At 50.0% G+C, this 72,089-nt stretch overlaps 1 long non-coding RNA gene across 1 annotated transcript; it reads left to right on the forward strand.

The window, feature by feature from the left end:
- Positions 1–9,047: 9,047 nt before the first annotated feature.
- On the forward strand, positions 9,048–50,853 carry LOC140411666 (uncharacterized). Its single transcript, XR_011940942.1, has 3 exons — positions 9,048–9,524; positions 9,762–9,908; positions 50,614–50,853. It is a non-coding gene; the product is annotated as an uncharacterized lncRNA (long non-coding RNA).
- Positions 50,854–72,089: the final 21,236 nt, after the last annotated feature.

Genomic DNA, 72,089 nt, shown 5'->3' on the forward strand with positions numbered 1-72,089 from the left:
CTCGCACCTGTGCAGTGTGGTCTTCGGCCGCTTTGTTCTCCCGTCCGTGGTGCGCATGCATCGGACCCTGGAAAAGTGCGCAAAGTGGCCGCCTTCATCGATGCTAAGACGCCGCATTCAGGCGATGGCATGTACACTCTCTGCCTCGTTGGAGGCAAGTTGGTCCTGTTCTGCCGATTTAAGGCGGGAGTAGCGACTTTTCGCCTGTTCATGCACTTTACACGTCTCGATGGCTACTGGCAGGGTGATGTTTGTTATTTTTAGGAGCTCCTCCCGCAGGGCATCAGAGCGGACCCCAAACACGATCTGATCCCTGATGAGGGAATCAGCGGTGTCACCGTAGTTGCAGGATTGCGCTAATATGCGGAGATGAGTTAAAAAGGATTGGAAAGCCTCATCCTTACCCTGAAGGCATTGCTGGAAGACATAGCGCTCAAAGCTCTCGTTCGTTTCGACTTCACAGTGACTGTCGAATTTGGCTAACACGGTCTGGAACTTGGTCTCGTCCTCGCCGTCGGCAAAAGTGAGCGAATTGAAGATTTGGATGGCTTGGCCCCCCGCAGTCGATAGGAGCAGCGCGATTTTTCTGGCATCGGACGCATCCTCGAGGCCCGAGGCCTCAATGTATAGACTGAATTTCTGCTTGAAGACCCGTCAGTTGGCGCCGGGATTTCGGAGATCCGGAGCTGTGGAGGGGCCTGGATCATCCCCAATGCTGCTGGAAGGCACTTGCTGGTCGTCACTGAATTATTCAAGGTAAAGTACTTCGATGAAGTAGACTCCTGGTATCATGTCGTGTTATTCACCCTGGGGTAACACGGACTGCAACAGGATGCAGATGAACGGTAAAGCAGACACCAAACGTAGGCGTTGGTTCAATACGATTTATTGAACCTCTGTAACAATGCACACAGCTGGCTGTGGGTTGACACTCTACTACTCTAAGTGTACTAACTCTAACTTACTAGGCCAGGCTAGCTCTGATCCACGTGTAGAAGGTGCTGACTGAGATATACACCTTGACTGTCGCTACAGTTATCACCAGTGGAAAGAGGTGTGTGGTAATACCAGGTATTGCAGTACCTGAGAGGTGGATGACCATTGGCTAGACCTAGGAGTCTACCATTGGCTAATGTACATAGCTCCGCCCTGAGAGGCGGTGTATAAGAACCAATGCCGTCCCAGCAGCCTTCGCTTTCTGTATCAAAGCTGCTGGGTACAGTTCTAGCTGATTAAAGCCTATTAGTTATGACTCACCTTGCCTCGAGAGTAATTGATTGTGCATCAATTTAATCAGCTATTACTTCTGAAAGGATGGATATCCGCATCTAGCTGGAGTGCCTTCAGCTCAGCCCCCACGCAGTCAACTCCGCTGCTATTTTCAAGCACTGGCTGGCGTGTTTTAAGGGCTACCTCGACACAGCCGCCGACACCCCCACGGAATGGCAGAAAATGCACCTTCTACGCTCACAGGTCAGCCCTGGAATCTACCCTCTGATCGAAGAGGCGGCGAACTATGCTGCAGCTATTGAGCTGCTAGAAGGACATTACATCCGTCCTGTGAACCAGGTCTACGCCCATCACCTGCTGGCAACTAGAAGGCAAAGCCCTGAAGAAACACTGGAAGACTTCTATCGGGCTCTGCTAGTGCTGGGCAGAAACAGTGGCTGCCCACCAGTTACGGGGAACGAGCACACGGAACTTTTAATTTGGGATGCTTTCGTGGCAGGTATGACTTCCCCCGACATCCGCTGAAGGCTCCTTCAAATGAACACACTGGGCCTCACTGAGGCACGGGCCCTGGCGGTGTCCATGGACTTTACGTATAAAAACGCACTGGCTTTTGCTCCCGGATGCACGGCGCCCCCCCTGGGCTGCGTGGCACCCCGTCGCGGCAGCCCCCCAGACTTTCCCGCTAACCCCGCAGGCCTGCGCGGCGAGATGGCCCGCTATCACTGCCGGCCAACGCTGCTTCTTCTGCGGGCAGGCGAATCATCCGTGCGCGCGCTGCCCGGCCCGCGCCGCCACCTGTAAAGGGTGCGGCAAGAAAGGCCACTATACCGCGGTCTGCCTGGCCTGCGCCGTGGCCGCGGTTTCCAGCGACTATCAGCAGCCTTTCTTCCAGGCCCCGGCCGTCCAAGGACCACCGCCGCCCTCCTGTCCCCAGGCAGCGTGCAACCCACGGCCGTGGCCATTTTGCCCCATGCCCACCACGCTGGATGGGTGGGCACCGCCATTTTGTCCCTCGCCGCCGCCATCTTCGACATCCCCGGACTCCATGTGCGACCCGTGGCTGACGCCATCTTGGATGGGGTCTCAGGCCCCCAGCACAGTCGACTACTCACTGCCCGACCAGAACTCCTCCGTACTGCAGCTGGCCTCCATTACCCTGGACCAGAGTTGGCCCCGGACGCTAGCGAAAGCCACTACAACGATCGCCATCAACGGCCACGTGACATTGTGTCTGATTGACACCGGAGCACGGAAAGCTTTGTCCGCCCCGACACGGTAAGGCGCTGTTCTTTTGTCACCCATCCCGTAAATCAACGGATCTCCCTGGCCTCCGGGTCACACGCAGTGGAGATAAAGGGGTTCTGCCTCGCGAACCTCACTGTCCAAGGCAGGGAATTCCGCAATTTCCGCCTGTACGTCCTGCTGCACCTCTGCGCAGCCACCCTCCTTGGGCTGGATTTCCAGTGCCACCTGCAAAGCCTGACCTTTAAATTTGGCGGCCCTATACCCCCCCTTACTGTCTGCGGCCTCGCGACCCTTAAGGTCGACCCGCCTTCCCTGTTTGCGAACATTACCCCGGATTGCAAACCCGTCGCTACCAGGAGCAGACGGTACAGTGCCCAGGACCGGACCATCATCAGGTCCGAGGTCCAAAGGCTGCTGAAGGAAGGGGTCATCGAAGCAAGCAACAGCCCCTGGAGAGCTCAAGTAGTGGTGGTAAAGATCGGGAAGAAACATAAGATGGTCATCGACTATAGCCAGACCATCAACAGGTTTACGCAGCTGGATGCGTACCCTCTCCCCCGTATAGCCGACCTGGTAAACAGGATCACACTCTACAAGGTCTTCTCCACTGTGGATCTCAAGTCTGCCTACCATCAGCTACCCCTCCGTAATGGTGACCGCCAGTACACTGCCTTCGAAACAGATGGGCGGCTCTATCACTTTTTAAGGGTTCCCTTCGGTGTCACGAACGGGGTCTCGGTCTTCCAACGAGAGATGGACCGAATGGTTGACCGGTACGGCTTACGCGCAATGTTCCCGTATCTTGATAACGTCACCATCTGCGGCCATGACCAGCAGGACCACGACACCAACCTCCGAAAATGTCTCCAGACCGCAAATATCCTTAATCTGACCTACAACAAGGATAAATGCGTGTTCAGCACCGACCGTCTTGCCATCCTAGGCTACGTAGTGCGAAGTGGAGTCATAGGCCCCGACCCTGAACGCATGCGCCCTCTCATGGAGTTCCCCTCCCTCACTGCCCCGAGGCCCTAAAGCGCTGCCTCAGCTTCTTCAGCTATTATGCACAATGGGTCCCTAATTATGACGACAAGGCTCGACCCCTGATCCAGTCCACAACCTTCCCCCTGTCGACGGAGGCCCGCCGGGCCTTCTGCCGCATCAAAGTGGACATCGCAAAAGCCACGATGCGCGCCATCGACGTGTCCCTCCCCTTCCAGGTCGAGAGCGATGCGTCCGACGTAGCTCTGGCGGCCACCCTCAACCAGGCGTGCAGGCCCATGGCTTTCTTCTCCCACACTCTTCATGCTTCCGAAATTCGCCACTCCTCTGTCGAAAAGGAGGCCCAGGCCATAGTAGAAGCTGTGCGACACTGGAGGCATTACCTGGCCAGCAGGAGATTCACTCTCCTCACGAACCAACGGTCAGTGGCCTTCATGTTCGATAATGCACAGCGGGGCAAGATTAAGAACGACAAGATCTTGCGGTGGAGGATAGAACTCTCCACCTACAATTACGAGATCTTGTACCGTCCCGGGAAGCTGAACGAGCCTCCTGATGCCCTGTCCCGCGGCACTTGTGCCACCGCACAAGTGGACCGCCTCCGAGCCCTCCACGAGGACCTCTGCCACCCGGGGGTCACTCGTTTCTTTCATTTCATCAAGACCCGCAACCTGCCCTACTCCACCGAGGAGGTCAGGACAGTCTCTAGGGACTGCCAAATCTGCGCGGAGTGCAAATCGCACTTCTACCGGCCAGAGAGAGCGCATCTGATAAAGGCTTCCCGTCCCTTTGAACGCCTCAGCATGGATTTCAAAGGCCCCCTCCCCTCCACCGACCACAACACGTACTTCTGAACGTGATTGACGAGTACTCCCGGTTCCCATTCGCCATCCCCTGCCCGGACATGACCACAACCACCGTCATCAAGGCCCTCCAGGGTATTTTTACACTGTTCGGTTTCCCCGCATACGTTCACAGTGATAGGGGGTCCTCCTTTATGAGCGACGAACTGCGTCAATTCCTACTCAGCAAAGGCATCGCCTCCAGCAGGACGACCAGTTACAACCCCCGGGGAAATGGGCAGGTAGAAATGGAGAACGGAACGGTCTGGAAGACCGTCCTGCTGGCCCTATGGTCCAGGAATCTCCCAGTCTCCCGCTGGCAAGAAGTCCTCCCAGTGGCCCTTCACTCCATCCGGTCGCTGCTCTGTACTACCACAAACCAGACACCTCACGAACGTCTCCTTGTTTTCCCCAGGAAGCCCTCCTCCGGGACCTCGCACCCAACCTGGCTAGCGACACCCGGACCCGTCCTGCTGCGGAAACATGTGAGGGCGCACAAGTCGGACCCGTTGGTCGAGAGGGTCCACCTGCTGCATGCCAACCCCCAGTACGCCTACGTAGCGTTCCCCGACGGCCGCCAAGACACGGTCTCCCTTCAGGACCTGGCACGCACCGGAGCCCCACACGCACCCGCACCATTGCCCCCATTCCCACCCTCCCCGCAGCACCTGACCGGAGGGTCAGTACTGCCGCTGCCCCTACCCAGCGCCGAACAGGCACCGATGCCCCCTACAGGCGCCCCTCCCCCTGCCCATTTTTCGCCCCAACAGCGCCGCCTAGGGGTGACGAAGCTGCCTGGGAGGAAGACACCACGTTCCCGGATTCGCAACCGCCGCGGCCCCCACCAGGATCATCGCCGAAGCCCAGATGCTCCAGAAGGATGACCAGGCCACCCGATCGTCTGATTGCTGCACCATAAACACTTTTTCTGTTACCCTCAACATCACAGTACCTCCATGCCTGGTCCTACCATGCAAAAGGCGACAGTAGCGCTGGGTTCTTTTTAACAGGGGGTGAATGTGGTAATACCAGGTATTGCAGTACCTGAGAGGTGGATGACCATTGGCTAGACCTAGGAGTCTACCATTGGCTAATGTACATAGCTCCGCCCTGAGAGGCGGGGTATAAGAACCAATGCCATCCCAGCAGCCTTCACTTTCTGTATCGAAGCTGCTGGGTACAGTTCTAGCTGATTAAAGCCGATTAGTTATGACTCACCTTGCCTTGAGAGTAATTGATTGTGCATCATGGAATGCTGATGCCTTGTGTGTTTTATAGTTGGAAGCCCGACTCTGGTGTTCTGTCTGGTGATTGGTTGTGTTCTTTCCTGTCTGTTGATTGGCTAACCTGGGTGTCTGTCACTGCCTGTTTTTACCTCATGATGTGCATGGGTGCATATTATGACAGGTAACAAGAAGGAAAAGTAAACAGGCCATCAGCAGCAGTCAGCCAGTTTTAAACAGTGTCAGAACAAGATCTTGACAACTTTCCATTTCTAATTCAAAACAATAACAGGCACACATGCACATAAAAAGGCAACAACTTCCTCTCAGGTAAACTGAAAGAATAAAGGCCAAGAGAGCTACTCTTGTCTAGTATTAACTTTACTAGACAAGAGCAAAGGGGCTAAACTGGAAATGCCTGAAGATGGGGACAAGGATCCTGATCCACCATTAGCCAGTTCCAATTGATTGCAGTGGAGGTGGCATATCAACTTGGTGTTGCCCATTCAGTTGAATGATCATTATGATTAGCAGTGCTGTCCGTGCTGTTCATTGAGTGGACGCATCAGTAGGCGGTAAATATCATGAGTGGCTAGCATCACTTAAGGCTACCCAGCACTGCTTAAAGCTTCCCCTGTGGTTGGAGCGAGTGCTGGGAGTGGTGGCTGAAGAGTATGTAGCTTAGGAACGAGCGAGGGTTGGCAAAACAAAGCAAAGCATTAACTCGGTGAAATTGGGACAGAAGTCACAACACAGAAACAGGCCATTCAACGTGATCAGCCCCTGTCAGCCATTCCCCTCCATGTGAGCAAATGTACCCAGCACATTTGCTCACCATCCTACTCTCAAATTTCTTCTAGCCCTCTCACACTCTTGCATCTTGGAAATGTTGTAGCAGAATCTTGCAGCATAAGCCTGAAAAGCACCGAGAGGTAAGAGAGGTAAAATGGTCAGGTAATTTGGTACCACCACTCTTACCCCACCACAGAAATTGAAAGTTCCTAAGCCAGCTTTTGACTCAACCATTAGTTTTGGAACTAAATTCCTCAGCACCACAACTTTGTGTAAGCAAGGTGCTCCTGCTTACTGTTCTAAATCTCTTACATTTCAGCTTGCATGTTTGACACATTGTTCATTGCCGCGTAATTACTGAAAACAGTCTACTTCTATCTATCCTGCCCCATATTTTGAACAGTTTAAGCACTTCTGTTAGTATTGCTCCGTAATCTGTATTATTCTAATGAAAACCTTTCTATCTGTAGATCCTCCTACCAGAGCGCATCTTCGTGAATGTGTGTTTTATCCTCTCTAAAGCTTTACTATTTTTCCTGTTGTGTGGAGCACAATACTGTGCACCGTGCACTTCTTGTGGACAGCATCAGACTCCGAGGGGAAGAAAATAGCATATGTACTGTGTACTGGTGTAAAGGTCACGTCAACATATTATGAAAGTTTGCTTTCTCTGTGAGTCATATAGAAGCCACAGAATCCCTGCAGTGCAAAAGGAGGCCGTTCGGCCCATTGAGTCTCCACCGACCCTCTGAAAGAGCACATTACCTGGACCCACTCCACCGCCCTATCCCCGTAACCCCTATGCTAGTCTAATTTTGGAACCTATTTACTGCCACATTTACGTTTATCTGGCGATTGAGATATTTACAGCTGGTACTGATCCTTATTGTCAACCATTGCATTGTAAAGCCCGATGGAGAAGACGCATTTGAGACCTGATGGATTGATATCTCTGCTCAATCACAGCATTTGGACTGAGCTCCATAAATTCGGTCCATTTGAATTACAAAAGCTATTCCAGAGTGGACTGAATTTTATTTTAGCTATATGTTTTTCCTTAGATTGTTTGATATTATATCATCTCACACCAAAAGTGAACCCCCTTCAGTTGTACGTGACAGACATAAGTAGCCAAAGCTTTATTGCAGCCTTGGGTTGGTGTAAGAATTAATCTTTATTTTCATTGGTTATCGCCAAGCAACAGGGAGATGACCCTGTGTGGTGTCACAATGTCACAGTTCTTCTTGCTCAGCAGCTGCACTGCTCGACATTAGAGGAACTTTAGCAGTTCCAATAACAAATTTTGAAGAGGACAGTTTTCTGTGGCAAACCCCAGGGTAACAGTCCTGACAGGCACACACTTCTTAATCTATGCTTTATTTTAAGTTCCAAAGCTGTGATCCAGAGACCCAGCAGGCTCAGGGTAATGTCACGTAAACAATCCATAATCTGAAATGAGCTGTAAGCCTAAAGCGACATTGAAATGAAAATGTAAATGGAGTGTAATGTTTTTCGGTTTATTTTTTAAAACTGTCTGATTTGAAGGTGAAGCCACTCACTGTGTGATAAACTAGCTTTTATTTTCAGAGGAACAGTGGCATTGTGGAAGATTCTGGCTAACTTGTTTTCTGGTATCTGTAAAATTTCCTCCTGATTACATGGGCTGAGTGATGGAAATGTCAGTGCATCAAAGGCATGTCCTGATGGCAGGAAGCAGGTACTATTATTTGTCCTTCCTTGCTTATCCTGCCTTATCTCAAAACAAATTACCACCAGCCCTTTGGCACAATTTAGGCATCCTTACTCTCTTTCCTTGCCTGGTACTTATGTGACACTTATACTGTTAGAACTGCAGAGATTATATTCCGTTTCAGTCAGGGGTCAGGGATGGTGACCTAAACCGAATGAAATCCCTGAAGGGTTTGCGCTGAGGGCTTGCTGAAATGAATTTTAAATTCTGTAAAATCCAGTGCATGTCACATCTTGAAGCAAATTTTACAACCTGCAAGTCTCTGACTGTGGTCTGAGACATAAAAGTAACATCTCAATTTACATTTTTCCACACCCATCAACCATGTATTGGAGATTCGCAATGGACTGTTTCTGCCAGGCTGATATGATTTGTAACAAAGTAATGGAAGTTTCAAGCTCCTGGTTATTTTTGTAATATGTCTTTAAGGGATAACAGCATGACATCACTTGGGGGTGAAGTGTGTCATGCGATCCCGTCTTGGTTTCACTTTTGTCTTTGAGCAGAGCACACACACACAAACACACACACAAACAGCTATGTCTTCAACCATTCCACCTTTGTATAAATGTTCCCATGTGTCTAGTCTAAATAAACTTAGTCACAAAGTGTTTACACAATCCCTGATGAACGATTGGTCTTTATTTTGAGTATAATAACACAACAGTCATATACTTTACACGACTTTTCATTTACCCAACCTGGAATCGACCAGAAGCAAGAGCTGACCTTTATGTGCAATATGTTATTGGAATGACTAACTAATGGTTGCTTAATTTTTCTTCCTAGAAACTCCTCATTAATGAGAAACGACATTGGAAATGCTTCTGTTTGCTGAATAGAAGCACATGGCTTCCTTCTAATAAAATAAAAAAGATATGCCTGCTACTTCTTTGGAGGTTCAGGGACCAGGGTTGATGTGTTCTCCTAATTTTTACCACAGGAATAGCATACATGGAGCGGATTCTCCATTCCTGAGAATAAGTTTCGAAGCCGGCGTAGGATTCATGGACTTCCACGACAGCAAAATTGGCACTGCACCTCGACCGATTCATGACCGTTAAGGGCCTAGCACCGGCGCCACATGGAACACAATCGATTCCAATGAGAAACGATGCCGGATTCGTCGGATTTGCGATTGACACTCAGGAGGCTGACAAGCTGCAGCCGCATTTACACACTGCACTCCCCACACACACCATCCCAGCCAACAAGATGGCAGCAAGACGAGCGGCACCAACGTTCACAGACGCCGAGCGCAAGACCCTGCTGGACACAATGGAGGAGAGGCAGGCCACCCTGTACCCAGGCTCGGGAAGGAGGCTGCCCAGCTGATGCCGCTCACAATGCCTGCACGCAGTCAGGGGCACAAACAATACCGTCTGGACCGTCCAGCAGCGCTGGAAGAAACTGCATGACCTTCTCAGGGCAGCCAGGGTGAGTAGGCAGCACTGTGCCCCTGGCACTAACCCCCGTCCCACACACCCATGACAACCCGCCCCCCCCCCCACACAGAGGACGGCCGAACCTCCACCGTACACCACATGCTGGCACCCATACTGGCTGCCATGGCCGGGTGCCCTGGTCACTGAGGCCACCAGCTACCCACCCCCTGGGCTGCATGCGTCAAACTGTCTAACAATGTCGTTTTCTGTTTCACCATCCCCCTCCCAGGAGAAGGCCGGCCATAATTGCTGGGAGCTGGAGAAAACTGGAGGGGAACCGCCGGACCTGCGGCCCCGCACCGTGGCTGAGCAGAGCCCTGGACGTGGCCGGTGTGCCTGAAGAAAGAGAAGTTGCCGGGGTGGAGGTCGGCCGTGGGTGAGGAAGTGAGACCCCGCTTAGCCGCGGTTCCCCGAGATAGATAGATTCTTAATCAATAAGGGGTTCAGGGGTTATGGGGAGAAGGCAAGAGAAAGGGGATGAGAAGAATATCCGCCATGACGGAGCAGACTCGATGGGCCGAGTGGCCTAATTCTGCTCCTATGTCTTATGGTCTTATGATCTGTCACCACCCCCTAACACCACCCCCAAACCATCCTCACCCACACCACCCTCACCCCCACTCTCACTCTGACACCACCCTCACCCCCACTCTCACTCTGACACCACCCTCACCCCCACACCACCCTCACCCCCACCCTCACCCGCACACCACTCACGCCCCCACCACCCCCTCTCCCCCCTGACCCACAGTCTAATCATGCGCCTTATCTTGCAGGACCTGCTGGCAATGGGGCGGGTCGATCTGGTGTGTGTGTGTGTGTGTGTGTGTGTGTGTGTGCCCCCTCTCCCGTTTACCGACCAGTGTCGAGGGCGGGAGGACTCAACTCGAATCCCAGGACACCCCGGAGCTCAAGTCCGGGGATGACATTGATTTCCCGTCACAGCTGCCTCCAACATCCTACACCATCCCAGGGACACTCACCTCGGTCGGGCACTTCAGTGAAGAGGCTCCTTGGACACCTTCTAGTGCGCACCGCACAGCTGATCCGGTACAGCAGGTGGAGGTAGGAACTCCTGAGAGGGGAAGCAGACCAACCCCAGGGACTAGCTGCCGTACAGACGGGTTTCGGGCTTATGGAACAGATAGTCCCATCGATTGTGGAGATGCAGTCGCAGAGCCAGGGACTACATGAGGGGTTGTCGGCGAGTATCCAGCAGCTGCAGGCGCAGCTGGAGGACCGTGTGCAGCAGCAGGAGGTGCTGCCAACCGTGCGTGCCATCCAGGCACGGGTGGTGTCCACGATGGAGACCTTGGGGCGAGAAGTTTGGCTATGGATCAGCATGTCCAAGGTTTCGGACATTCTATGCAGGTGCTGGTCGAGGCCCAGGATAGGGCTGCCCTCTCACAGTCAGCCATGTGCCAGAGCCACCGAGACATTGCAGTAGCGTTCCCGAGCGTGGCCCAGTCACAGCGAGCCTTGGTTGAGGGAAGTGGCCCAGTGCCAGAGGGAGATGGCACTTTCCATGTGCTCCATGGCCATGAGCATGGAGACCCTGGTCGAGGTGAGAGTGAGCCTCCAGGACTGGCAGCACCAGGTGACGGGGTGCCACAGGGGATAGCTCCGCTTGCAGCCCAGTCCTATGGAGAAGCCCGGGGGCCATCGGGCACTCCGAGGGAGGAGGGGGTGAGGGGGCCCGTGCCGATAACTCCCGCAGGTGAGGTGCCGAAACACCGCAGCACCTTGGACTCCCGCCCCTCCCGCCCTGTCCCTGGCGCGTTTGGTGGGCAGCGGGTAGAACAGGGTCGCACCACACAACCCAGGATGCCCGAGCAGTAGACGAGCCCATCCAGGCCTGGTCGCCCCGGAAGACAGCAGTCAACAGGGACCCAGGTCACAGGGCGGGATTCGCAGCAGGCCGTCTCCACTCCTGACCTACTGCCTGGGGATCCACCTTAACGTAGCATTAGGGCCCATAAGGCCAGAACATTAGACACCAGTTAAGTTGGCAAGGTTGCAGGGCACAGTTTAGTTATAGGGGCTAGGACGCCTGTATGTACATGTGCACATTAAACACCTGTTCACACTGTTACAACCGGCCTTGGTGCTCTGACAGATGGGTAGCCTGATCTGGGCCAGAGAGGGGTGAAGGGAGTAGGGAATGAGTGGATATTGTGGGTGGGCTCTCCATCCTCCTGACCATCTCCATCACCGCTACCCCAGGTATCCAATGGCACCGTGTGATGGAATGGCCAGCTCGCATTCAGGTGGACAATGGAAAGTGTTACCGTGGGCAGGAGCAGACATTGCCAAACAATGTGTAGCACCAGAGCTCAACCCAGAACAGGTTGTCATCATCCTCCATCCCATGGACCAGACCCACTGTTACTGCCAACCCAGGGCCACACCCCTGTAGTGCGACAAGTTTGCATCACGATGGGGGTTGCAGGCGGGGGTTTGGCCGATGGGGGTGGGGGGTGCAGATGGGATGTGGTGTCCGTGCCCCTGGCCAGTCTCTCCTCAATCAGTGACCTGGAGGCAAATAGAGAGTCTCGCATTGGTCCTAGCACACACATAGTGCCGCCTCCCATGCCTGCCTGTGCCCCATATCCTGCCCATCCTCACCCTCCCCTGCATCCTCCTTGTTGGAGGAGGTCTGGTGGTCATTCTCCTCCTCCAGCACGTCGCTCCTCTGCAGTGCGATGTTGTGGAAGACGCAGCAGGCCATCACAATGCAGGCACCTGAACCACATTGTGAGGAGGCCGAAGCACTGCTCGATCACGGACCTGGTCGCTGCATGGGCATCGTTATAGCGGGTCCCGGCATTAGTCTGTAGCCTCTGGATAGGTGCCATCAGCCACGGCCGCAGTGGGTAACCCCTATCGCCCAGGAGCCAAACCCCCAACTGGTGGGGGGACATCTCGAAGAGGACAGCAATCGTCGAGTGTGCCAGGATAAAGGCGTCGTGCACACTGCCCAGGCAACGGGCGCAGACATGCATGATGCGCAGCTGATGGTCACATATGAGTGGCACGTTCATTGTGTGAAACTCCTTTCGGTTGGTGTAGAGCGGCCTGTCATCTGCAGGTGCTCGTAGGAGGATGTGCATCCCGTCGATCACCCCTGGACCCGGGGCACGGCGAACCCCATTACCCGGGCATCCTGATGGGCTTGGTCCAAATTGAAATGGATGTATTGTGCTGACCGGGCATATAGGGTCTCCATGACGGCATGGTGTATCTGTGCACTGAGCTCTGTGAGATTCTGGTCAGGTCTCCACTTGGCGCCTGGAAGGAGCCTGTGGTGTACAATTTCAGGGCGACCGTCACCTTGACGGTCACCAGGTGGGGAGCCCTACCCTATTTCCCCGCGGTGCGAGGTGCACCATGATCTGGCAGATCAATTGCACTATCTCCCTGCTCAGCCGGAGTCTTCAACGGCATGCCCGGTCCGGCATGTCCTTGAATGACAGGTGCTACCGGTACACATGAGGCCTCATGCGACGCCTCCTTTGCACCTCCCCCTCCTCAGCTTGTTGGGCAGCCGGCTCCCCATCCTGAGCAACTGCCTCGTGTTCCTTCGGGGAAGGCTCCGCTGCTGCATGCTCTACTGCTGCACGCTCCACTGCTGCAAGCTCCGCTGCTGCATGCTCTACTGCTGCACGCTCCACTGCTGCACGCTCCACTGCTGCATGCTCCACTGCTGCAAGCTCTGCTGCTGCATGCTCCACTGCTGCAAGCTCCACTGCTGCAAGCTCCGCTGCTGCATGCTCCGCTGCTGCATGCTCTACTGCTGCACGCTCCACTGCTGCATGCTCCACTGCTGCAAGCTCTGCTGCTGCATGCTCCACTGCTGCAAGCTCTGCTGCTGCACGCTCCGCTGCTGCATGCTCCACTGCTGCACGCTCCACTGCTGCACGCTCCGCTGCTGCACGCTCCACTGCTGCACGCTCCACTGCTGCATGCTCCACTGCTGCACGCTCCGCTGCTGCACGCTCCACTGCTGCACGCTCCACTGCTGCACGCTCCGCTGCTGCACGCTCCACTGCTGCATGCTCCACTGCTGCACGCTCCGCTGCTGCACGCTCCACTGCTGCACGCTCCACTGCTGCAAGCTCTGCTGCTGCCCGCTCCGCTGCTGCCTGCTCTGCTGCTGCATGCTCCGCTGCTGCACGCTCTGCTGCTGCACGCTCCACTGCTGCAAGCTCCACTGCTGCACGCTCCACTGCTGCACGCTCCACTGCTGCCCGCTCCGCTGCTGCAGCTTCATCCTTCTCGAGGAGCTCCAGCACATACAGCATCCCCAGGGCTGTGGCGACTAAGAGGAAGTCCATCATTATTGGTTGAATTCCAATAACCATTGTCTGCAGGGGGATGAAAGGCCGACATGTTAGCATGGTGTGTACCCCCCCCGCCCCCCCCCCCCCCCCCCGTCCAATCAGCTACATGGTGCCCCTGATTGGAACTGCAGACCTTTCTCCCCCATGTCCGTTCCCCTCCCCCCCCTCCCTTTCCCGCACCCCTGGCCCCGCCCGTCGGTGCTCGGCACCCTGGGAGCCTATGGTTCTGACGGCCACCCTGCTGCCAAGGGTACCGTCAGCTGGCGCTGCCCTTGCCAACGGCTATGCTCTGCGGCCCCCATTTAGTGCCTCCATGGGGACTACAGTGGGCAGGTCACATGATGCCCCACCGGCCCCGCTGGCGGGAAAGTAGCGGAGGGTGACAGGGTTCAATGACTATTGGCTGTTAAGGGGTGGACGTATACCCTATTCTATTTTAATAAAATTTATTTTGGGGTGTGGTCGATCTACTTGTATATATGGGTGGGTTTCTGCTGTGTGAGATTGCTATAGTGTTATATGCATAGTTAATATGTTATGTGGTGTTTGGCCGGGGCATTGAGTATAAGAATTGGCAAGTTATGTTGCAGCTGCATAGAACCTTAGTTAGGCCACACTTGGAGTATAGTGTTCAATTCTGGTCGCCACACTACCAGAAGGATGTGGAGGCTTTAGAGAGGGTGCAGAGGAGATTTACCAGAATGTTGCCTGGTATGGAGGGCATTAGCTATGAGGAGCGGTTGAATAAACTCGGTTTGTTCTCACTGGAATGAAGGAGGTTGAGGGGAGACCTGATAGAGGTATACAAAATTATGAGGGGCATAGACAGAGTGGATAGTCAGAGGCTTTTCCCCAGGGTAGAGGGGTCAATTACTAGGGGGCATAGGTTTAAGGTGAGAGGGGCAAGGTTTAGAGTAGATGTACGAGGCAAGTTTTTTACACAGAGGGTAGTGGGTGCCTGGAACTCGCTACCAGAGGAGGTAGTGGAAGCAGGGATTGTCATGATATTCAAACACACACATCATGATAGACACACCAACAGACAAATCAGAACACACAACACCACAACCAATGACAGAAAGATATAAAAGCACAGACACAACCCCTGGTGGTCAGTAAGAGCTGCAGAGGAGAACCAGGACACAGCTATTGCCAAAGACACTCAGGGAGACAGCACGTGCAGAGTATCCAGAACGAACTGTATTATAAGAGTTATAATAAAATAGAGTTGTACCACATACAACTGTGTTGGCTCATCTGTGCACCAGAGCACCCAACACCACATGGTACAGGAGTGGATCGATACCTGCCGGCATACCTCAGTGTACACAGACAACCAGCAGTGCCCAGGCATGATGCACGAGCTCCCGGTTCCGCAGGCGCTCCAGTGCGACGGCGACCTCCACGAAAACTGGCGGCGATTCCGGCAAATGTTCGAGTTGTTCCTGGCGGCAGCTGAACTCCAAGACCTGGATGATAAGGAAAAAATTGAATTTCTCCTCATCGTCGCCGGTGCAAGGGCAAGAGCAATGTTCAGAAGGTTCAGGTTCTTCAGGAGGCAGCAAAGGCACGATTACCAGGCAGTCATGGGCAAATTCGCCAAGTACTGTGAAGAATACGCAATCCAATGGGGACTTAAAGGTAAGAAAAGCTGCAGTACTCACCTCGTGGCTGGGATCCCGGAGCCCGAAATCCCGGGCCTGAGAAAAGGCTGGGTCGAGGTCAGCGGCCATCTTGCTAAAGGTATAACGCTAGCACAGTTGCGTGAGAAGTGCGCAGAACCGGAAGTTTTGTTTGCGCATGCGCAATATGGTGCGCATGCGCAGTTAAGAAAACGGCCATCGGTAAAGGAACAGCGATCTGAGCATGCGCAGTCGCTTCCTACGTGCTACATACCGAGCGTCAGGATGTCAGAGGCCCAAGAATGGATCAATTTAAAAAGGAAATGTCCCAAATCCAATTTAAAAGGGAAACGTCCCAAATCAAAAAAACAAAAATCTGTTAAAGCTGTAAAACAACCTTCCTTCACCTGGAATGACAGCACAGTGCCGCAAATTGACCCGGGAGATGAATTTTACCTCCGAAGAACCCTCCGACAAGCAGTTACCTACGCACAAGCCGATGATTCCGACCTTGAATACTTCGATGACGATTTTTACAGTGTTTCCGGACCTCGCGAGCCCAATGATAGCTCCGTGGTCCTATATGACTATGACTCGGACGAACCTTTCGTGTTGCACATTGGCGGCCCCCACATTGAATCCGACGCAGATGCGGATTCATTTTTCGGATTTGAGGATCTTCAACACAGCAGATATGACGTTCCAACTTATCAGTACCGGATGATGCTGCAGCCTGACATTAACAGACAGGGAGCGGTGCAAGCACACGGAGAGTGCCCTGCTGCCACACAGAGCGTGGTCCACGTCCCGCTCAACGTTCCCGACTCTATGAAAGAAGACATGCAAGACTCCAGAGTGCAGTCCTCGCATGAACCAGAAGTGACTCCAGTGTCACAAGCTTCCACAGCAAGCTCGTGGACAGCCTCCACGATAGAAGCAACGCAAGACTCCAGAGCGCAGTCCTTGCACGAACAAGAAGTGACTCCAGTGTCACAAGTCTCCACAGAGAGCTCGTGGACAGCCTCCACGATAGAAGCAACGCAAGACTCCAGAGCGCAGTCCTTGCACGAACAAGAAGTGACTCCAGTGTCACAAGCCTCCACAGAGAGCTCGTGGACGGACTCCACGATGGAAGGAACGCAAGACTCCAGAGCGCAGTCCTTGCAGGAACAAGACCATGAGGGTCTAGCAACCTCTCCTGACCAACCAGCGGCAGACGATGCAAGTCTGCCATGCTCCCGTGAACAGCAAGAAGGCTATAACAGCCTACCATGCTCCACTACACAGCAGCATGACCATGACGGTCTCTCATGCTACAATCAAGGGCACAGCGCTGAAGACTGTTCAAGCCCAACTGAAGACAAGCCAAAGGAATCGCCTCGTCCAAGCCCGAAGAAAAAAGGTTTATGCGCTGACCTTCAGGATCATTGTAGCCGAACAGAGATTAATAATGCAGCACGGCCACAGAAGGATGCTGAGGATTTGCTAACGAAATTAATTGAATGTTTAACTTGCAAGGAGCAGACTGAGAATTGCCAGTGTTTTAGTACGGATCGAAAAAATGGACAAGACATTGATCCTCAGGTAATGGAAATAACACAACCTGAATCATATCTACAGCAGGGACAAATGTCTCCCTTCAACACAATGCCGCAAAATCCCAACTTCGGAGACCAGCAGTTAGTCAGTAATGACTCTTCAAACCTGGAGGGGAACATTAATTGCATTGAACCTATACACACTCCACTGATTATTGAGCAGAACATTGGAGCAAGAATCCTGAGGACACCGACATCGAGTAGCTAGATAACGAATTTAAAACCCACAGCAGTTTCAAGTGAACCAAGTGTGCTTTCCACTAATGGTGAAGATGCAGATAAGGTCGACCCGATTATCCATTGTACCACACTAACCCCAGTGATTAAGCAGTTATGTATGGGGAGTATAATGTGGGCAATTGAGAACAGTAAAAGAGAGACTGTGACCATGCCAGTCCCAGCAAAATCAGACCCAGAGACCATGAAGGCATGTACATTAAACAAAGTTACATATGAGGTACCAAAGAAGAAAAGCCCAAATGAAGGACAATGGCAAGACAATGACAGTCCACCGACATGGTGTGCACCACCAGATGAAAACTCTGACAATTTACCCAACCCTAGTGAACAGCAAGCTGCTAATGACGATCTATCCACGGGATGTGAGACGAGTGACGACAGCATCCCACTTCCCATGCAAAAGGTGCAAGGTGACAGACCTCGCCTAGTGCGTACCGAGGCACTCAACGATCACGGTGGGACCACTGACGACTGCGGTGGCGGCGCACCGCTTCCACCCTCGATGGCTCGAGCCTCTCCACTGGTTGGTGCATTCCTGCATGTTCCGACTCCAGAAGTGCAGCTTCAGGGAATCTCGGCTGCCTCCAGTGGACCTGTTGGGACTCCGGACGGGGGGCATCGACGGAAGGCAGACCGGACTCCAGATGGGGAGCAGCCAAGCGCTGACTCTGATCTGCGCACGCCAGACCTTGCTCCGGACGGGCGGTGTCGCGGCCTCGGTGATGGCACGCTCAGGGTGACGGCAGATGCCATGGCGACAGGGAATGGATCGCGTGGCAGTCCCACTGGGTCGGCAGTGGCAACCAGCACCGGCGGTCCAAGATGGACACACCAACTCGCGCCATCGCCAGACGTTGATGCGAGCAACAATTCTCTCTCCAAGGCGACATGCTTCGACGTTTCTCTGCAGAGTCGCCCTTCCGGCACAGCAGGTGGCCGGAACCAGCGTACACGGTCTTGGCCAACTTCCACATCTGGCACAGTCATCGCCTTGCATGATATTAGTGATGGTGCTACTTCGATGGCAACGACCCGTCGGCTACAAGATGCCGTCCACCACAAACATAAAAAGAAAACAGACTCCACCTTGTTCCTGGCATGCAGGGCGGATGGATTGGTGCGTAGGCACACTCAGCGGGCTTTGTGCCGCCTTCCACGCTCGCAACTGCACCGTACGCACACGCCGGATCCTCCACTGGTTCCCAAGGATGACTTCGTGGAGATGCCACGGATCATGCCCCTTCCATCGCCACCAGAACCAAACCACAGCCAAGGCACCACTAACAAAGATGTTGAATGTTATATTTGCACGAATGAAAAAACCAAGCACTGCACGAAGTACAACAAATGGTAAAGTAGAGACTTCGGCAACAGCATCACCTCCAACAGTCCAAGGTGAACCAGTGTGACCCCAAATCTCCACAGCTGAACCGGCTTGAGGACCAGCCCATTCTTGAGGCGGTCATCCATTAGACTGGACTTATAACGCTGTTAATACGTTCAAAAAGTCAAACACTTCTGTATTATAACCTGTTGTTGTTTATTGTTCTAGATATCGTCTGACCAGACCAATGTTCAAGTTTTGTTTTTTCTCTCGCATCCAAGTTTTGTTATGGTACAACCTTGTTAGTGTGACGCACCCGACATCGCCCCATGTAAATAGTTACGTCATAAACACACGCTGTACACAACACAAACGCACACTCTTAGATGCACTCACGACACAATTATATTTATAACCACGTAGGCACTTGTCTTTGTAAAAAGGGGGGATGTCATGATATTCAAACACACACATCATGATAGACACACCAACAGACAAATCAGAACACACAACACCACAACCAATGACAGAAAGATATAAAAGCACAGACACGACCCCTGGTGGTCAGTAAGAGCTGCAGAGGAGAACCAGGACACAGCTATTGCCAAAGACACTCAGGGAGACAGCACGTGCAGAGTATCCAGAACGAACTGTATTATAAGAGTTATAATAAAATAGAGTTGTACCACATACAACTGTGTTGGCTCATCTGTGCACCAGAGCACCCAACACCACAGGGATGATAATGACATTTAAGGGGCATCTTGACAAATACATGAATAGGATGGGAATAGAGGGATATGGACCCAGGAAGTGTTGAAGATTGTAGTTTAGTCGGGCAGCATGGTCGGCACGGGCTTGGAGGGCCGAAGGGCCTGTTCCTGTGCTGTACATTCCTTTGTTCTTTGTTTGTTCTTTGATATTGTTTTGTTTTATGGACTGTTCCTGGTTCTGTATTCTCAATATTCTTTGGAGATACCTTCGATAAATTATCTTTCAAAAAAAAAACTTGATTGTCTTTATATTCGCATACTACAGCATTTGCTAAAAATACATATCATCCAATATGCCCTGCATGTCACTCCATGAGTTGATGAGTGTTAACGCTGTAAACCTGGGTTTGCACTGATCTAAAGTAAACATCATAAAACTCGAGATTAAAACTGGCCAACCAGTATCTCATGATCCTCACATGCCACGACTATATAGCTGAAAGCTCTCTCTTTGAATATTGTTATAACCCACAAGTATCTTACGGGATGGGAACAATTAATTTCCCCGTGAACCTCGCAGAATACGAGCTCCCCCATTAAGGGGGCAGGAGGCTATCAAACAATGTCTAGTTTTATGGCATATAAAGCCGGCCAGTTAGGCAAGGCGAGGATCTACCAGCTGGGATCGACAGTGTGATCTATATAATAGTGATTGGAAATAAACTAAATGCTATTACACCATCGGATAAGCCACCTGATAAAGATTGGATTTCTCTTTTCATTATGCATCTGTTCGGATGGCTAGATGCCTTTGACAACAGCTTGAAAGACTGAAATTTCAGGACCAACAATATCACGGCGAATGACCGCCAGACAGTCATCTTGTTGACTGCCTGTGGCACATGTACGTTTGAATGATATGAAGCCGTGCCCAACACGGAAACCTTCGACCAACTAGTAGCTCTAGTGGGGCAGCACTTTAATCCAACTCCATCCGTTATCATACATCGGCATTGTTTTAATACCGCTGGGCGAACCCTGGGTGAATCTATCACCGAGCATTTGTCACGGTTGCGAAAGATTGCAGAGTTTTATGAATACGGCACTGTCCTGCAGGAAATGCTGCGAGACCGTTTAGTATGAGTCATCAACAATGCCGCCAGCCCAAAGTAACTATTGGCCGAACCTTCCCTGAATCTACAAGCCATAAAAAAAAATTGCTGTCCCAGGAAGGCACAGAGGGAGGGGTGAAATATAAGGCATGGAAGTAAAAGCCTTGGAGTGTGCCCCCTCCCAGGGCAGAACCCCTCCCCAGACGGTTATCCTGCCCTGGACTGAGCACCGTAAGGACTCGACCCATTGGTTGAAAGCTGAGTTGTCCCAATGGGAATCCTCCCTGGAATCTGCTGTGGGCGAGCTGGGTCGTTACGGGACGTGTGGTCGTCGCCGGCCAACCAGAGATCCAGGTGCCCCGGTAGAAGTAGGTGTCAGCCTAGAGCCCGTACCGTCCACTTGGAAGAAACTGAAGAAGGTGACTGCATACAGTTACATTGTTTGATGGCACCCCGGACGGCCCTCATAAGGATCACATTGCAGTAAACGGACATTTGCTGGACATGGAACTGGACACTGCGCAATGGTTCCTTCCTGGGACAGAAAACGGCATTAGACAGGGCATACAGGATATGGACCTGACTGATACCAAGGTTAGGGTGGCCAGCTATACTGATGAGCCATTGGACGTTCCAGGTACCATCGTAACTCCGGTGGTTTATAGTCACCAGATGGCACACCTCCCGCTTATTATGGTCAGAGGCCAGCTTGTTGGGCAATGATTGTTTGAGCAAGTCATTCTCCAGGTGAGGTGCGAGGGCTTAATCGAAGTGTTAGGCAAGTACCCCAAGGTATTTCAACCTGGCCGGGGAAGATAAAAGAGGCCATTAGTGACATTCATGTTGACTCGGCAGCTCAACCTCAGTACTTATGGGCATGTCCAGTCACCTATGTATTGTTGGAAAAAGTAGAAACTGAACTCAGTCGACTGGAACTGCTGTGGGATACAGGTCTTGTCATTCCTGACAAAGATCAGGGGTTAATATTGACTGACCTCCACAATGGACATCCAGTGGGAGTACCCGGGGTTTTTGACGGTGAATGGGGTATGGCACATTCGTACCGCCCCATACCACCCAGCTTCGGTTGATTTAGCGGAGTGGGCGGTACAGATGTTCAAAAGAAGCGTCAAGAAACAGTCTTCAGGTTCATTGGACACAAGACTGCTTGTTTCTTATTTTGCTCCAGGGTCACTCCGCACGCCATGACCAGGCTGGCCCCGGTTGGAAGGCTGATGGGGCATAGACTTCATGTCTAAGTATGACTTTCCAGGAGATAGGTGCAAAAGTGTGCCACAACCAGGAGTTGCAAGGGCATTGCCCGATTTAATGTCAACTACCCAGACGCTTTTCGGTGTATATTCAAAACTTCGCAGATGGCGCCCAGTGGGTCTCCGGGACTATCCCCCATTAGTCAGGGTCAGTTTCCAATCAAGTACTAGTCCAAGATTGGGTCGCGCGAAAGCACCTTGTGCATATTCGGCCCAGGCAGCCGATCCTTCAGAAACCTCCTCGTGAATATAACGCCTTCATCCGGCCGCCTCTGATGCCGAAGCGGTCTTAACGGGAACCCAAGGGGGTCAAGACATAAAGGTGACTGAGGTTGTGGACAGTGATTAGGAGATGAAAATCTCTAATGGGGACGGGCAGCACGGTAGCACAAGTGGATAGCACTGTGGCTTCAGAGCGCCAGGGTCCCAGGTTCGATTCCCTGCTGGGTCACTGTGCGGAGTCTGCACGTTCTCCCCGTGCCTGCGTGGGGTTTCCTCCGGGTGCTCCGGTTTCCTCCCACAGTCCAAAGATGTGCAGGTTAGGTGGATTGGCCATGATAAATTGCCCTTAGTGACCAAAAAGGTTAGGAGGGGTTATTGGGTTATGGGGAAGTGAGGGCTTAAGTGGGTCGGTGCAGACTCGTTGGGCCGAATGGCCTCCTTCTGCACTGTATGTTCTGTATGTTCTAATAGTGGTTCAGCCACTGGCGGAACAACCACCACGACTTTCAAAGTGGAAGCGCCGTTCTCCTTTCAGGTTCACGCCGCCTGATCTTCCACCTGGGGTGCACGACGCCCAACAAGGCGCAGAGCCCGGCACCCTGCTTCCACACAGACATTGGGAGATTTTGGAGGGAGAGATGTTAATGTAAATAAACAATGTTTCTTTGAACTACTCGGTGTATACTCCTTCGTGGCCTCATAAAAATACCTTGTTCTGTAATTCTCACGATGCATTTAATTCTCATGGGAGACATGCATAACAAGCACTTGATCAGCCATATAGGTCCAGTATGTGGGGGAGGTCAACCCAACATTCAGCGAGCAACTTCAATCACAGCTGTTCCTGCCCGTGGCAGGTGTCATGGTGGGTGGGAGCTGGCTTGGTTGTTCTACATTTCCCACGCCGTAATTTCAATAGATTTTCATCTCGTTATAAAGACTGCTCACCAGAATCATCACCCCATGGATCATCAGGGCACATCGGCATGCGATGTGGGCGGCACGGTAGCACAGTGAGTAGTACTGTTGCTTCACAGCTCCAGGGGTCCCAGGTTCGATTCCCGGCTTGGGTCACTGTCTATGTGGAGTCTGCACGTTCTCCTCGTGTCTGCGTGGGTTGCCTCCGTGCTCCGGTTTCCTCCCACTAGTCCCGAAAAACGTGCTGTTAGTGTTAATGTAAGCCTACTTGTGACAATAAAGAGTATTATTATTATTAGAACGGCATGTTTCACAACAGTATATAAGTCACATGCACCTGATCTCCTGCACTTTGCTTGTGACTTTGAGGTTCGATAGCCTACCTTGCATCATGCAGCGCTCACAGGAATCTTGGCCAGGTTCTATCTTTAAGCGTGACATTTGAATTATTGGTTGCGTGTATCCTTTGACCCAAGTGGAGTTTGCTGCAAGCATCCACCCCAAGTCGTGATGAGTTGTCATTTTCTTATTTCGAAATCTAGTGGCACGCTGATGTCACCATTCTGAATGGTGGGACGATGCTTTATACAGTTCAGCGTCTCGCTCCCTCTAGTGGTTGATTTGGACATAACATTAACCCTTACAGTTCTGTACATTTATCGGAATGTCACAGCACCTACTATTTCAAATAAGACCATAAAACCATAAGACATAGGAGCAGAATTAGGCCATTCAGCCCATCGAGTCTGCTCCGCCATTCAATCATGGCTGATATTTTCTCATCCCCATTCTCCTGCCTTCTCCCCATAACCCCTAATCCCTTATTGATCAAGAACCTATCTAACTCTGTCTTGAAGACACTCAGTGATCTGGCCTCCACAACCTTCTGTGGCAAAGGGTTCCACACATTCACCAGCCTCTGGCTGAAGAAATTCCTCCTCATCTCTGTTTTAAAGGATCGTCCCTTTAGTCTGAGATGGTGTCCTCTGGTTCTAGTTTTTGCTACAAGTGTAAACATCCACTCCACGTCCACTCTATCCAGGCCTCGCAGTATCTTGTAAGTTTCAATAAAATCCCATCTCATCCTTCTAAACTCCAATGAGTACAGACCCAGAGTCCTCAACTGTCCCTCATACGGCAAGTTCTTCATTCCAGGGATCATTCTTGTGAACCTCCTCTGGACCCTTTCCAAGGCCAGCACATCCTTCCTCAGATACGGGGCCCAAAACTGCTCACAATACTCCAAATGGGGGCTCATAGCCTCAAAGTGCATCCTTGCTCTTGTATTCTAGCCCTCTTGTCATGAATGCTAACATTGCATTTGCCTTCTTAACTGCCGACTGACCTGCACATTAACCTTAAGAGAATCGTGAACAAGAACTCCCAAGTTCCTTTGTGCTTCTGATTTCCGATGTATTTCCCCATTTAGAAAATAGTCTATGCCTAAACTCCTCCTTCCAAAATGCATAACCTCACACTTTTAATGAATAGTTTAAAAAGATTTTTCAGCTGCATACCATGCTGGCTACTGTATGCTGTCTCAAAATGCAGTCGGAGCAAGAAAAGCCAATTCAAGATGGCGGAGGGAATAGGAAGTCTGTGACTTGTAGAACAACTACCGCAAACAGCAGATGTGGTGCACCAGATTTAGTGCCGGCATTCTCCCGCAATTGGCGGGATGGCCCGACGCCGTCTCCAAGAGCAGCCCGAACCACTCCGGCATCGGGCCACCCGGAAGTTACGGACTCCTTCGCGCTTCCAGGGGCTAGGCCGGCGGCGGAGGGGTTGGCAGCGTGCCAACCGGCACCGAAGGGCCGCCGTGGGCCGGCGCAAGTTGGTGCATGCGCAGAACCGCCCGTGTGTTCTGGCGCAGGTGCAGAAACGCCCGCGTGTTGCCTGCGCATGCGCAGGGCGTTTCTTCTCTGCACCGGCCATGGCAGAACCTTACAGAGGCCGGCGCGGAGGGAAAAAGTGTCCCCACGGCACAGGCCCGCCCGCAGATCGGTGGGCCCCGGTCGCAGGCAAGGCCACCGTGGAGGCCCCGGATTCCCCGCGCCCCCCCGAGGACTCCGCTAGCCGCCCTCCAAGACAGGTCCCGTCGGGATGGACCATGTCCATTTCACGCTGGTGGGACTGGTCGAAAACGGGCGGCCCCTCGGCCCATCGGGGCCCTGAGAATTGCCGGGGCGGCCGCTGCCAACGTCCCCCGACCGGCGCGGTGTGATCCCCGCCCCTGCCCAAAAACCGCCGCCGTAGAATTCGGCAGCTGGTGTCGGAGAGGCGGGGCAAAATACACGCCTTCCACCGCCGTTCTCCGACCCGGCGGGGGGTCAGAGATTCCCGCCCCTGGTGTCTGGATATGATGGAGGAGCAATGTGAAGTGGAGCTCAGGCTCAGCAGGGAATGACTGATGTGTGCCACCTGAACTATGAAAACCTGCAGGAATAGTTAACCATCTGGAATGTACTTTCAATGGCAATGAATCATAGAATCATAGAATTTACAGTGCAGAAGGAGGCCACTCGGCCCATCGAGTCTGCGCCGGCTCTTGGAAAGAGCACCCTACCCAAGGTCAACACCCCCACCCTATCCCCATAACCCAGTAACCCCAGCCAACACCAAGGGCAATTTTGGACACTAAGGGCAATTTAGCCTGGCCAATCCACCCAACCTGCACATCTTTGGACTGTGGGAGGAAACCGGAGCACCCGGAGGAACCCCACGCACACACGGGGAGGATGTGCAGACTCCGCACAGACAGTGACCCAAGCCGGAATCGAACCTGGGACCCTGGAGCTGTGAAGCAATTGCGCTAACCACAATGCTACCATGCTGCCCAAACTAGATCAAACTACCCTCAACTTCTATTCCAGATTCTGAACATCACAGGAGATATCAGAGAAATCATTCACTTTTGCTGTACCATAATCATTGACTTTACACTTTGAGCCATTTGTTCAACACTGACAATTTTATTTGGACCCTGAAAACTTGCGCCAGTGCCAGGGGAAACTGTCGTTGTTGCATGTCATTTTTCTGAAAAGCAGTCTCTATTGACACCTATGCAGGACTATGCTTAGTGTATAAATGTTGAAAAAAGCAGGATCATGAATATACAATTAATGCTAAACCTGTACAAACCTAATGTATTTTCCAAGAGAAGGTGATAAGTATTTAAAAAAAGATATTCTGGGGAAAGGGCATGGAAATAGGACTATGGGCACAACTTTATAGTACCCTGCAAATGAGATTGCAAGTGAGGGTGTGGGGGTGCTTGCCATAAGGTTCTGTGGGTGCCCTTTCCCACCAACTTCTGATACGGTGGCACAGTGTTTAGCACTGCTACCTCACAGCGGCAGTTACATGGGTTCAATTCTGAGCTCAGGTGACTGTGGAGTTTGCAAGTTCTCCCCCTGTCTGCATGGGTTTCCTCCAGGTGCTCCGGTTTCCTCCCACTGTCCAAAGATGTACAGGTTAGGTGGATAGGGCATACTAAAAAAGATTAGGCACGGTTACGAGGTTGCAGGGATAGGGCAGGAGAGTGAGCCTGGGTGGGGTGCTCTTTTGGAAGGTTGGTGAAGACTTGAAGGGTCAAATAGCCTCGTTCTGAACTGATACCCGCCCGTCCTTCGACCCGACTGCAATTTTACTGGTAGTGAATTAGACCTGGGACATTATGCCTGCCCTTGCTCCAATTGAAGTCATTAAGGGGCTAATTAATGGTCACTAAAGGGCCATGTCTTGCCTGCTCTTTCAGTCCATGGGAGAAGGTCGACAACTGACGGGAAACCGAGGAACGTGTCAGGTTAGCCTTCTTAGACCTCAGGCAGGAAAGGGGTGATTCCTACTTAATGGACCAAATTTGTCGATTGGATTCCCAAACCTCCCCCCACCCCACCTCACAGGTTCTGCCACTCCCGGGGTGCCTCCTATTCCCGAACTATAAACCCTGGCCTCCAACTCATCAATCCCCCCACTCACAGGGCCTCCTCTGTTGACCCCACTGCAAGACACCCCAACTCACCTCCCATCCAGCTCTTGGCTCTTCTTCACTGGAACTCACTGGGCGCTATCCCAGCAGTGACCTTTTCTAAATAAGGTGGGGAGTTAGGCCAGTAAATATCCTATGCGGGATTCCTCATTGTGCTGGCAGCGCGCTCACGCCCGCGGGTTTCCCGGCAGCCTGGAGTGGCCACAAGGGGAAATCCCATTGGCAGGGGGCAGGAACGGAGAGTCCCGCTGCCGTCCAGGAAAACACAGCTGGCGGACCTGATGCGACCATCAATTCACACGAAACCAGGAGTAGATGTAAACTGTGGCTTTAATCAACTGGAACAGTGCCCGCCTGCAACTGATCTGTTAGTGGGAGCCGCCTACAGGGCGACTGCTCTTTATACCTCCCCTCAAGGGGTGGGGCCTGGGGCAGAGCCCACACAGGCCCCAACATGCTACATCATAGGTAATACCTTACAATGGTCCATAGGTGGAGCCCACATGGGCAACAGCGTAATACAGATATGCACATGGTGAATTGTTACAGCAATGCATTCACCACATTCACCCCTGTTAACGTACGTGGGGAAACCAAACGGAGTGAGGACACTATGTAGGGCTTTAATGACAGTGGCCGCGGTCATGTCGGGGCAAGGGATTGCAAAGGGGAAGCGGGAGAACTCATCGATGATGTTGAGGAAATATGTGTTGCGGTTGTTGGAGGGGAGGGGCCCTTTGAATTTGATACTGAGCCGCTCAAAGGGCCGGGATGCCTTTACCAGGTGGACCTTATCCGGTCGATAGAAGTGCGGCTTGCACTCCGCACAGATTAGGCAGTCCCTGGTCATGGCTCTGACCTCCTCAGAGTAGGGCAGGTTGCGGGCCTTGATGTAGTGGAGAAGCCGGGTGACCCCGGGTGGCAGAGGTCATCGTGGATAGTACGTAGTCAGTTATCTTGCGTTTACCACAACGTAGCCAAGGATGGCTAATCTGGTAATGCGGAAAACGCATTTCTCCTTGTTGTAAGTGAGGTTAAGGGTTCGGATGGTTTGGAGAAATCTCTGGAGTTTGGCATTGTGGTCCTGCTGATCATGGCCGCAGATGGCGACGTTGTCCAAGTACGGAAATGTGGACCGCAGCCTGTACTGGTCCACAATTCGGTCCATCATTCTTTGTAAGACCGAGACCCCGTTCGTGACGCCAAAGGGCTCCCGGAGGAAGTGGAAGAGGCGGCCGTCTGCCTCAAAAGCTGTATAGTGGCGGTCCTCCGGGTGGATTGGGAGCTGGTGGTACGCAGACTTCAGATCCACCGTGGAGAACATCCGGTAGTGCGCGATCTGATTAACCATGTCTGCGATCCGGGGAAGGGGGTACGCATCGAGGTGCGTGTACCGGTTTATGGTTTGGCTCTAATCTACAACCATCCGGTTCTTTTCCCCGGTCCCGACGACCACCACCTGGGCTCTCCAGGGGCTATTGCTGCCTCGATGATTCTCTCCCGCAAGATTCGCTGGACCTCGGACCTGATAAAAGTCCTATCCTGGATGCTGTACCGCCTGCTTCTGGTGGCGACTGGTTTGCAGTCGGCGGTGAGATTTGCAAGGAGCGGGGCAGGGTCGACCTTTAGGGTCGCGAGGCTACATATGGTGAGTGGGGGCAGGGGCCCGCCGAACTTCAGGGTTAGGTTCCTGAGGTTACATTGGAAATCCAGTCCCAATAGAAGAGGAGCGCAGAGGTCGGGGAGTACATATAATTTAAAATTGGCGTACTCGGCGCCCTGTATTGCGAGAGTTGCGGTAGTGTACCCCCAGACCTGCACCGAGCGCGACCCGGAGGCGAGGGAGATGGTTTGATGTGCCGCGAAAATTGGGAGCGAGCAGCGTCTTACCATGTCTAGATGAATGAAGCTCTTTGTGCTCCCGGAGTCGAAGAGGCAGGGCGATTTGTGTCCGTTTACCCGGATGGCCTTCATAGAGCTCTGGAGGTGTTTGGGTCGCGACTGGTCAAGGGTGACTGCGCTGAGTTGCTGGGAGCTGGCGTAGTCGGAGGTGCTGGGTCGGTTCCAAGATGGCTGCCCCCGTTGGTCGCATGTGTCGGGCGGCGTTCCAGATGGCGGTCAAGATGGCAGCCCCCGTTGGTCGCATGTGGCGAGCCGCATGGGCGAGGATGGCCAAGATGGAGGCCCCCGTGAGACGCACACGCTGTGCGGGCTGGAAGATGGCTGCCCCGACTTGCAACTCGAGGCCAATGATGCGTTCGGGGGGGCGCGGAGCCGGCTGACACGCTGCCACACTGCCCGATCTGCGGGCCTGTGAGTCTGAGGGTCGGGCCTGCGATTTAGAGTTTTTCGACCTGGCCAAGCAAACTTTAGCAAAATGTCCTTTTCTCCCGCAGTCGCTGCAGTTCGCTTTCCGGGCCGGGCAGCGCTGCCGGGGGTTTGAGGCTGGCCGCATGTGATGAACGGTTACTGTAATACTGTACCCTTGTCATCATGTAAGGTGATGTCCCCTTTAAGACCGGGCTTGGAACCCTGGGGGACACCGCCTCCGGCTCCGCCCATTTGGGAGCCGTATATAAGGGGCCGCCTTGTGGGCAGTACCACTGTTAGCATACGTCTCGGCACCAGACTAGTTCTTAGCTTATTAAAGCCTTCTTTACCGTTCACACTCTAAGCGTCGTTATTGAGGGTACCACAATTTAATAAGCTAAACTACATCAGGATGGACGCAGGCCTAAAACCGGAGAAGCTCAATCTGGAAGCACGGACACCGGAAGCAAAGGAAATTTTTTAATACTGGCTCCGATGCTTCGAGGCCTACCTGGACTCCTCAGAGACTCACATCCTGGGGCCACGCAAGCTGCACCTACTCCACGCCCGGGTGAGTCACAGACTCTCCGCCACGCTCGAAAAGGCGACGACTTATGAAGAGGTGGTTGAGCTACTCCGCAAGCGGTTCGTCAAACCCATCAACGAGGTACATGCCAGGCACTTACTCTCTACCTGCCGGCAGCGCTCGGGGGAATTGCTAGACGAATTCGTCGAAAAACTCACCATGCTTGCCAGGGATTGTGACCACCAGGATGTGACAGGGGAAGTCCATATGAACCTGCACATCAGAGACGCTTTTGTGTCCGGCATCCGCTCGACCAAGAACCGGCAGCAGCTGCTCGAAAACGGGGCAAAAGACCTCCAGGACATGCTAACGCTCGCCTCCTCGCTGGAGGTGGCCCGACATAATTTGGGTACTTACCCCACGGAGTCTGCGAGCCCCCCCTCGGACTTCCTCAGACTCAGCCACGTTACGGGCCTGCGCCGCGCTGCGACCGGCTCATCCTGGGGGCACACCGTGCTACCTCTGCGGGCAGGGCCAGCATCCACGCCCACGCTGCCCAGCCCATTCCACAATCTGCAGCGACTGCGGGAAGAAGGGGCATTTTGCGAGGGACTGCCTGGCCAGGCCCAGGGGCCAGAAGAACAAAGAACAGCCGGCCCGAAAATCAGGCTCTCAGGCCCGCAATGAGGCTGCGCACCGACCCAACACGCCCCCTTCTGACGCGTCAGCAGCCTCGTGTGAATCATGGGAGCAGCCATCTTATCGGCGGCCATCTTCTCGACCTGACACGTGCAACCGACGGTGGCGGCCATTTTACGAGTCTGACTCGGCTGAGGACTCGGACTACCCGCAACTGGGAGCGATCACCCTCGACCAAACTAGGCTGAAACATCTGCAAAACTAGATGATGAAGGTCCAAGTCAACGGGTGCGACACGGCATGCCTCTTCGACTCCGGGAGCACGGAGAGCTTTATCCTTCCAGAAACGGTACGGCGCTGTTCCTTGCGCACCCATCCCGCATCCCAAACCATAGCCCTTGCATCCGGGTCCCACTCAGTACAACTCACGGGGTACTGTATCGCGGATCTCTCGATCCAGGGCGCCGAGTACACCCGTTTCAAGTTTTATATCCTCCCTCACCTCTGCGCCCCCCTGCTGCTCAGACTGGATTTCCAGTGCGGCCACCGAAGCCTGACACTGAAGTTCGGCGGACCCTTGCCCCCCTCACGGTGTGCTGCCTTGCGACACTGAAAGCCGCACCCTCCTCGCTATTTGCGAACCTCACTCCCGACTGTAAGCTCGTCGCCACGAGGAGCCGGCGCTACAGTGCCCAAGACATGACATTTATCAAGTCAGAGATCCAGCGTTCACTGGGAGAGGGGGTCATCGAGGCTAGCAACAGCTCTTGGAGAGCGCAAGTGGTGGTAGTCCGGGGATAAGAAACGGATGGTCGTGGATTATAGCCAGACCATAAACCGATTCATGCAGCTTGGTGTATATACCCTTCCTCGCATCGCAGAAATGGTCAATCGGATCGCCCAATACCGAGTCTTTTCCACGGTCGACCTCAAATCCGCCTACCACCAGCTCCCCATCCGACCAAAAGACCGCCCCTATGCTGCCTTTGAAGCATCCGGCTGGCTCTTCCACTTCCTCAGGGTCCCCTTCGGCGTCACAAATGGGGTCTCCGTCTTTCAAAGGGCGATGGATCAAATGGTGGACCTGTACGGTTTGCGGACTACATACCCGTACTTGGACAATGTCACCATCTGCGGCCATGACCAGCAGGACCATGACGCAAACCTCGAAAAGTTCCTCCAGACCGCCCGAGCCCTTAACCTAACCTATAATGAGGAAAATTGCGTTATCCACACAACCCGGCTAGCCATCCTCCTAGCCATCCTCGCCTATGTCGTGGTAAGCGGGGTCCTAGGTCCCGACCCCGACCGTATGCGCCCCCTAAATGAACTTCCCCTCCCTCGCATCCTCAAGGCCCTCAAACAGTGTTTGGGGCTCTTCTCCTACTACGTCCAGTGGGTCCCCAAACATGCGCACAAAGCCCTCCCACTCATAAAGACCACCATATTTCCCCCCTTGGCTGAGGCTCGATTGGCCTTCAACCGCATCAAGGCCGATATCATCAATGCCGCTATGCGCGCGGTGGACGAAACCCTCCCCTTCCAGGTAGAGAGCGATGCGTCAGATGTCGCCCTGGCTGCTACCCTCAATCAGGCAGGCAGACCAGTAGCGTTCTTCACCCGGACCCTCACCGCCTCCGAGGTTCGACACTCTGCAGTCGAGAAGGAGCCAATTGTGGAGGCTGTACGGCACTGGAGGCACTACCTAGCCGGTTGGAGGTTTACCCTCGTCAACGACCAACGGTCGGTCGCCTATATGTTCGATAACACGCAACGGGGCAAAATAAAAAACGATAAAATTTTGAGGTGGAGGATCGAACTCTCCACCTACACGTACGATATCAAGTATCGTCCAGGGGAGCTCAACAAGCCCCCAGATGCCCTGTCCCGCGGCACGTGCGCCAACGTGCAGGAGGACCGCCTGCAAGCCATCCACAATGACCTCTGCCACCCAGGGGTTACCCGGCTCGTCCACTTTATCAAGTCCCACAACCTATCTTACTCAACCAAGGAGGTCAAGGCCATGACCAGGGCCTGCCAGGTCTGTGCGGCGTGCAAACCGCTCTTCTACCGGCCAGACAAGGCTCGGCTCGTGAAGGCCTTGGGGCCCTTTGAGCGACTGAGCGTGGGACTCAAGGGGCCCCTCCCGTCCACCAATCGTAATGCCTATTTCCTCACCATTATCGATGAGTTCTCCCGCTTCCCATTCACCATTCCCTGCCCCGACATGACCTCTGCCACCGTGATTAAGGCACTGCACAGCACCTTCACCCTGTTCGGTTTTCCCGCTTATATCCACAGCGACCAGGGTACATCGTTCATGAGCGATGAACTGCGTCAGTATCTGCTCAGCAAAGGCATCACCTCGAGCAGAACGACCAGTTATAACCCGCGGGGAAACGGGCAGGTGGAGAGGGAGAACGCGACAGTGTGGAAGGCTGTCCTTCTGGCCCTCCGGTCGAGAAGTCTCCCAACTACCCGCTGGCAGGAGGTCCTGCCCGATGCCCTACACTCCATTAGGTCGCCCCTATGCACGGCCACGAATGAAACCCCTCACAACCGATTGTTTGTCTTCCCCAGGAAGTCTACCTCCGGGGTCTCGCTTCCACCTTGGCTGACGGCTCCGGGACCTGTTCTTCTCCGGAGGCACACGAGGATCCATAAAACGGACCCCCTGGTCGAGCAGGTCCGATTACTTCACGCCGACCCCAGTTACACCGACGTTGAGTACCCCGACGGCAGGCAAGGTACGGTTTCTCCCCGGGATCTGGCACCCGCTGGATCCCCCACGTCAGACGCCCCTTCCCGCGCTGCTCCCCTGCAGGACCCGGCACCCCCTACAACACACCCCCTCCCGGCCCCACTCCCCGTTGGTGAGCACCTACCGCGCGCGTCCCCTAGCGTCCCCCTCTACACACCCCGCCGGCGCCAGCACTGCTACCCCCGGCCCCACCTATTCCCCCTGTGCCCCGTTCCCCTACCCCAACCCGGACCAAGTCGTCCGTGTCCGCCGCACCACCGCCCAAGCTGAGGAGGTCGATAAGGACGATCCCGCTACCGAGACGAATGGACTTATGATGGCACTTCACCCCCGCCGGACTCTTTTTTAAACAGGGGGTTAATGAGATGAACGGTTACTGTAATACTGTACCCTTGTCATCATGTAAGGTGATGTCCCCTTTAAGACCGGGCTCGGAACCCTGGGGGACTCCGCCTCCGCCCATCTGGGAGCCGTATATAAGGGGACATCCGCCCTGTGGGCGGCACCACTGTTAGCACACGTCTCGGCACCAGACTAGTTCTCAGCTTATTAAAGCCTTCTTTACCGTTCACACTCTAACCGTCGTTATTGAGGGTACCACTCCACAGAAATAACAGGGTAGCCCCCATAGTGGGCAGGCAGCGGCGCGGCACAGGCCTGGGGTATTTTTTGGTCAGGGGTCCACGAGGGGGTCGCGTGATCGGATGGGAATGTGTTAAGGCTTTGGAACGCTACTTCCAGAGAGGAGGCTAATTTTACCGTCTCTTCCAGGTCCAGGGCAGCCTTTTCGAGTAGGCGCTGTCTCACGTAGTTGGACCTGACTCCAGCCACGTATGTGTCCGGGATGGCGAGGTCCATATGTTGAATGGCCGTAATGGCCTGGTAATTGCAGCTTCGTGCAAGGACTTTGAGGTCGCGTAAGTACTCTTCCAGCGATGCCCCGGGACGCTGGCGGCAAGTGGTGAGGAGGTGCCGCACGTATACCTCGTTCACGGGCCTTATGTAGAGGCCTTCTAGCGTCTCGAGGGCGTCTGCGTAGGTGGAGGCTTCCTCGAGTTGAACAGAGATTCGATGGCTCACCCGTGCGTGGAGGAGACTCAGCTTCTGTTCGTCGGTGACGGAAGGCGAGGAGGAGGCGGTGAGGTAGACCTTGAAACAGCGGAACCAGTACGAAAAAATCTCTTTCATCTTCGCGGCCTGCGGATCGAGTTCCAGTCGGTCAGGTTTGAGGGCCGAATCCATAGTGGCGTTGTAGTTGATTAAATTGATGCGACGATCAATTCACACAAAACCAGGAGTAGAAGTACACTGTGGCTTTAATCAACTAGAACAGTGCCTGCCTGAGACTGATCTGTTAGTGGGAGCCGCCTACAGGGCGACTGCTCTTTATACCTCCCCTCAAGGGGTGGAGCCAGGGGCGGCGCCCACACAGCCTCCAACATGCTACATCATAGGCAATACCTTACAATGGTCCATAGGTGAAGCCCACATGGGCAACAGCGTAATACAGATATGCACATGGTGAATTGTTGCAGCAATACATTCACCACAGGACCGGAGGACCCAGCCCCCCTATGTTGTGCCTTTTCACACCCTGAGAGTTTCAGACAGTCAAGGTCTTTGTGTTTGGCATGAGAAACTACAACAGTACAATAAAAGTTTAATGCTGTCCATTTCATATTCGGCTGACACCCATTCAGTTTCAACATCTCTATTTTCCACGTGAAGCAGAAAGTTGAACTCGGCTGATATAACTTAGCTGTGTTTGTTGACACTTCATCCCAAACATAGGGATGTGTGAATTTCACAAGTGACTGTGATAGTCCAAATATAATTTAGTATTTGCCTAAGTTTCAGGTATGTCTAGTGCAAATACTGTCAAATCACACGATATGCTACTGTCATCTGAAACACCATGTTGAAAAATATAGCTTTAATGTTTTGAATATCTCAGGCCTGTACTGGGCATGACAGAATGCTAAATGGCTGTGGGGCAGCCCATTGGAATGGTGAGGGCAGGTATCACAGAACCTTACCCCGCCGAACATGAAATCTTGCCCAAGGGCACGATTTAACGTTACATTTTGGGCACGTGTAGCGGGATGTTCCCCAGCGCCTGCATTTTAAACAATGAACCTAGAATAGAAACCCAAGGTATAAAAGACTAAAAGCAGTTGAAGTTGGACCAGAAAGAAAGTGCTTCAGAAGAAAAATTAAAGAAAAGTTGAGGAAGCTTTGCTACAGACTTGGAAACTGAGGAAGCTTCGCTACAGACTTGGAAACTGAGGAAGCTCCATTACAGACTTGGAAACTGAGGAAGCTCCATTACCGACTTGGAAACTGAGGAAACTCCATTACAGACTTAGAAACTAAGGAAACTCCATTATAGACTTGGAAACTGAGGAAGCTCCATGACAGACTTGGAAACTGAGGAAACTCCATTACAGACTTGGAAACTAAGGAAACTCCATTATAGACTTGGAAACTGAGGAAGCTCCATGACAGACTTGGAAACTGAGGAAACTCCATTACAGACTTGGAAACTGAGGAAGCTCCATTACAGACTTGGAAAATGAGGAAGTTCCATTACAGACTTGGAAACTGAGGAAGCTCCATTACAGACTTGGAAACTGAGGAAACTCCATTACAGACTTGGAAACTGAGGAAACTCCATTACAGACTTGGAAACTGAGGAAGTTCCATTACTGACTTGGAAACTGAGGAAACTCCATTACAGACTTGGAAACTGAGGAAGCTCCATTACAGACTTGGAAACTGAGGAAGCTCCATTACAGACTTGGAAACTGAGGAAGTTCCATTACTGACTTGGAAACTGAGGAAACTCCATTACAGACTTGGAAACTGAGGAAGCTCCATTACAGACTTGGAAACTAAGGAAACTCCATTACAGACTTGGAAACTAAGGAAACTCCATTACAGACTTGGAAACTGAGGAAGCTCCATTACAGACTTGGAAACTGAGGAAGCTCCATTACAGACGTGGAAACTGAGAAAGCTCCATTACTGACTTGGAAACTGAGGAAGCTTCACTGTAGACTTGGAAACTGAGGAAGCTCCATTACAGACTTGGAAACTGAGGAAGCTCCAATACAGACTTGGAAACTGAGGAAGCTTCGTTACAGACTTGGAAACTGAGGAAGCTCCATTACAGACTTGGAAACTGAGGAAGCTTCGCTACAGACTTGGAAAGTGAGGAAACTCCATTACAGACTTGGAAACTGAGGAAGCTCCATTACAGACTTGGAAACTGAGGAGGTTCCATTACAGACTTGGAAACTGAGGAAACTCCATTACAGACTTGGAAACTGAGGAAACTCCATTACAGACTTGGAAACTGAGGAAGCTCCATTACAGACTTGGAAACTGAGGAAACTCCATTACAGACTTGGAAACTGAGGAAGCTCCATTACAGACTTGGAAACTGAGGAAGCTCCATTACTGACTTGGAAACTGAGGAAACTCCATTACAGACTTGGAAACTGAGGAAGCTCCATTACAGACTTGGAAACTGAGGAAGCTCCATTACCGACTTGGAAACTGAGGAAGCTTCGCTGCAGACTTGGAAACTGAGGAAGCTCCATTACAGACTTGGAAACTGAGGAAACTCCATTACAGACTTGGAAACTGAGGAAACTCCATTACAGACTTGGAAACTGAGGAAGCTCCATTACAGACTTGGAAACTGAGGAAGCTCCATTACCGATTTGGAAACTGAGGAAGCTTCGCTGCAGACTTGGAAACTGAGGAAGCTCCATTACAGACTTGGAAACTGAGGAAACTCCATTACAGACTTGGAAACTGAGGAAACTCCATTACAGACTTGGAAACTGAGGAAGCTCCATTACAGACTTGGAAACTGAGGAAGCTCCATTACCGATTTGGAAACTGAGGAAACTCCATTACAGACTTGGAAACTGAGGAAACTCCATTACAGACTTGGAAACTGAGGAAGCTCCATTACAGACTTGGAAACTGAGGAAGCTCCATTACCGACTTGGAAACTGAGGAAGCTCCATTACAGACTTGGAAACTGAGGAAGCTCCATTACAGACTCGGAAACTGAAGAAGTTTCATTACAGACTTGGAAACTGAGGACCCCACCAGAGTGAGTGGAAGTCCATTGCAAGACGCTGAGTGACACAGAATAAAAAAACCTGGTCAGATCGCAAAGATGGCTGAGCAAAAATACAAAACAAATTGCAAGTCCCTGAGTGACACAATGCGAAGAAGTCTGGTTAAATTGCAAAGTGGTGAGCAAAAATACCAAAAAATATTGCAAGATTCTGAGTGATGAGCTAAAGTACAAAAAAATAAGCTGTACTTACATTATAGAACCGGCCACAACCCCAGGGCTCGGAATGCCGAGAGCAGCTGAAAGAGAGCTGCAGAATGGGTCCACAGTGGCACCATAACACATGAAGTTAAAAAAAAAAGTCAGAAGTTTAAGGAAAAAAACTGCAAAGTAAGGAGATAAATCTGCAGACGATAAGAGAAAGGGTACCCATTCAGTTGAGAAAAGAAATATTTTGCAGTTGGAAATCAGAACTGATGTTCTGATGATTTTTTAAAAAGACTTTGGAATACAGAGAAAAATATTTTTTAATCCCCTTCATGGCAAGTTGAGCAAAATGCTGAAATCTTAGTTTTAAAAGTATTCTACACTGAAAGGAAATTGCTTCAAACATTTTCATTTTAAATTAAGGATGCCGATCTTCAATCCCGTTGCAGTGTAGTAAAGTTCAAGAACCTAGAACACTCTGTACCTGGTTGATACATTAGTTGCAAAGTATAACACCTGCAAGCATTCATTAATAAAATTGAGGAGCTCACTGTTTCCCCAGCAACAAGACTCAAAAAAGACAAGAGGCAAGCCAACTGTATCCTAGCAACTGCAGCAACCAGAGACCCCAGAGGGAGGGCACCAAAAGACTCCAGAGCAAGGAAGGCATTTTCCAAGTATACCTTAAGATGTATGCCGACCATGTCAGCACATTGCAATTCACGAGCTGGAGAGTGGTGCTTCCAGGAATAGCAAGGGTGGAATACTCCACAATAGTTATCTCTGACCACACCCTGTTTTGTCACCTGTGTGGTAGGTAACATGTGCTACTCAATCCTTGGTTAGTGATGAGATATTCTGAATCCCAATGAAGAAGATTCGAACTCTTCCAGTCGTAACAAAAGGTTTATTGAGTAACTAAAACAATATTTACATGAGTTCTTTACTTTAACTTTGATACTAGTGATAAGGTTAACAAGATCTAACTATGGTAACTATATGTAACTCCACTGGCCATCTAAACTAGTCTGCTGTTGCTTTAATCACAGTGCACCCAAAAGAGAGAGAGCCCCAACGTGGCTGCCTTTTATACCCCTGTTGGTCTGGCCCTCTAGTGATCATGTGGTGCTACTGATTACACATTAACCCCTTGTATACATGCACACATAGAGATCACTACATCCCCTTTTTTTTATGTTACATATTTTCTGTATATTATAAGGAAAATTGAACAAACATAATGGATGCAGTTTGCAAATGCGTGACATAAAATCAATGAGTTAGTCCGTCAAATGTTAATACATTCAGTCTCTTAAGTCTTTTTTTGCTTGCGAGAAATAGGTAGACAAATGATGTTATGTACAAGTTGTGATGATTATACAAAGCCAATTAATATTTATGAGTCCAATCTTAATTTTTTTTTAAATTTGTGAGTCCATACTTTATGAGTTTATTCAGTCGAGTTGCTTTCGTCTTCTGTTGTTGAAGTGGTGATGTTGATGTTGTTATGTCTTGTGAATATCATCAGTGTTCCTGTGTTTAAGAAACCAAGAAGACACCAGTGAGGTATTTGAATGGCCGAAGCACTTTGTTGTCTGATTTATGCTTTTTTTATGCTCGTAGCGATTGTGTGTTACATCTCTGTTGTTTGAACTGGACTTTTTCTTGTGTTTGCGGTATTGATTCTGTATGTCATCTTTCTTGACAGCTGGTTTGCTTGTTAGTTGTGGAGCAAATGTGAATTTGTGAGATTTGTTGCCATGCCATGGCATGTTTGTGCTCTTGCCATTGTTTTGCAGTGTGCTGTGGCATTGATCTTCATGTGCAGAGTTGTACCATGTTGTACAGGTCGAAGTTTCATTGTTGTCGTTTCTGTCTTCGTCGTTTTCGTTGTCGTTCTTGTTGTTGTCGTTCTTGTTGTTGTCGTTCTTGTTGTTGTTTTCGTCATGCTTGCTATTTCTGTTTTTGTTGTTTTCGCTGTTTTTCTTGTTGTTTTTCTTGTAATGCTCATTGTTTCTGTTTTTGTTATGCTTCTTGGTGTGTTTGTTGTTGTTCTTGTAGTTTTTGTTGTTGCTGTCGTTGTTCTTGTTTCTGCAGCGCTTCGTGTTGTTGTTGTTGCTCTTGTTGTGCTGCATGTTGTTTTCATTGTTGCTGTTGCACTCAATGAGTGTTCAGTTTGGATGATGTGAGTCATTGTCACAGTTATTGGTGTCAGTGTCCTTTGTGGTATCTGTTACATTGAGTGTTTCTTCTTGAGAATTGTGAGAATGATCTGATGTTGCATTGATGTTGGTGACATCAGTCATTTGTGGTGGATTTGATTCCTCTGCTTTGCTTCCTTGGTACTCCTCTTCTAGAGTCATTTCTGGTTCACTTGAATCATCTGTGACCTCTTTGTGCTCCTCTTCTGGAGTTATTTCTGGTTCATTTGAATCACCTTTGGTTTCTTGGTGCTCCTCTTCTGGAATCAAAATCTTCAAGATTTCTATTAACGTGGTCTCTCTGGACTCTTGGTGCTCCTCTTTTGGAGTCAAAATCTTCACAATTTCATTTGACGTGGTCTCTCTGGACTCTTGAGTAACCCACCTCTGATTGTTGAGTGCTTCTGTGCAGACGAGTTGAGATCTGTCAGTCTCACTGTGATCTTGCACATCCTGTATGGGAATTGTGATTTCTTCGTCACTTGTCTCACATACAGTGGGTTCACACTCAGTGTCTTCTTGTTGGTTAAATGAGCTGGGTAGAGTTTCATAGTCTTCTTCTTGTGGCTCAAATAAGCTTGATAGATCTTCATGGTCTTGTTCATGCATGGCGTTCGCTATGGCGTGTTTGCTTGCTTCCATTTTTGGGTCTGTCACCAAGCTGTCTGTGGAGGCTTGCATCGCTCTCTTTGTGGAGGCTTGTGTCGCTCTCTCTGTGGAGCCTTTCATCGCTCTCTCTTGGAATTTTTCATCGCTCGCTCTGTGGAGACCTTCATCGCTCCCTCTGTGGAGTCTTTCATCGCTCTCTCTGTGGGTCTGTCATCGCTCTCTCTGTGGAGTCTATCATCGCTCTCTATGTGGAGTCTGTCATCGCTCTCTTTGTGGAGTTGTGCAGTGTTCTCGCGATAGAGTCGATCTGTGCTCTATCAACAGAGTCGTTCTGTGCTCTCTGTGGCATCGTCTTCTTCTTGGGTATTGCTGTCATCCAGTGTATCGACGATCTGCCATGGCACCATGGTATTTGATTCATCTACCATGAGAAGAATAGTGTTGAGCTTTTCAATCGTGTTGCTGATGCTGTGATCAGCATATCCGGATAACTCAGCCATGTCTGAGCAGTATTGTGTGTATTGTTTGATAGACAAATCATCCCTTTTTGTTTCGGAGTTGTTATCGTTCTCTTCATGTTCAATGAAAAAAATCATCTTCTTTGGTTTGGGATTTTTCATTGTGCTCTTCACTTTGGGTGATGCAGACTGCTTGTTCCAGGGTGTTGTGAAAGTTATTTTCAACTGCTGGTGTAAGTTCGGGCATTGTTCTGTCATTTGAGGTAAGAAAATTGGGTTTTGCAGCTTTAAATTTCTTTTTGTTCATTTTCGTCCATTTTCTTTTTAAGTGGGCATGGTCTGGGTCCTCTGATGTCATGATGCTCGTGACGTCATGCATAGCACTCGATTGCGCATGCGCAATTCGAGTTTCCTTTACTGTGCGCTCTTGGCGCAACTGCGTATGCGCAGAACACTGTTTTGCTGGTTTGCGTCTTTTAGGGAAGTGCACATGTGCGGCTCCTTTATCAAGATGGTGGCCAATCAAAAAGAGTTGTTGCATCAAGTTAGATCCTGCCTCTGCCTCGTGGTACATTTTGGTGCCGTTTTTACTGATTTTGTTTAAGAAGGGTAGCAAGGATAATCCCGGGAACTACAGGCCGGTGAGCCTTACTTCAGTGGTAGGGAAATTACTGGAGAGAATTCTTCGAGACAGGATCTACTCCCATTTGGAAGCAAATGGACGTATTAGTGAGAGGCAGCACGGTTTTGTGAAGGGGAGGTCGTGTCTCACAAACTTGATAGAGTTTTTCGAGGAGGTCACTAAGATGATTGATGCAGGTAGGGCAGTGGATGTTGTCGATATGGACTTCAGTAAGGCCTTTGACAAGGTCCCTCATGGTAGACTAGTACAAAAGGTGAAGTCACACGGGATCAGGGGTGAGCTGGCAAGGTGGATACAGAACTGGCTAGGCCATAGAAGGCAGAGAGTAGCAATGGAAGGATGCTTTTCTCATTGGAGGGCTGTAACCGGTGGTGTTCCACAGGGATCAGTGCTGGGACCTTTGCTCTTTGTAGTATATATAAATGATTTGGAGGAAAATGTAACTGGTCTGATTTGTAAGTTTGCAGACGACACAAAGGTTGGTGGAATTGCGGATAGCGATGAGGACTGTCGGAGGATACAGCAGGATTTAGATTGTTTGGAGACTTGGGCGGAGAGATAGCAGATGGAGTTTAATCCGGACAAATGTGAGGTAATGCATTTTGGAAGGTCTAATGCAGGTAGGGAATATACAGTGAATGGTAGAACCCTCAAGAGTATTGAAAGTCAAAGAGATCTAGGAGTACAGGTCCACAGGTCATTGAAAGGGGCAACACAGGTGGAGAAGGTAGTCAAGAAGGCATACGGCATGCTTGCCTTCATTGGCCGGGGCATTGAGTATAAGAATTGGCAAGTCATGTTGCAGCTGTATAGAACCTTAGTTAGGCCACACTTGGAGTATAGTGTTCAATTCTGGTCGCCACACTACCAGAAGGATGTGGAGGCTTTAGAGAGGGTGCAGAAGAGATATACCAGAATGTTGCCTGGTATGGAGGGCATTAGCTATGAGGAGCGGTTGAATAAACTCGGTTTGTTCTCACTGGAACGAAGGAGGTTGAGGGGAGACCTGATAGAGGTATACAAAATTATGAGGGGCATAGACAGAGTGGATAGTCAGAGGCTTTTCCCCAGGGTAGAGGGGTCAATTACTAGGGGGCATAGGTTTAAGGTGAGAGGGGCAAGGTTTAGAGTAGATGTACGAGGCAAGTTTTTTACGCAGAGGGTAGTGGGTGCCTGGAACTCGCTACCGGAGGAGGTGGTGGAAGCAGGGACATTTAAGGGGCATCTTGACAAATACATGAATAGGATGGGAATAGAGGGATCTGGACCCAGGAAGTGTAGAAGATTGTAGTTTAGTCGGGCAGCATGGTCGGCACGGGCTTGGAGGGCCGAAGGGCCTGTTCCTGTGCTGTACATTTCTTTGTTCTTTGTTCTTTGTTCTATACTGATTCTGTGTTTGTAAAGACTAACAGTATTGATTTTGTTTTTGTTCATAAGCAAGGCATTTTTGTATAGCAGTTTCTAGAGTTAGATGCTTATTTTGTGATAGTTCTTCCCTCAAATTTTTATCAGATAGTCCAGAAATTAATTGATTCATTATCAGTGTCTCTGAAATCAGCATAATCACAGCTTTGTGGTATTAACTTGAGATTTGTAATAAAATCAGTGATGGGCCCTCCGTTTCTCTGGCATTTATGACAATTGTTAAATCTTTCCAGCATCTCATCAGACTGACTCTTACAGTGTTCATCAAATTTTTGAGTTTACTTCTATTTTGGTGTCGTCTTCATCTTCTAAGTAATTAGATTTCTCTAGCTTCATGCCCTCCTATTGAGAGTAGTAGTGCTATTTTTGTTGCGTTAGAGACCGTGCTTAAACCATTAGCTGCGATAAATATTTGGAATAACTGTTCAAATCTTTTCCAGCCAAAACTTAAATTACCGGTTGTTTCCAGCTGCCCTAGAGGTCCAATGAGTCCCATAGTTAGTCGTCGAGGATCCATTTGCTGCGAAGTCTTCCACAGTCGAATGTCCAGTCTTCTTTTTTTCTTCTCTTTTTGTCTAACCTAATCTAACTAGTTCTGTTAAAACCACTCGACTGGTATCATGTTTTGTCACCTGTGTGGTTGGTAACATGTGCTACTCAATCCTTGGTTAGTGATGAGGTATTCTGAATCCCGATGAAGAAGATTCAAACTCTTCCAGTAGTAACAAAAGGTTTATTGAGTGACTACAACAATATTTACATGAGTTCTTTACTTTAACTTTGATACTAGTGATAAGGTTAACAAGGTCTAACTTTGGTAACTATAGATAACTCCACTGGCCATCTAAACTAGTCTGCTGTTGCATTGATCACAGTGCACCCAGGAGAGAGAGAGACCAATGTGGCTGCCTTTTATACCCCTGTTGGTCCGGCCCTCTCGTGATCATGTGGTGCTACTGATTACACATTAACCCCTTGTGTACATGCACATATAGAGATCACCACACACCCCACATTACGTGGATGTGAGGTTGGAGATGGGCCATGCCCAGCACACCACGTAGAGGTTGGACACGGACCTACTGTCCGATAAGGTCTTCTGCTAGAAAGTATCACAAGCCATAGGCGAGTACGTCACAAATAACCGGAATGGGGAAGTCTCACCTTCCACGTTCTGGGAGGCACAGAAGGTGGTGATTCGGGTAGAGATAATAGCCTACAGGGCATGAAGAGATAGGGAATAGAGGGTGGCCAGGCAACAACTGATCGACTCCATTCTGGAGGTTGACAGTAAGTATTGCCGAGAGCTGCCCTGACCATAGAGCTGCTGGCGGAGTGGAAAAATCTACAAATGGATCTGTTGTCCACCAGGAAAGCAGTGTACCAACTCTGCCAGACACGGGGGACTTTCTTCAAGGGAGATAGCGCAGGTGAAGAATAGCAGAGACAGACTGGTAACCAAGCAAAAAGAGGCCAACCAAGCGTTCAAGACCTTCTACTGAGGGATGTATAACTCCAAACCCCCCTGAAGGGGAGGTGCAGCTGAAAGGGTTCCACGATGGACTGGACATGGTAGTCATGGGGGACGATAGACGGGGGGATGCTGGATGCACCAATAGGACTGAGAGAGATCATGGAGAGTATCAGCTCCATGCAGGCGGTGAAGGCGCCGGGATCCGAAGAGTTCCTGGCGGATTTCAATTAAAAACTCGCACCAGCCCATGCCCCGCACCTACGAGACATGTTCGCAGACTCACTAGCTGGGAGCACCCTGCCTCCAACACGCTAACACAGGCCACCATATCGCTGATACCCAAAAAAGACAAGGACCCGATGGAACGCGAATCATACAGACCCATTTTGCAGTTCAATATAGACGCAAAGATACTTGCGAAAGTTCTGACCAAGAGACTGGAGAACTGTATACTGGAGATAGTCGCAGAGGACCAGGCGGGCTTTGTCAAGGCTAGGCAGCTGACTGTAAACATCAGGTGGCTGTTGAATGTAATAACAACCCTATCCGGGGAGACAGCACCAGAGGTGATCATCTCCCTGGACGCAGAGAAGGCCTTCGACAGAGTCGAGTGGAAATACCTCTTTGAGGTACTGGAGTGGTTTGGGGTTCACTTGTGGGTGAAACCCCTGTACAACGCCCCAAGGTGAACGTTCAGACCAACACCACTGGCTCTGAATATTTCCAGCTACAAAGAGGCACAAGGCAGGGATGCCCACTGTTCCCGCTCCTGTTCGCCTGGCAATTGAACCTCTGACAATCACCCAGCAAAATGCGAAAAGCTGGAAGGGCATCCAAAGAGGGGGTAGAGAGCACACAGAGTTTCACTCTATATGGATGACGTTTTGGACCCACAGAACGGCCTGAAAGCAATCATGCATCTTCTGAGAGAGTTTGGAGCCTTCTCGGGCTACAAACCCAACCTGGACAAGAGCGAGGGATTCCCGATGAACCCTAACGGGGGAGGGACAGCTGGAGGGACTACCATTCAAATTAGCCCAATATAAATTCCGCTACCTGGGGATCCAGATAGCCCGAGACTGGACACAGATTCATAAGTGGAATCTGACCAGTCTGGTGGAGGAAGTCAAAAAGGACCTACAGAGATGGGGTGCACTCCCGCTTTCCCTGGTGGGGAGAGTGCAGACGATCAAAATGAACGTACTGCCGAGGTTCCTCTTCCTGTTTAGATCCATACCAATCTTCATCCTCAAGGCCTATTTCCGCAAAGTAGACAAAAAGATCATGTCATTTGTGTGTGTGTTTGGGGGGGGGGGTTAAGAACCCATGTATCCCTAAGTCGACACATGCAAAGGAAGATAAACATGGGCGGTCTGGCCCTGCCGAATCTACAGCACTACCACTGGACGGCCATAGCCCAGAGGGTGAGGGGATGGATACGAGAACCAAGCACGGAATGGGTGAGGCTGGAGGAGTCTTGTGCAATGGGACGACCCCCTGAGCCCTCGCCATGGCAGTGCTCCCATTCCCCCGACAACATACACATCCTGCCCAGTGGTGGCAGCTACACGTTTCGATTTAACCGAGATGTCCCCCATGGCCCCCATCTGCAGCAACCACAAATTCCAGCCAGCCATGCTCGACGCACCTTCAAAAAATGGAGACAGGACAGGGGGGAAGCTAGCAGTCAGGGACTTTTACATAGGGGACAGACTTGCGACCTTGGACAAGCTGACGGAGGACTTTGACCTGCCGACAGGACAGGAACTCGGGCACCTCCAAATTAAACACTTTCTCCGCATGGAGATGGCAAGGAAGCCCAGGGCCCCAAGAGACACGCTACGAAAAGAACTAATCAACATGGACAGTGAGGAGGGGGGGAACTGTGGAAACAGATAGAGACAGTTGCTGGACAGGACAAGACAACCAATGGAAAGTGCCAGGCAAATATGGGAGGACGAATTGGGAATGGAAGTGGGCTGGGGACTCTGGAACGAAGCACTGAGCAGGGCCAACTCCACCTCCTCCTGCGCAAGGCTAAGCCTCATGCAGTTCAAAGTGGTGCACAGAGCACACAGAGAACCCGAATGAGCAGGTTCTTCCCAGAGGTGGAGGATAAATGTGAACGGTGCCAGAGGGGCCCGGCCAACCACACCCACATGTTCTGGGCCTGCCCCAGACTTGTCGGGTTCTGGACAGCATTCTTCAAGGCGGTGTCCAAGGTTGTGGGGGTGAGGGTGGAGCTGTGCCCGAGAGTGGCAGTCTTCGGGGTATCGGACCAGCCAGAACTACATACGGGGAAATGGGCCGATGCCCGACTTTGGCTCCCTTAATCACATGCCGGAAAATCCTGCTCGGTAGGCAATCAGCAGCACCACCCACAGCTGCAGACTGGCTGGCAGACCTGTCGGAATTTCTCCACCTGGAGAAGATCAAGCACAGCATCCGAGGGTGGGATTAGAACTTCCACAAAGCGTGGGGGTCATTCATCAGCCTGTTCCAAGACCTGTTCGAGGCCAATAGCAACTAGGAAGGTGCAGGAGGGGGGAAAAGGGAGTGTGGAAATAAGGAAAGACACACACAAGGGAAAGGGGCAGGGGGAGGGGATAGAGAAGGGAACCCAGCAGAATCACAGAACGAGAACAAATCATGGAGAAAAGGGGAGGGGCCATGCAGCGACCCTCCCCACCCACCCCAACAATAAAGACTTAAGAATACCAACAGAAAGAAGCGGAACGCAGTATGTGACACCCAGGGCTGAAGACAACACTAAATCGGAAACTAAGCTACCAAGAAAGGAAATGGAGGGGGGGGGGGGGGGGGCAGGAAAGGGGGGAAGCAGACATTGGGATGGACCACATGTAAAAATCGTTGTTATTAAGAAATTACTTTATTTGTAAATACCGGATACACTTGAGCTGTTACTCTGTAAAAACTGGAAAATACCAAAAAAAATATTTTTTTTAAAAAGAAGATGAACAGTTGAAAGAACAGTTGATTGTCCTTCAAGGTCAAATGCAAAAGGGATGCATAAACGTTCAGTTTATATGAAGAAATTAAGACTATCTTAAGGAGCAGAATGGAGGCACAGGAGAAGAAACCCAAGGAGACTACTTAATTACAGGAAAGCTCCCAGATAATGCAAGAAAGCTTCACCAAGAAAAGGACCTTCACGTGCTACCGGAATTCCTCAGGACAAAGTTTATTCCTCTGGAAAATGGCGAAGAGAAGCAAAATGAATCAAATGTCACTCTGAACAATCTGAAGAAGCAGTTGGCAGAGAAGACTAGGGGGAACCGAGGCAGCTGTTTGTCAGTGCCCACTGTCTAGTGTCGGACCTTTGACTTTGGCGTTTGGCCTGCCCGGGTGAACTCAAAGGCTCCCACCATGCTGCTGGCATTCCGTCCTATCACCTCTGCTGACCATTCCTGGAATATGCCCAGTTCGAGTTGGCAACCTGAGGTTGGAAGTGCATTAAACAATGCAATCAAATCTGTGATGATTTAGATAAGCTTTCAATCCCTTGAATTTTTAAATCCTTCCTCCATATCCATTACAATCTGAAACACCAAGAACCTTGCATGCACTGTTGTTAAGGTGCAAATGGAGGGTGAAAGATTATAGGTGCGATTTTCCAGCATCGTTACACTCGCGCTCAAGGGTAAAGGGGCCGGTGAATAACGTGAGAGGCCAAAAACAGGGACCACGCCAGGCGCCAAACAGTTGACGATGCAACCGGCCGGCTCCCACAGGCGAAATCGGGATCTCGCTGTAGCGAGGCAAGAAACCCATTATCAGCACTTAAGCCCCATTTCCATACAATTAACAAGAGACACCCGTCATCCAGTGACCTCCTATCCTTCACCGGCCTCCCCAGCAAGTGGTCACGCTGGCACCGATTTGCACTCCTTTTGAAAAAAGTGAACCTGACGGAAGGGCTTCTGTTGGAGCTAAGGAGGTGAGTAGCCATTTCTGCTCACACGTGCCTGCCCATTCCAGGGGCAACCCTTGTCCCTACCCGTCTTCCTCTGGACCACCCATAATCCCCCAGCTGCTGAGGCCTCTGGCTGTGTGGCTGAAGGCTATTGCCAATAGGGAATTGGCAATCATGGTTAACTGAGCACTTCACACAACCCAAGTGTATTCCCATGAGTGGGTGGGCCATTTAGCATGAAGGAGTCATTACCTGGCATCTCAAAGAGACTGTGATGCCTAGACACTGTGGGAGTCAACACCACACACGCAGCAGCCAACAACCGAACACCCAGGGGATGGGGCACAGCTTCAGCGAATTGTTCAGAGCCGGAAGATGGGTGAGTACCACTGGGAGGGTGCCAGCACCCGGATCGGGTGGTGTTGTGAGCTGGTTCCTGGAGTACAGGGTCTGGGGCCCTGGGGAGGGATTTCTGAGTGGGGTGGTGGGGGGGAAATCAATGGGGAAATGGAGGGCCCCGGGGTGGGAACCACCGCTGTTTGTCGATCTGACACCCTCTCCCAATTCCTTACAGATATTGAACACTGTGGCTGGGATGTTGGACGTAGAAGTTGCCCTCGTGATGGTGGTGTTAGGCGATGCAGCCAGACTCCGGGGAAGGCTGCAGCAGCGACCCTGCCGTGCATCCTGAGGATCCAGCTGCCCATCAGGCCAGGGAGGAACCCAGAGGGGGAGTCCCTCGACGACCCAGGGTGTGCAAGCGCTGCTGGTTATTTGTCGGACAGCGCGTGCCGCTGGAGGCTCCGCCTCAACAAGGAGACGGTGCGACACCTGTGCCATATCCTCACGGACTTGGCACCACACGGAGGAGAAGGATGCCCGCTCCCGTTGGCCATCAAGGTCACTGCAGCCCTGAACTTTTATGCCACGGGATCATTCCAGGACTCGAGCGAGGACCTGTGTGGCACCTCGCAGGCCTCAGCCCATAAGTGCATCTGACAGGTCACGAATGCCCATATGCCCGGGTGGAAGACCACATCATCTTTGACATGGACCAGGCCCAACAGGATGCCCAGACTGCAGGTTTCTCCACCATCACCAGGATGCCCCAGGTCCAGGGAGTCATAGGTGCCACGCATGTTGCCCTGCGCTCACCGGGCCATCTGGGGGTGCTCTATGTTAACCGAAAGGGGTTCCACTCCATCAACATACAGCTCATCTGCAACCACCAGGTGAAGATAATGCACGTGTGTGCACGCTTCGTGGGGAGGGTGCACGACAGATGCATTCTGGGGCAGTCGGTCATCCCTGTCCTCTTCGAGGAGCACTTCAGGAAGGACGGCTGGCTCTTGGGGGATAAAGAGTATCCACTAAGGACCTGGCAAATGATGCCAGTATGGGAGCCGAAGACTAAAGCAGAGACCTGATACAATGAGGCCCATGTGGCCACCTTGTGGTAATTGAGCGGTGCATCGGACTCCTCAAGATGTGCTTCCGATGCCTTGACCGCTCCGGAGATGTACTCCAGTACACCGCCCGGAGGGTTTCCCATTTTACTGTAGTCTTCTGTATCCTCCAAAACCTCGCTCACCCTCCTGGAACCTCGAAGGAACAGGGCATGCCCCCTGGCCTCCACGGCGTCTAGCAGCCTCCCAGATCTGCATCCCCGAATCTTGGGGCCGGTCTCCTCGGCGCCATTGTTGCGAGCTGGCTGGTTCGCTGAGCAAGTGCAGCAAGTGCTGCTCGACATTGTTGGCGGGGAACTGGCAAGCGCAGTGCCGCCGAATCAGCTGGTGAGCCGGCATTCGGGGCGAGGAGCCCATGAGGCCTCATTAAGTGGGCCAATTAAAGTTGAATAGTGTTGCTGGTCTCACTGGGCCGAGCGCCGGGAAACTCGTGGCAATTCCCGCTCACTGCACTTGGAAATTGTTCCGGAGAATCGGGCCCTATATTATAACACACTCGCGCATATGTCACTTTTCTGCAGAAAATCAGAAGCGGCAAACAGAGAGTTGGCAGAAGGGCTTCCCAAATAATTTGCTGCCACATTCCACTGGAGTTATGTTTGGCTGCCAGCATAACTGCGGTGGAAAGTCATGTCTCCTTTGGCCTAGAGATTTCCCAGATATTGAAATAAATTTGTAGCATGCCCTCTTCAGTTTGTTTTGACTTGTTGGTTTTATCACATGCCCTCACATGATCATCCCTGTCTCTGCAAGGCAGCAGAATAACATTACACTAGACTATGGCTGAGGTAATAACTGTCAAACAAATTTATTAAGCAGTAAAAAAGGCGAGCAGTAGCTGTGATACACTGTAGATTTTGCAATCATTTTTAAACTTAACTGTCCCCTCCAGAAAGAAGAAAATAACACCGTCATGACTGTTGCAATAAATTATCATGTACATGATATTCTTCTGTGATGGTTCTTTTATTTTATCATCCACAGAATCTCTCTCTAGTTTGACCACCTCCCTCTGAAGATTTCAGATGGACTACTCAGTTTGATCTTCAGCTAAGAAATACAACGAGGTCTGAACAAGTTTGAATAACTGCCTGTCAAGCTTAAAAAGACCAGTCAATCTTATGTGGGTGTTTGTATGCATAACTAATTCCATAATGTACTGGTATCTGAACTGAATATCTTGGCCCTTCCTTCAGATATGCTCAGAATAAAGAATTAATTATAACTCAGGTTGCAATGTGCAAAGTCAGCTTAATTTCTGAGAGTGAAGCTGTTTTTACTTCCACATGTATTTTGACAGTTTTAAAGAATTCAATGAGACAATGCAGTAGGAGTCAAAAATTTGGTTTTCCGTTAAGATGAAATTACGCTGGGAAAGTGTGCCCTGGCCTGTCATAACCGGTGTTTGCATTTGTTAATGGGATGCAGCTGAAGGCCCAACCTAAATCATCGCGCCGCCCAATCATCTGCACTATGATCCGGCACAAATTCCCACTGGTCTCCACGGCGGGAGGCATTCCTGGTTCCCCTGCCATAGGACTTAACCCCAGAATGGAAAATACATCCACGGTAGCCAACCTTTGCTGAAGAGCAAGATTTCACCAACAGCAATGACAGAAATGATCAGGTAATCTGTTTTTGCGATGTTGTGCGAGGAATAATGCTGGCTCAGTTACCATATAAACGCTTCTCTTCTAAAACAGTACCATAGGATGTTTTCATCCACCTGACAATGCAGATAGGGCCACATTTTAATGTCTCACATGAAAGTTGGGACTTAGCCATGCGACACAGTTCTCTACTTAAGTGTTGGACCAGATTGCTTGCTCAACTCACTGGAGCGCAGCATAAACCATCGAACAGCTGACATACAGGTGACAATAGTTTGAGCCATGACATGGGTTTGACTAACTGTGGGAGAATTGGAAATTGACATTGCGTTTCTTGCTAGATGGGTTTTGTAGAATCCAACGGAAGAGACACAGGAACGAACGGTGGGATAGGAATGAAAAAAGGTTTATTACGGTAGACACAGTAATTACAAAAGCAACAACTCCTCTCCCCAAAGCACCACCCTCCCCGACCTGCACCCAGGTTGGCATTTTTATACTGAGAGGTTACCCCTTGTTATGGAAGAAACCCCGTCCCCAATTACCGGGGGGTTCATACTCTGTGGTAATGGCAGGAATCTTATGGAACACAGTCCTTGGCTCCCAAGGGAGTTGTAACACCCCTTTCCAACCCCCACCCACCCCACGACCGGCGAAACATCCATCCCTACGTCGAGGCAAAGGCCCTTTCGTTCGCTTGGGGAGCGGAGAACGGTCAAGCGTCAACGGGACCGGGTCAGGAGTTGTGTAACAAAACCGGTGACTGTCGTTTTCGTGTGGAGCGTTGAGGTGAGAGTGGTACGGTCGTTAAGTGTACTGACATTGAAGGCAGCTGGACAACTATGTTGGGTGGGCCAGTATCCATGTCAGAATCGGTGTCGGAGTTCTCCCAGGAGGCGCCGGGTATCTCAGCCTGCTGGGCCTCAACAGGCAGAGGCGATGGCGATCTGTGCGGCGCTCCAGGGGGTGATCCAGGCGGTGATGGAGACTGCAGGCAGTCCCTGACTGGTGCATCCTGAGCCTGCTCTGGAGGTTCCTGCGTGCGGCAGTCGATGTGATCCAAGTGGCGGCTGGCTTCATGTCCCTGTGACCGGACCGAATAGGAAACCGGAGCAGTTGCCCTGAGTACCTCGCCAGGGATCCATGTGGCTCCAGCTCCAGGCTGGCAGACTCCTCTGGCACAATGGTTAGCACAGGTTCTCCAGGACAACATCTATGCTAGACGCTTATAAAGCACCCATTTGTTCTGAAAGAATAAAAGTTATTGTAAATCCCAGATCCTCAGGCTTAGCGGCCATGGACAGAAGGAGGGGTCGGGACTTCAGGACCCTCATATCTAATGGTAGACTTGGAAGATTTACACATTGACAAGCAGGATTAAAGCTACCATTTTGTCAGTACTATGCCCTCCAAAATAAAATAAACAAAGACACATTCCAAAGAAACCTGAATTCTCATTCATGCTATTAACTCCAACATTCCCAGTTTTTCACCTCTCACCTCAATACTGTAATACAGCGTGGCTGCATCAATAAAGATATGGGAGTCAAAAGAAAATGGAGGACAACAATGCAAATAAAATATTGACAAATCAATTACTTTAAAATAAAAAGGGGGAAAGGTACCATTACTTTCTTAGTGAAAGACAATGAGATTACTAACCACAGTGCCTCCTTTAATTTTCGATCGGTAAGCACAGCTCCTAACAATAAAGGTTCCTTGGCTAAAACATTCCATGATGCCTAATCTTCCATAATGATACACTGCTCGAGTTCCAAATCTCTGCACAGATGATTTTATTTGATCATCAATTTGCTTGTGAACGCCGCCAAGTAAAATGTATGAATAGTAGATCAAATGAATTTTTTAAAAACAGCAGTCAATTAATCAAGGCTCTTTTAAATTTGTGCTGTGGCGTGCTAGTCAATTTAAAAAGAATCCTGAGGGAAACATTCCATTACTGATAAATCACCTCCTTACAGAAGTGAAGCCAGCGGGCCATGTACAGAACATCGAAGGAAGACTGCGAAAAACAGGTGAAAAAAGAGAAATGTTATTTTTCTCTTGATATAAATGATCCCTGATTTAATTTTTCACCCTTTGCCTCTTGAAGGTATTCCGGGGCTCTGATTCCACAGGCCCCACTAATTTGCCCACGGAGCCTCTTCTCATTGGTGAGCCTGGGCACAAAGCATTGCTGGGCTAATTTAAAACCAAATCCGTCCTCACATGACAACTAGAGATGTACCGAAAGAATCATTAAATTTGGATCAGAGGCAGGCTGCCATCTCTGCCTTCCAGCTTGGAGATACCCATGTTAATTATAGTGCTCCATTCATTTGGCTGAGGGCAGATGAGGGGACCGAAGTAGGAGCTTCCCCTGGCCTGACTCAGTCAATACGCCACACAATACATTTATCCCTTTAACCAATGGGGAGGAAGTACAGTAATTTCTGCATTCGTTTGCAAGTAACTAATCATTGCAGCTCACTCGCAAATGCTTATCAGTAGTTCTATGCTGTTTGGAGCATGAATTTCTGGGGCAAATTTTCATTGCTTTCCACATCAAAGGAATTCCTTGCCTTTATTTCAGATGAGTGGTGTTTCTTCACTGTAGTGTTCTTCATGCTATCTGTGATCGAAGGAATATCGTTTGAAATATGTGTTCGAACTGTGGCACCGCCATTTAAAGAAACACTGCCCTGCAAGAGGCAGGCGCTGTTTAAACTGCGGGAAGCCAGGCCACTATGCAGCCCTGTGCAGATCTGCACCACCAGTCAGGAGCCAGCGCTCCCAATTCCAACGACGGCGCATCCGGAGTCTGCACCAACGCCTACAGGATTCTGATCCCGGCAGTGCAACGGATCCAGATGATGAATGCCTGGACAACGCCTACCATGTGGGCATTATTACAACATGTGAATATGTCACACCAGGCACATCGCAAGTCCAATCCATCCTAACAGTGGATTCCGAGGACAAATGGCGAGCAGTGATGAAGGTCAACCATTGCCCCATCCAGTTCAAGCTGGACACAGGTGCCTCTGCCAACCTCCTCTCACAGGCAGACTTCAGACGCATTACGAAGCCCCCACTGTCCTTCCAGCTGCCTGCAAACTCCTCGATTACAACGGGAATGCCATCACAGCACTGGGATCCAGCCATCTGCACGTATCCAACCGACACACACAAGCACGGTTACGCTTTGAAATTGTTAAGCCAGACAGGGCATCCCGACTGGGTGCGCGCACGCCTGCAAGCAGCTGAACCTCATTCAAAGGGTTTACACCACAACATCATCCCATGTGGATCTTCAGGCCGGCATCGACGACATCCTCGCCCAGTATCCAGATGTGTTCAACGGGATGGGCATGCTGCCATATCGATACAAGATTCTGCTACGACCTGATGCCAAGCCAGTGGTCCACTCACCACGACGAGTCCCTGCTCCACTGAGAGAGCGCCTGAAGGCACAGCTCAAGGATCTTCAGCAAAAAGGCATCATATCCAAGGTCACCAAACCGACTGACTGGGTCAGCTGCTTTTTTGGCAGATACTGCTACAAACGCATGCCATTTGGCATCATCTCGCCATTGGAGATATTCCATCGCATCATGGAGCAGATGGAAGGCATTGAAGGGGTTTGTGTGTACGTGGACGACATCATCATATGGTCCACGACCTCTGAAGAACTTGTGTCCTGTCTCGAGAAAGTATTCCACCATGTACATGCCAACGGCCTAAAGTTAAACAGGTCCAAATGTTGTATTGGCACATTGACGCTCAAGTTCCTAGGCAACCAGATCTCACAGCATGGTGTGTGCCCGGACACAGACAAAATCAAGGCCATCGAGGCGATGAAGGTCCCTGAGGACAAAAAGGCGGTGCTGCGCTTCTTGGTTATGGCCAATTTTCTGGGTAAGTTCATTCCAAACATAGCAACACACACCACGGCCCTACGCAACCTGGTGAAAAAGTCAACTGCCTTTGAGTGGAAGGCGGCACACCAGACAGAGTGGCTGGAGCTGAAAGCCAAGCTCACCACTGCACCAGCCCTGGCATTCTTCAACCCGGACTGGGAGACAAAGATATCCACAGATGCGAGTCAGGATGGCATCGGTGCGGTGTTGCTTCAACGAGATGAAACATCATCCTGGGCACCAGTAGCCTACGCATCAAGGGCGATGACGCCTACTGAAATGCACAGACTGAGAAGGAGTACTTGGGTCTTCTCACCGGCATCCTCAAATTTCATGATTATGTCTACGGCCTGCCGACATTCACTGTCAAGACGGATCATAGGCCTCTGGTCCACATCATCCACAAGGACCTGAACGACATGACGCCTCGGTTGCAGAGAATCCTGCTTAAACTTAGGAGGTATGACTTCAACTTGGTGTACACACCTGGCAAGGAGCTCATCATCACTGATACATTATTCCGCTCCATCACCTCGCCCAGTGAGCCGCTGGAGATCATCCAGCACATCGAATCGCGGTGCAGCTGTGTGCTAGCACTCTCCCGGTGACAGATGAGAAGGTAGTTCTCATCCGAGACGAGACAGCCAAAGATCCCCTCTTGCAGCGTGTCATCCACAACCTCACCAATGGCTGGCAGAAAGGGCAGTGCCCACAATTTTACAATGTGAAGGATGACCTGGTGGTGATTGATGGTATCCTCCTCAAGCTGGACCGGATTGTCATTCCGCTCAGTCTCCAGAGCTTGCTGCTGCGCCAGATTCATGAGGGACACCTGGCGTTGAGAAGTGCAGACGCAGAGCCCGGCAAGCTGTCTATTGGCCCGGCATCAGCCAGAACATCACGAAAATGGTCCTGAACTGTGCTACCTGTCAGTGGTTCCAGCCAACGCAATGCAAGGAGACGCTCCAACAGAATGACATAGTGACCTCTCCGGTGTCCAAGGTTGGCATCGACCTCTTTCATGCAAATGGTCCTGACTACGTATTGATCAGCGACTATTTCTCGAATTACCCTGAGGCACTGAAGCTCCCGGACCTCACCTCTCAGACCGTCATCAAAGCCTTTAAGGAGACGTTCTCAAGGCATGGCATCCCAATCACCGTCATGAGCGACAATGGCCCATGCTTTAGCAGTCGAGAATGGTCTACGTTGCCAGGTCATACAATTTCCAGCATGTCACCTCCAGTCTGCACTAGCCGCAGACCAATGGAAAAGTTGAGAAAGGGGTGCACATTGTGAAGCAGCTCGTCTGCAAGGCCGTTGACTCTGCTTCCGACATACACCTTGCACTGCTCGCGTACAGGGCGACTCCATTGTCCACTGGCATGTCGGTGGCTCAACTCCTGATGAACAGGGACCTGTGGACGACACTTCCAGCCATACACCTGCCCGACCTCCCGGTGCTGCAGAAGATGCAGCAGCTCAGAGACCGTCACAAGCAGGGCTATGATGCCCATGCCACCGATCTGGCCGTGCTATCCCCGGCAGACACTGTCAGGATCCAGATACCGGATGGTGGGTGGTCTTCCCCGACTGTCATTGTTCGACAGGCCGCGTCCCGCTCTTATGTTGTACGTATGGCTGATGGCTCCATCGTGCGAAGGAATCAAAGGGCACTGCGCAAAGTTGCCTGCCCGCAACCACTTTCTTCTCCATTTCCATATGTTGAATTGCCACCTCCTGATACCTCGCACCACGAGGCCACCAGTCAGGCTTCCATCCCGCCTGTCAAGGCGCCGTTGTCCCCTCCGACACCTCTCCGGTGGTCGACAAGGATCAGATGCAAGCCCCAGAGACTGGACTTGTGAACGCTTGTTTTGTTTGCTCTGTTCTGTTGTCCTCTGTCAGTCACGTTAGACAGACTTATTCACATGTAAATACATTCACATACGCCAACAAAACATTTAAAAAAGGGGGACATGTCTTGATATGCAAACATGCAGCTAATGAACACATAGAATAGGACACGACCAATGAGCAGTCAGGACACTCAGGGGTGGTATCTCACTATAAAAGGAATGAGGCACTCACATCCCGCCTCTTTCCACAGACCAACATCTACAGAGTGAGACAGGGTGTATCCTCAGCATCACAACCCAGCACGTGGCTTAGAGCAAGGCTGGTTCAGTTAGACTGAGTTACTACATTTAGATTAGCAGAGTCGAACTCATTGAGAACTGTGCTAATAGTTCAATAAAACACACTGAACTCACTTCAAAGTCTGGAGCATCTTTTACTCAAAACTGCATCAAGTGGCAGCTTGTGTTATTCCAAATTACATAACACAACACAGGGGAGTGGAGTTTAAAATCAATCTGGAGTGCTCCAAACCCCCCGCCCGCCCGATCCCGACACAGATCTGCTGCCCAGAGGGCGCCTTCGTTCCCAGCTCACTGTAGTAGGACCATCTGTTGACTGTAAACTTGCAGTCAGAACAAATTACGAACCCATACTTGGTTCTATAGACTACCCACCACTAGCAGCCAACTAGCCATTCCTGACCTGGCCAGCTCCCCTGGAAAATGGTTGGGAGTCTGGACCGTGATTGGGAACTGCACGCCGGCAGTCCCGCCTGGTTCCATTCCTGCCCCATCCTACCACAAAATTCCTGCTCCACACATCTGATTAAAAAAAGGGTGGCAAATCCACTAGAGATGAAGTTATTTTGGTATTCACAGAGTTGCCTTATTTTTCACAGGCATGATTTAGGTTCAGTAAATGTTGCTGTAAGTTTTCAAAGTTCCTCAGATAGCAAAAAGAGAACACCACAGTGAAGAAACATCATTCATCTGAAATAAAGAGAAGGAATCTTGTCTGATGAAATGGAAATAGATGACTCTCGGGAGGTTTGTTGACCCAATTTCAATTTTCTAATCGAGTATTTTGAGTGGAGGTTTAAGTCAGAACAGCATCAAGTGATGGGGAGGCAGTGAAGAAAGGAAAACAAAACAGCTGATGTATTTGTTCTGCAATTCTCCTTCCGTTTGTTAATTGTCGATTGATAGCCTATCTTCTGTTGCATCCTTAAATAACAGCACATGTACTCTACTGAGCATGTTTTGTGCTCAGAACATTACTTTATCGAAGTATACCACTTTATATATTAAATATCATCCAAAATACTGTGTGTATCCAACCTAATGCCAAATTCCAGTCACACATCATTCATCTGCTCACTGACCTATATTGGCTTTTGGTCCAATATCTCCTCAAAATTAAGATTCTCGTCTTTGTGTTCAAATCACTGTGTTACCTTTCTCAGCGCTCCCCCCCCCCCCCCCACCCCCCGTTACCTAAGCTCCCCCTGTTCTGAGACTCTCCAATTGCAGCTTCTTGTGCATCCCTGATTTTCTTCGCCCCACCCCGCCAACAGCTGTCCAGTCCACCCCTAACATCGTCACCTCTTTATATCTCTCTACTCCTTTCAGATGATTCAGTGTCAGATTTATCAATGAACAACTCCGTGATCCACCTTTGGATGTTTTACGACACAAAACTTGCACTGTTGTGTGTACTTGATTGTCTCCTGCTGTGTTGCTCATAAGTAGCCTTTAAGACATTGAATCGGAGTTCTGGAGCAGGATTCACCGTCGGCCGATGGCGAAATCGGGAAAGGCGATTGGGCGACGATTCGATTTTGACGCCAAAATCATGGCGGGCGCCGGATTCACGCCAAATTGCAATTCTCTAATGCCTCACCAGCGGCATCAATGCATTCCACTCTGCATGTACAGTAAACGCATATCATTAATGGACCTGACCATCTGTACTCCAGGACCTCCGCAATTTTCCACCTCCGTCTAGGGGGAATTCCCGACGGCGAGGTTCACTTGTGCTTTTAAAAATCAGGAAACAGGCCCCATGGCTGATGAGGGAGAAAGAGAGAGTGCCTGCCAGGGCAAAGGGGTAGGGGTGATGAGGGGACGGGTTGTGGGGCTGGAATGTCCCCCACAAGACCGGGGTATCCGGGCACAGACCGCCATTGCCACAGCCTGCATGGCAGCCCCCCCTCCCAACCGGCCACCACCCACCGGCGGGGCATCACAGAAGCCACTACAGGGTCGGTGCCGGACGGAGGCTGCGGAGCGTACCAGTGGCATAGGTAGCGCCAGCTGACAGTACCCCTGGCAACAGGAACAGGCACCAGGGCCAGAGACCCCCATGGTGCTGAGCATGGAGTGGGCCAGGAGTATGGAAATGGGGGAGGGGGACATGAGGGGGCAGGGTCTGCAGTGCAAATCAAGGCCACCATGTAGCCCATTGGACCTGGTTGGGCATGGGGCTATGTGCCATGCTAACGTGTTGGCCTTTCACCTCCTGCAGACAATGGATATTGGATTACAACCAGAAATGGTGGCCTTCCTCCTAGTTGCTGCAGCCCAGGGGGTTACCCTGCGGGTGTATGAGGTGGAGCTGGTCGAGGAGGAGGACCATGCAGCAGCAGAGCCAGCCCCAGATGAACAGGAGGCAGCCGGTGAGGATGGAGCGCCAGCTGGCCAACAGGCCGAGGAGAAGGTGGGAAGGAGGCACCACATAAGGCCTTGTGTGTACCGGCAGCACCTGTCATTCAAGGACATGCCCGACCGGGCCTATCATCGAAGGTTCATTCCAAAAGCCCGAAACCCATACGGATGGCAGCTAGTCCCTGGGGTCGGCCTGGCCTCCGACCGTCCACCCCTTCAGGGGTTCCTACCCCCACCTTTGAGCATGTGTGTGATTTACACCAGAGCGTGCCCCAGGAGCCTCTTCATTAAAGTGCCCAACCGGGGTGTGTGTCTCGATTGGACAGTGGAAGTTGTTGGAGCCAGCTGTGACGAGCAGTTAGTGTCTTCCCCAGACTCGAGCTCCGGAGTGTCGCAGGATGCGGGTCAAGGGCTGCTGTCACTGTCTGTGTCCTCGTCCATGCTGTTCTCTACTAGTGGTTGTGGTTGGGTTTGGGGCGGGGATGCCAGAAAGGCCTGCACCATCATCAGGAACTCCTGCAAGACGCATGATTGGAAAGGGGGCCGTGGGAGGGGGGCAGTGGAGTGGCGGGAGTGTGTGGGGGGAGGGGGGATAATGTGGGCTGTGGGGAGGAGGGTGGTGCTGGAGAGAGAGTGTCTGGTGGTGGTGATGGTGGTGGTGGAGCCTGGTGTGGGGGGAGCTATGGGATGGGTGGATTGGTGGTGGGGAGACGTGTCATGGGGAACCTCAATGCAACGGGGTCTCACTTCCTCGCCCGATGTCAACCTCCGATTTGGCAACGATCCTTTCTCCGGGACCACCGACCATGCCCAGTGCCCTCTGTTCCACCGCGGTGAGGGACCTCAAGTCCGGCGGCCCCCTCCAGTCTTCTCCCTCTCACGGCGATTATGCGCGCCTTCTCCATGGGGGGGGAGGGGGGAGAAACGCACAGTGTTAGACAATCCAATGCATGCAGCCCAGAGAGTGAGTAGCTGGTGGCTTCAATGGCCAGGGTACCCAGCCATGGCGGCCGCTATGAGTGCCGGCATGTGGTCCAGAGTGGGGGCTTAGCTGCCTTCTTGATGGGAGAGGGCTGGGGTTACGGGTGTGTGGGAAAGGGGTTGGTTCTAAGGGCACAGTGCTGCCTCCTCACCCTGGCCACCCTGAGCAGGTTGTGCAGATTTTTTCAGCACTGCTGGACGTTTCTAGCGTTGCCCACGGCGCTCGCGACCTCTGCCACCTGCATTCAGGCCGAGCGGACAGTGGCAGCTGCCAGCCTCCTTCCCCCCCCAGGATACAGGATCATCTGCCTCTCCTCCACGGCATCCAGCATAGTCCGTGATACGGGGCATCACTCTCCTTGCTGCCATCTTGTTGGCTGGGATGGTGTGTGTGGGGAGTGGAGCGTGTAAACGCGGCTGCAGCTTGTCAGCCTCCTGAGTGCCAGTCCCAAACCCAGCAAATGTGGCACTGTTTCTCATTGGAATCGATCGTGTTCCACGTGGTGCCGTTGCTAGCCCGTTAATGGTCAGTGATTTGGACCAGGTGCGTCGCCAGTTTTGCAGTCTTGGCACACCACTATTCCTGGCCGGTGTCAACACTGGCGGTATCAGCCTAAATGCGGCAGCAATTTAGTCATTGTTGTGATGGAGCAAATTCACCAAAGCGGCACATCGCCTAACTTACAAAAGTCAAAGACATTACAGTCTTAGCAACACTGAAAGTTACAGACATCTTTAAAATATCAATGTTCATCCACTTTATGAAAAAATCGACTAAAATGTTAGTCACTTTGCTTTTTCATCCCTCACCAACGCTCCTATTTCCAGCTATGGACACATGGACATAGGAACAATATGAATACGGAAAGATCCGCTTGGACTCACATTTTGCAATGAGGTATGCCATCTGATCTATTAAAACTTCAATTGGCTTGCTGTTTGCACTCAAGATTATAAAGGGTCACATATAACAGTGTAAAAAGGAAGCAACTGAGAAAAGTCACCAAACGATACATGTCCTGGCATAAAGCATAGGGTTGCCAACCTTCCAGATTGACCTGGGGTCTCCAAGATTTTCAGATCAATCTCCAGGATGTTGCTGTGTGCAAACCTGGAGAAAAATCATCGGAACATTAAAAAAGATTTTTTGTCAGAGCATTTCTCTTTACAGATACAAAAATAGTGGAAACGGGAAGGAAAAGGTTGTTTTGCTGACAGTCAAGAATCATCCAATTGGGTAATGAGTCTTTTTGCTTTTCAAATGTTGCAGGAATGGGGTACATCATAGGGATGGATGTGTTGGTCAACTAATAGCTGGAATGGCTGGGGGGGGGGGGGGGGGGGCAGGTCATGTGATGAAACCTCCAGGAATATAATTATTCACAATTGGCAACTTCAATAAAGCAGACAGACAATTGTATTTTTTCAGTAAAATTTATCTTTTGCTTTGTAATAGTTTTTTGATGCATGAATTGTTTTTTGTAATGTTTGTCTCGCAGTTCAACTTTGGTGACTTGGTTTAGGTTTTAGACAAATATTTGGACTCTTTGTTCATCTTTAATAGTGAAATGATGGCACATTTTCTTCCATGAACAATACTTTCAATGTTTGCCAGAAACGACCACCTTTGTAAACATTAACATTTCAAAACAGATGAAATGGATTAGCTTGTGGTCATATAATGGTTTAAAAAGAGAGGCATTAGCAAGGTAACATATTTACCCTGTTTCATTACCAAAGTGTAAAACACACTTTTAAGCATCTTTTATTTATTACTTGCAAAGTAAGCACTGAAAAAACTCTTTCAATGGATAGTGTACAGATAGCGTGAGGTCATGCAGTTCAACTCTCCACCTTTGACCTTGGCAGGATATGAGTCTGTGTGCAGCATGCTGAGAATTTGCTGCAATTCCGCACATGTGTTCTGCATGGTTAAGGATTAGATTTGAGCTGATACGGTGAGGGAAGGTAATAGTATGGTGATTGCAAACTTTATGGTGTAGGATGTTAGGAGATCATTCATAATTGTGCATTTCAAGTAGACTTGTTTTGTGGTTTCAACATGTGCTAGTGCCTAAAAACAACTAATATAGAAGCATCACAGGCTTCCAATGTTCTAGTAAATAGTTAATGGTTACTGATTTCCCATGCTTTATGGTCACCGTAATTTGACAATGTGTCTTTTGTGTACTGATGCTGACATATTCAGATCATATGTTGTCAGTTAGCTTGCTGAAGATCAGCAAACTACAGAAATTGGAATAATGAAGCTGCTCCAATCATTCAACATGATATGAATGATCAGTGCATCTTGATCATTAGAATCCTTCTGAAACAGAACCACTGAAGTGTAAATATAAGATTTGTTCAGTGTCTTCGGACAAGCAGCAGCACCGAGTTTCGTAGCTTCATTAAAGACTACATTGATATCCTTAACTAAATACAGATCCCCACAAGGAGGAAGTAAGTGCATAACTTCCTATAACGTCTCAGTGTAAAGCCACTGCATTAAAACAGCCACACATATTGAAACACTCTGGCGGTTTCCTAGTGTGCCCAGTGAGAGACCTGAACCCTGTGACCTTGGGCATATTATTAAAACCTTTGCTGGAACTTGTCTCCTGAAGGAGAGGCCCAGTAACTACTGGGCATCTCTCTTTTCTTTCATTCCTCAATGAGTCTCTTGCTGAGTGCAGAACGCAGGCTTTGATGTCTATAGTGCCCTAATTGGGAGGAAGTCAAGTGTTAGAACTGTCAGGCTGTTAGTTCCATTGCCCCTTTTCCCATCATCCACTTTGAATGGTGTCAAAACACTAAAGTTCACACAAGTCTGCCCTGAACGCACCAAGTGGTCTGGTTTATGTCACCATTCTGGTACTTGTGCATGCAAAAGAAACTCCCCCAGTGATTTATATTTCATGCTTGGTTAAAAACATAAATGCAAAGGCTTCTTTCTTTTTGAATCACAGGAAATTCAGAGATCACTGCTACTTTCTATGTTGTTTTCTGCTTTACCACTTTACTGACAATTTGCCTTTATGTGATTCTCCTCCTCTTTGGAAGAGTACTGAGGAGATAGTGGAATAGGATGGCAGCACAGTTTCCTAGTGATATGGTAAAAGATAAACAGTTCTTTCAAACTAAAAGCTTGCACTCGAGGATAACCAAGGAGGTTATCATGTGAGTCACCATTGGAACTTAACCCCCATCGCCACAGGTGAGCAAAGTGAGTTTTGGAAATGTTGTATGTGTATTGGTCACTTGACAATAACTCAAATGTAAAAGTTGGAAAGTAGATACATGAGTTGTAGTAAAAAAATTGACAGTGTTATGAACTGGTTATGGAAGAGTACATTTTTGTTTAAAGTAGACAAAATTTTAAATCCCAGGTATTTGCCAAGAGAATAAAGCCACAAGATTTCACAAACAAGATTTTTGTATACTAGAACCAACAAAGCAGTCAATACTATTTATCCTGTACTCTAACATCCAGAACTAACATGGTTTAGCCATGAATTAACCAGAAAACTGCGGTCAAATATACACTATAAATCGCATGTTAAATGGCAGACAGAAAAACAGATCCCTCAAATTTTCTCATCAGCTCACCCAGAAATCAGTGACCATTGTGAGTCACAAAAATCCTTCGAATTATGGGCGGGTTTCTCCGTCCCACCGCACCAGATTTCTGGTTCAGCACGCCGTCGGGATTCTCCGTTTCGCCGGCTGGTCAATGGGGTTTCCCATTGTGGAGCAACTTCACGCTTCGGGAAACCCTCCGGGCTGCCGGCAAAATGGAGAATTCCGACGGTGGAGAATTCAACCCTATGTCTTCTCTCCTTCGAGGGTTTAGCCTCTAATCTCCCTTCAACAACAACTCCGACCTAGTCTGGAGTCCTCTTTGTTTCTTCTGCCTGCAATGAGTTGTTAGGCAACAGGATGCAAACTCAGAATGCTCCAATGACTGCTCACCATTCAGCTGCTCAATCTCTTCTCCTGAGATTGTGTTCCACTGGGTTTACAAGGTTGAACCCCAGGGTGTAATCACCAGCATGATATCAGCTCTTCAGGTACGCTGTGCAAGCAACCACTGCTCATTGACTTTCCTGCTTCACAAAGCAGACAACTGCCTGTCATGGGCTTGCTCCTGTGCCGCTGCTACCAGATGCAGTGAGCCAACGCACCGGTCCTTCAGCCTCTCATTGCCAGCCATTGCCCTTATGACTGCCCTGAGACTGGCAATGCTAACTCTCTTTTGTTCAGACTAATTTCCTCGCATGGTATAGCTTTCACGCATGACCCCAGGTCACATGATTGGGTTGCAGTCCTCACACCACGCAAGTGCACCGCTGATCCATCTCCCCGAGGGTCATCGGTCTGGACTTTCCAGCCCCTCGCCCCCTGCGACAGGTTTTCTGTCAACCCCTCATTGGTCGCCGGTGGGACCTTCCGTTCCCGCCAAAGTCAATGGCCTTTCGCGTTTCCTGTCAGCCACCCTGCCAGGAAACCTGCCCTGGGAGCCGCCGTTGGCAGAACCGGACGATCCCGCCGGCGTGAGGGGCCTGGAAATCCCAGCCATAGTTCACGACTCTCTATAAGCACATCTCATATTGCAGCCAGGGCACCATCCAGTTGGTCAACTAAAACCAGTTTGTTTTCTGATTGCTGAACAAACTCCAATATAGGCAGCCAATTATCACTGACAACCCCACAGAAAATCCCCCATAGAAAACCGGACAGCCGAGAATCTTGGCACAAGACTAAGGTCGCTCCTGTGGTCTCCCCATCTCCCCTGTAACCACAGCACGACCACTATGCTGAACACAGCCCACATCAGTGGTCACACTCAATCCTCCCAACAGAACTTGTGTAGAATATTCTCTGTGTAATGCCAAATACTTTGATGGCAATAGTTTGCTTTGAAAAAAATATTCTTTTGTTTTTTATATACTGTGATAAGATGTATACATGGAAAAATCCACTAGGTATTTTGCACCGTGTGAAGTTACCCATTTTAAATGTTAGAATGGTGACAGAAGAAAAATAAAGATATGAAATCAAAGGAAAAACTCAAAAGATTAATAAAATGGAAACATTGCATGTATCACATAAACATAAAAACAAGATTGAAGTAAGGTAAGCACAATAACAAGTTTCCGACAGTTCATCTGTACAAACCATTTGAGTTTCCTCCTTGTCCGCAACGAGAAAGAATTGAACAAAAAGTTAGTAGGAGGGATTCTCCGTCCAGCGACACCGGAATCGTGAAATACTATTGGGCGGTGAATTCGACGTCAGCCAAAAATCGAGGTTGGCACCGGGTGCCGAACGGAATATCATGCTCCAGTCCCTCGACAGCGGCATGAACGTATTCTACGCCAAACGTCGGCATGGGCATGCAAATTGTTCAGTAAACACCGTTGGCATATCATTAACGGGCCCGACCAGGCCTTTTCCACGTCTTCTGCGATGCTCCGCGTCCGCCAGGAGGTATTACCGACAGGGAGATTCACTTGTGGTATTTACAATCAGGAAACAGGTGCCGTGATTGCCGAGAGGGTGAGAGTGGGTACTGTTATTAACCTGCATGGGACTCATCCAGCTGGTATGGAGGGCATTAACTATGAGGAGGGGCTCATCCACCCTAATGCTGATTGGACTGTGAGTTAACCAGCACTAGTATAACAGGTCAGCTGCTGTAGCAGCTGACAGGAAGGAGTGAGGACCTGGAGGTGTGTAACCGAGTCCTGTGCAAATACTGCTGTTATGCTGAATAAATGTCTTTCTTATGAAGTTTTCAGACTCCCCTTTGCCATTTACTTCAGGTACGAAGACTGCTCAACATCGCTATAGTGTACTGCCACTTGTGTCACTCGCTGGGGAGAGTCTGCCAGGGCCAGGGGGGAAGTAGTGAGAGCGGCCAGGAGGTGGGCCATGGGGTCAGGGTGTCCAGGCATGGACCACCATTGCCTCAGCTTGCAAGGCAGCCATCCGGCTCTGCACGCTGCTGACTGCCCACTGTGACCGTAGCACCACGGATCATATGAGTGACCCCCCAGGCCACTCCCCGAGGTACCCTCTGGGCTCAGCCGACCTATCAATGGGATGGGCGTGCTCCAGCGCAATCAGTGCCCCCTTCTTGGCTGGGATGACGGTCAGCATGCATTGGAATCGCACGAGTTCCACGAGGCGCCGGTGCTAGACCATTAACGGGACCTGAAGTGCCCTGGGACTGGCACCACTTTCGTGAACATAGAACACTCACAATTCGATCCCGAAGTCAGCAATTAGTCTGTCAAACGGAGAATCCAACCCAGTAACTTTAGAATTTAGGCTCGCATTAATTATGTGACAAGGTTTTTTACAATATGGTGGCCGGCCTCAGCAGAAACTCCAGAAACGAAGTGCGAAGGTACTTACTGAGGTGACTAACTCAAATGACACACTGGACAATGATTACCTATTGTTGCAGCCAAGGTTTGTCAAAGATCTGCTGCTCTGCAATAATGGAGCACTTAGATAAAATTATACTCAAACCTAAGTACCAGCTGTAGTAGCAGCCTATAGTTCAGTGGTAGCATTCTAGCCACTGTGTTCAAAGGTTGTAGGTCCAATCTGGGGACCTGAACGAAGTCTAAGCTTACAACGCAGTACTATTAGAATTTTGCACTGTAAGAAGTACCAAAGTTGGATAAGGTGGTAAATCAAAGCTTTCTGATGGACATAAAATAGTCCATGATTTTTATCAAAAAGCAGATGAGTTCTCTCCAGTATTCTGACCAAAACTTATCCCTCAACCAAACCAGGTTGGCTTGAATTTTCCGAGGACCAGCTTTGGAGAGGGTACAGAAAAGATTTTCCAGGATGTTACCTGGTATGGAGGGCATTAGCTATGAGAAGGGGCTGGAGAAACTTGGTCTGTTCTCACTGGAATGACGGAGGTTGAGGGGCGACCTGATAAATGTTTTCAAGATTATGAGGGGCATGGACAGAGTGGATAGTCAGAAGCTTTTTCGCAGAGTGGAAGAGTCAATCACTAGGGAGCATAGGTTTAAGGTGCGAAGGGCAAGATTTAAAGAAGATGTGAGAGGCAAGTTTTTTACACAGAGGGTAGTGAGTGCCTGGAACCTACTGCCAGAGAAGGTGATGGAAGCAGACACAATCGTGACCTTCAAGGAGCATCCTGACTAATATATGAATAGGTTGGGAATAGAGGGATACGGTCCCCGGAAGGGTAGGGAGTTTTAGTTCAGACGGGCAGCATGGTCGGTGCAGGCTTGGAGGGTTGAAGGGCCTGTTCCTGTGCTGTAATTTTCTTTGTTCTTTGTTCTAAAACTGTTGAATTGCCACTTTGCTCCTACTTCCTGCAATGCCAGGTCTCACATTTTTGGCCACGACCTCTAATCCAGGCTTTTCAGAAATTAGAAGCTTACCTTTAATCTAATTGCTTCCTCATAGTGCTGGTTTATCGGGAGATGATAATTCAAACCTCCTTTTCACAGAATAGCTGCCGTATTCTTATAAATGTTCACTAACACATTGGTAAGCAGGGACATTTAACAGCGTTTTAATATGTTAGTTTATGAGCATCTGAGTGAATTGGTGAATGTAGATGGCAAAGGGGTAGAGTGGTTGAACTAAATGGATAAGGTGGCAATTGGGTAGGCTGGTGATGTGGGTCGGGCCCGGTTGGGTTAGAAGGAATTTGGGGGGTTTAGGTGGTGAGGTCAGGTTGGGTCAGAGTTCAGCGGATCGAGGGAAGACAGGAGGTCAGGAGGATTGGGGGTTGGAGGGAAGTGGGGGGAGTGTCGAGAGAGGGGTTGGGAGGATAGTCAGTGTGAGCGATTGTGGGGACAGGGGTCAGTTGTATAGTTACCTGGGAGTAAGACTAGAATTTGTCTGTCCAACATTTCCTGGGTAACTATCCAGGTAAGCCCCACAGCTCTAGCTGCGGTCTCTGGCTTTAAATCAAAGTTGGAGACTGCCCCAGAAGGTTCCGAGAAGTAGACGATTTGACCATCGGAAGTTCAAACTACCCGGGCAATTCTCAATGAGTCTTTGTGTCAGGACATCAAGTGGTCCCAACGCGTATCTTAGGGAAAAGGTGCAATATGGAGACTGGAAAACTCTTTGTGGGACGATGTGTTTCCTACTTTACAATAGTGACTACATTAAAAAGGCACTTCACTCGCTGTCAAGGTTTTGCAAAGCACCATCTAAATCCCATCCCATCAATGGGCTGAAAATCTCCAGTGGATAGGAGGATTGCTCTGCCAGATTATTCATCAGGTGATGAGGGAGAAAATTATCTTTGAAATTCCTTTATGGCTGTTAAAATTATTGTCTGTTTTGTAGGACAATTTGCACACTTTCCATTAAGGATAACTCTGGATTGGCAATCCATGGTGTCATAGTATAAGAAATCCTCCACAGATCTCTGAAGGTTGACTACAGTCACGGCATGGGGTGGCACACTTAGCACTGCTGCCTCACAGCTCCAGGACCCAGGTTCAATTCCGGACTCGGGAGACCGACTGTTGAGTTTGCATGTTCTCCCCGTGTCTGCTTGGGTTTCCTCTGGGTGCTCCGGTGTCCTCCCACAGTCCAAAGATGTGCAGGTCAGGTGGATTGGCCATGCAAAATTGCCCCTTAGTGTCCAAAAGGTTGGTGGTGTTACTGGGTTATGGGGATAGGATGAAGGCTTGAGTTTAAGTAGGGTGCTCTTTCCAAGGGCTGGTGCTGACTTGATGGCCTGATAGGCCTCCTTCTGCAGTGTAGGGATTCTATGATTCTATTATTTTTAGTCCTTTAGAATTGTACTGGATCGGGAGCTGATTTTTAAAGTGCTCCATATTGTTATGACCTCCAAGGAGACTGATAATATTTAAAAATAAATTTGGAATTCCAGTTAATAACTTGAAAGGATGGATACAACAATGTTTCACTTTTAAAATATTTTCCTCTAACAAAGATTAACACACTTTTGACATTATTTTTGTGGGCAACATCTACTTTAAGCCACAGAATGGAACATTCCCCTTTTTTGTTTATCACACATCTCACTGTTCACAGAATTAAATGCCTCATGGCAATCGGTCCACAATTGTTCTCAGCTTGCAATGAGTTCACATTTCCCTATTATTCTGATTAGGAACTTTAAGTAGCTACCTCCAGAGTGCCTTCCTTAGTTTTCAGAGGGTTTCCTAAATCCACTATCAGCAGTAAAGCTTATCCTGACAATTCCTCCCCTCTGGTCATACCAGGATGAATCTCCCAAAATCTTTAGATGGCTACTGGATGCCATTTCTTCAAATAATAACCACCTCCTTCCCGCATCTGTATGTGGTATTTAACAAATCCAAACAGCCTCTACTCTCTACTGACAGCACAAAAAAAATGAATGCCTTTCTCTGTGAGAGGGACTTTGTAGGGAAGCCCGTAACCTGATCTCAAGAATGGCTTCCTTTGCACTTTTCCCCATGCCGATGTGAAATATACCTTATATCTCGGTAGAAGTGATAATGAGCTATCCTTTTTCATCTTCGGAGTAAATGGATAGTTTATGGCACAATCTTTTACAACCTGATAGTTTCCACTTTTTCAGTGACATAATCTAAACTTTATTTTGATCTCTTAAAAATCAAACCATCCAGGTATAGAGTCAGGAAGCCTTCAGCATGGTTCACATGACTCCGCGTATTTTATCTTAGATTAATAACACAGTTCCAACACATAACAATCTGCTAAACCTCATAATTGTAACAATGTGTTGCCCGGATGTTCAAGATGAGAATACATTGCCTGGAGTGCAACATTACGAATCAGGGAATGATTGATCGCTAGTTAGGTGAAACTTGGCCACACCTTATTACTGAACTTCAAAAACCAAGGGGATTAGCACTGGGCACTTCCTTTGTTTTCCCTTGATAATATTGCATGATTATTTCAGCTATACTATTTTTGATTCTATTCCATTATGTTGCATCTCAGGTGACTAGTCACTAAACTAAAGAAACACAAATACTATGAAATTCTCCAAACTCTGCTTTCAATTTTTTTTGTAGAAAATAATGTAAATCTTGGTGTTGAGCCTTTTTACCTAATGTAGAATTATATTGTAAATTCTATTGAGGACAATCAAAAGCAGCGTAGTGTAGACAACACATGCGGATAACAGAGTGGAAACCATGTTCTCAGGCCACCTACTTAGACTCTCTGTGCACCTCTGTCACTTTAAGATGAATAGACATGAGAGAACCATCATCAGAATTACATACACCATGATTCTGGAGTGGGCAAAAAGACAAAATGGCCTGAATTGAACAACAAAAAATCTTCTTTCAAATTATGCCAATTTGACAAATTCAATGGCACAATACATAATGCATTAGATTTTTCCCTCTGAAACTTTGTTGAAAATATAATCCAGTGAATAAGATGGAACTTTCACTGCTATAGCTGTTTTAAGGGTCCTGTATAAACTTAGTCTTGTTCCAATGACTGAGAACAAAGCTGCGAAGAAGACAATGCAGGCCCACTCGGAAAGCTACAGATGTGGGGCAGGATTCTCAACCGGTGGGATCCTCCACTTCGCCGCAGCGCACTCACGCCTGCGGATTTCCCGATGGTGTGGCCATCAATGGGAAACCCCATTGGCCAGCTGCCGAGAGGGAGGATGCCACTGCCGGTGGGAGTGTGCTTTACAATTTTGAAGTACCCAATTTTTTTTTCCAATTAAGGGGCAATTTAGGGTGGGCAATCTACCTACCCGACACACCTTTGCGTTGTGGGGGGTGAGGCCCACACAGACACAGGGAGAATGTGCAAATTCCACACGAACAATGACCCGGGGCTGGGATCGAACCGGGTCCTTGGCGGCGTGAGGAAGCAGTGCTAACCACTGCGCCACCATGCCACCCCAGCTATAAATGTGTTAAGGATTTGGAAAAATGTATATTGTTAGATGGAGGGTGTTTCACATAAAGCGGGGTCAAGAAACATCTGTCAGGTAGAGTACAGGGACTTTTATACGCTACCTATCTTATCTAAAAAGTCATTGAACATCGGCACTGCACCCCGATTTAAGCTTGAGTGGCAAAAGTTTTGATTCCCAGGACAGGCATGTCAAATTTTGATGAGTGCAGCTCTTCAACAAAAAATACTAATTAAAATTAGTACTAATTAAAATTAATGTGGCCCAGTTTAGGTCACAACAAGTTGCTTTGAGCTTTGAATGGAATTTAGTGAAATGCCCCTCACTATCAAGCCAATGTCAGTGTAGTCAATGGAACCTGGACATTGATGATGAAAATAAGAATGCCGTTGACAGTTAATATGTAAGAGTACTCAACACACAGAGAATCAAAAAACATAAGACCAACGCATTAAGACAACTCAGCAGATATTCAGGTATGCAATTATGTCAA

This window comes from Scyliorhinus torazame, chromosome 4 (assembly GCF_047496885.1).
Source record: "Scyliorhinus torazame isolate Kashiwa2021f chromosome 4, sScyTor2.1, whole genome shotgun sequence".
Taxonomy (NCBI): Eukaryota; Metazoa; Chordata; class Chondrichthyes; order Carcharhiniformes; family Scyliorhinidae; genus Scyliorhinus; species Scyliorhinus torazame.